This window comes from Peromyscus leucopus, chromosome X (assembly GCF_004664715.2).
Source record: "Peromyscus leucopus breed LL Stock chromosome X, UCI_PerLeu_2.1, whole genome shotgun sequence".
Taxonomy (NCBI): domain Eukaryota; kingdom Metazoa; phylum Chordata; class Mammalia; order Rodentia; family Cricetidae; genus Peromyscus; species Peromyscus leucopus.
This window is the reverse complement of record NC_051083.1, coordinates 130,600,863-130,669,137: the sequence shown is the minus strand read 5'-3', so window position 1 is coordinate 130,669,137 and position 68,275 is coordinate 130,600,863. Positions and strand designations below refer to the sequence as shown.

The 68,275-nt window shown below is 37.4% G+C and overlaps 1 pseudogene; it reads left to right on the top strand.

Annotated features, from left to right (window-relative positions):
* The first annotated feature begins 30,713 nt into the window (after positions 1-30,713).
* LOC119086616 lies at positions 30,714-41,048 on the top strand (annotated as a pseudogene).
* Positions 41,049-68,275: the final 27,227 nt, after the last annotated feature.

The following is a 68,275-nucleotide window of genomic DNA, read 5'->3' as shown; positions in this document are numbered from 1 at the left end:
TTTCTACATTCCTTGGTCCAGTGTTTTCCCTTACCACACCTTCTGTGTACTCCAGAAGGAAGGGGCATTCTGTTGCCATTGTTCCTTTAAGAAACATTGTTTCTCGGAATGACCTGTCTACAGGCCCTTTTCAAATGTCCTTGCTTTCCACATCGAAAATATCTAACACTCCTCAAACCTTTTGAAATTACTTCTCCTACCCAAAGTATCATCATGCTCATCAGCCTCAGCATTAATTGTGTCTCTAATCCAATCTTCCATAGGTGCAGATCTTACCCTTAATGGCCTGATTATTCTTTTGCATGCTGCATTCGCATTCTCAAAGGCCAAAGATTCAATTATTGCCTTACCAGCTTCTGAATCCGAGACCATTCTCTTTACTGCTGAAGCCAGTCTTTCTGTAAAAGACTCTTTTGGGCCTTGCATCACCTTTGTAAATGACTCAGATTTTTTTCCTGGTTCCTCAACTCTTTCCCATGCATTCAAGGCTGCCGTTCGACATAAAATTAGGGTTTGGACATCATATAAACATTGTGTTTGTACTGAAGCATATTGGCCTTCTCCAATAAGCTGATCCTGGCAAACTTGTATTCCTTTATCCCTCCATTGTTTTTCTACGTTTTTAGCCTCATCCTTGAACCACGTTAGAAACTGAAGTCTCTGGCTGGGTTCCAGAACACCTTGTGCAAGATCCTGCCAGTCCTCTGGTACAATCCTATTATATGTTGACCAAGAGTTTAACATTTGCTTTACATATGGGAAGTGCATGCCATAAGATACTATTGCCTCCTTAAACCTTTTTAAATCCAACATTTCAATTGGAGCCCAAATATTTTTTATAGCCATTTGATCAGGCATCTGCTGTACGGTTACAGGATAAATTAAGGGTGACTGTGTGAAAACAGGCTTTCTTTCTGTAACCTTATGATCAAAACTTGAAACAACTTCACTGTTAATTTCTTCTGTCTGAATTTTTACAGGTTTAACAAGTTTTTCTAAAGCTGTTATCCTGGCACTTAAATTGACTATCTTTTTAAATATTAAAATGAGGATTAGCATAGTGATAAATTGCATAATTCCAACATTACTAATCTTCTCATATAGTTGTTCCATTGTCAGACTGCCTAAAATTTCAAACAAAACCTAATATTCTTCCAATGTACACATAAAACCCATTTTTTTAATGTGGAAAAAAATCTCTTTTAAATAGTTTCCTTTAAAATATCTGATACGTTATAACTTACCAAATCTGCACAGAACAGTAGAAATCCGAGGAAATTTCAAAACAGCCACCTAGTGTCCGAGGTGTAAATCCAGACAGAGAGAGAGAGAGAGAGAACACAAGAAAGCGTAGCTGTCTAAAGCTTAAATGCAGCCATGTGTTTCCTCTTGAGCTGAGTCAAGGCTTGGTTCTGGCTTCCTTAATCTCTCGACCACATGCCTTGGCTTTACAGGCAGGGGCCCTGTATTCGGTAGGGCAGACCTGAGTTGTTTGTAGCATCGGCTTTAAGCACGCAGGCTTTAAGCAAGCAGCTCATCGTTGGGCCTGAGGTCAAGCAGACCTAAGCCAGGTGTCTAGGAAACTGACTGCCCGGCCTGCCGTCCTTGTGGCAAAGCGGACCTGCTGCCAAGCCAAGCTGTTTTTCAAGGATTCTTGTCATGTTGGGTGCCAAATGTAGATGTAACCAACCGTCTTATTAAATAAGAAACACAGAACCAATGTAAAAGAGAAAGCTGAGAGGTCAGAGCTCAGAGCTAAAATCTCACCCTTCCTCCTGCATGCTCCTAGCTTCCTGAAAGAGAGCTACTTCCTGTGTGTCTGTCTTTTTATAGTAGTTTTGTTCTGCCTTCTCATTGGTTGTAAACCCAAACACATGACTGCCTAATCACTGTCTGCATGTACAGCCCTCTAGGTCTTAAAGGCATATGTCTCCAATGCTGGCTGTATCCCTGAACACACAGAGATCTATGGGATTAAAGGCATGTGCCACTACCGCCATGCTCTTTCTATGGCTCTAATAGCTCTGAACCCTAGGGATCTTTATTTATTAACATACAATCAAAATCACATTTCAGTACAATTAGAATACCACCATAGAAAGGGCCTAAGGGAATTGCATGTATCTACCTAGAATGGGTAAATAGAATAGATTCTGTGGGTGTACTCAGGACTGATGGGGAGAAGAGCAAGAATGATCAAGTCGGAAGGGGGAGATTAGATGGAGGGAGAGAGTACTATGTGAGACACCTGCAATTGTGGGGCACTTGGGGGGGGCAGTGTGGAAACCTAGACCAGTGGAAACTTCTTGGAGTCACTGAGGTGACCCTAGTGGGGACTCCCAATAATAGAGGATATGGAGAATGAACTGGCCACTTTTGTAGGCAGCAAGTTTCCCAGTTGTGGTACTTGGTTCCATTCTGTTAAGGTGTTGGCTGAGGGGTGCTGTGGAATGTAGTGTATGCTGTAAATATGTGTTGCTCTGATTGGTTGATAAATAAAACACTGATTGGCCAGTAGCCAGGCAGGAAGTGTAGGTGGTACAAGGAGATGAGGAGAATTCTAGGAATAAGAAGGCTGAGTCAGAAGTCACCAGCCAGACACAGAGAAAGCAAGATGTGAAGGCAGAACTGAGAAAAGTTACCAAGCCACGTGGCTAAACATAGATAAGAATTATGGGTTAATTTAATTGTAAAAGCTAATCAATAATAAGCCTGAGCTAATGGCCAAGCAGTTATAATTAATATTAAGCCTCTGTGTGATTATTTTATAAGCTGCCGCAGGAACACAGGTGGCCAGGTAGGACACTGGAAAACTTAAAACTACAGAGGGGTTCCAATAGAAATCCCCAAGCAACCCAGGCTGATGCTAAGAGAAAGGGTTGTTCTCTGTAAACTGACTCAGGGCCCCATTGCTGAAGAAAATGTCCACATAACTCATTGAACATGGAGAAGTCAAACTGGTGCCTATATAGAAGCTTCACCCCTACATTAGTCTCTTTGTTGAGGAAAGGTATTGTGCAGGCTACTGCAAAAGAACAAAACCTTTGTCCTACAATCAATCTTGTCTGAAAAATATGCTAGACCAATGGTGGCACAGAACTTTTGGAAGTGATTGACACATGTCTCATTTCACTGAAAGCCCACTGTTTAAGTCAAGTCAGAATCCACATAATAGCTTTTTTTTCAAGACAAGGTTTCTCTGTGAATGTTTGGAGCCTGTCCTAGAACTCACTCTGTAGACCAGGCTGGCCTTGAACTCAATCAGAGATCTGCCTGCCTCTACCTCTCAAGTGCTGGAATTAAAGGCATGTGCCACCACTGCCTGGCTGATAGCTTTTATACAAAACTTATTGATTAAGGAGTTTCCTTTATTAGCATAACAAATAAATCAGCAGCTTATCCAATGATCTGATGCAGAATACAACAAATACCTGATAGAGTTGTGTTCCCTTTGAGCACAAGACTTTTTCTTCACTCTCTTAGTCACCTTATTTGACTGAAATCAAATATTTTAATGTGTCAGTCTTGTTAAATCTCTTGCCAGTATGTAGGAAATTGAAGCAATAAACCACAACTTGTTTGTAGTGGTGTTAACATTATTAAGTACTCAACTAGCTGACAAGAACCCCATTTTTCCATTAAACTACAATAGCAGGTTCATGCATATTTAGTGCTTTGGCAGTTTTCTTATTTTTCACCCTGATGACTGGTTTGAAAAATTTGACCTCAGATTCACTCCACTCCATTTCACTTTTCAAATAATCAAATTATGACATATTGGCTTAGGAAATTGCTGTTGTCTTTTTATTACTATTTTTGAACACCATTCAACAGCCTGTTCTCTGTAAGGACATACATAGTAATTTTTTCCTCTGTATGCTAGTTAATGGAACTGGACCTTGAAATTGTACTACTGAATTATAAATGATAGTGTTTCATGGCTAGAATCTTTCAAATTGTGTACAATGTCTAATATTATTAAGGGCTGTTGTGAGTCAGTTGTATTTTCTTTGTATTGACTAGTTTATTTCATTCTGTGGTTTGAATGACTGCCCCAGAATTCAGGTTTTGGAAACTTAATCTCTTACAACAGTGTTGAGAAATGGACCTTAATGAGAGGTGTTTAGATCATGAAGATGGAGAAGTCATGAATTCATACTTCTATAAAAAGTGCTCATATAAATGGGTTTGCTCTATTATTTTTGCTCTTCCATCTTCTGCCATGTGTTAGCATGGTAAAGAGAGCCAGAAAAGATGCCTGTTTCTTGATATTGAGCATTCTAACTTCCAGAATTATGAGCTAGTAATTTTTTTTCATTACCAAATCTCAGGGATTCTGTCAGAATAACATGGAACTGCTGTGGATATAGCTCTGTATAAATAAAATGCTGATTGACCAGTATCCAGGCAGGAAGTATAGGCAGGACAAACAGAGAAGAGAATTCTGGGAATAGGAAGGCTGAGTCAGGAGACACTGCCAGTCACTGCCATGAGTACCAACATGTAAGATACTGGTAAGCCACAAGCCTTGTGGCAAGGTATAGATTTATATAAATGGGTTAATTTAAGATGTAAGAACTAAATAGCTAGAAGCCTAAGCCATTAGCCAAACAGTTTAAGTAATATAAATCTCTGTGTGTCTACTTGGTTGGGTCTGAGTGGCTGTGGGACTGGTGAGTAAGAGATTTGTCCTGACCATGGGCCAGGCAGGACCAGGAAAACTATAGCTACATGAAACAGACTAAGAAAATCCACATGTAAAATTGTTCTATCTTGTAAGCTAAAAGACCTTTCTGCCTACTGCTATGCTTGCAGAAAATACTATAGATTTCACATCAGGACATTTCTGCAGTGGATGACTTGGATATGACTGGTATGTTGTACTGTAGCAGGCAAAAACAATTGCCTATAACCTCTGTGTCTAGTCCACTGGATTAGTTAAAAATTTTAGGGCTTGTGTGTTGCATTTTAAAATCCCATTTCATAATCTTTCTGTAAAACTTAGATTCCCTACTAGGCGCCTCATTTCTATTAACAGACCTATTATGATATCCTATTATGTTTTTCAGAACAATCATTGTTTCCTACGTTTTAAAGGCCTGAAAAACTATATAGTAATTTCTTCTACTTTGTAAAAAAATTTTCATTGTAATTCCAGTAATTCTAATAGAGTCTGACCTCATCACTTTGTTCAAAAGCAGCCATGCTGGTTTCCCTGGCTCTTCTGCATCATATTAACAACAGGAAGAATTATCTTCCTAAGGCACAATTTTAATTTAGGCTGGCTGAGAATTGTGTTAGGTTAAGCAGGTAGTGACAAACAATGAACGGTTAGACTCTTGTTGATTTTGTATTATATAGCAGAGAAGCTAAGCACTGTAATTCATCACTCCTCCAAAATTAATGTCCACCCCACTAGCTAGCATAACAAATTATAAGAACTTTTCCTGTAATAGTAGGGCTTCTCATTTTGTAGCCCTAAATGACCTCTTTATTACCTATAAAATCTTACAAAAATTCTGTATTATGGCATTATTCATCTAATATCTAAACATATAAATGCCTCTGGTCCTTAGGCTCCATTCAGAACAGAGAACCAATGATAGAATTTATCATGAGAGTAACTGACATGAATCAGTGTGTAAAACTGCTTGCATCACAAGATGGATGACCTGATCTCAGTCTTCCAAAACCCATCTGTAAGACAAAACTCACTTCTGATTACATTCGTCTGACCGGTACATATGTGCTGTGGTACATTTGCATGCTTACACATAAAAAATACATAATAGAGACCATAGCTACTCCCTGAGACACAGACTCTGCCAGCTCCAAGAAAAAGAGGTAAGTCATAGTTCTCCTAGACAATAACCCCATCCTGTAGGCTTTAGGCCCAGGGGCAAAACCCATTCCCTCATACCTCCATCCACTGCAGCCCCAGTGCAGGCCATCAGGCAAAACTCCTGCAGGCAGGCCTGACTACTCCCCCATTGGACCCTGTAACCTACAACCAGCACTCTACCCCCAAACCCAACTATCACCCTGAGATAACAATTGCTCCCTGAGACACAGACTTTGCCACCTTGGATTGGAACAAGAGGTGAGTCATCTTCCTTCTAACCAGTCACCCCAGCTTCTAGGCCTTAGGCCCAGGGGCACAACCTGTGCTCCATACATATACATGCTGCATCCCCAGTTGTAGGCCAGCAACCAAGAATCCTGAGGGCAGGCCTTCCCACCACCATCCCCCACTGGACCCTTCAATTTAAAAGCCCCACTCTGTCCCCCAAACTTACCCATCCACCCAAGACCCCAGCAGCTTCCTGAGACACAAACACTGCCAGTATTGATTGGACCAAGAGTAGCTTGCTGAGACACAGACACCATTTGCACTGATTAGAGGAAAAGAAGGGTAGACACCAGTGTAAGAATACATTCAACAACATAAAGAGCAATATGTCACCAACAGAACCTAATGGTTTTACTACAGCAAGAACTAAACACCTGAATATCCCAACATAGAAGAAACAGATGAAAATTACTTCAAAAATTATTTTATGAGGATGATAAAGCCCTATAAAGAGGAAATGAAAATTTCCCTTAGAGACATCAAGGAAAAGACAAACAAAATCTGGAAGAAATCAATAAATTCTTTAAAGAAAGCCAATAAAACCAAGAAAAAGCAAAAAAAAAAAAAAAAACAGATAAAGGAAACAGCTCAAGACTTGAAAAGTGAAATGGAAGCGATAAAGAAGACAAAGTCTGAGGGAATTCTAGAAAAGGAAAAGCTGAAAAAATGAACAGGAACTACAGATACAAGCATGACAGACAGAATGCAAGATATGGAAGACAGAATCTTTGGCATTAAAGATAAGCCAGAGGAAATAGAATCATCAGTCAAAGAAAACATTAAAGCCAACAAAGTCATATCACAAAACATCCAGCACATCTGGGACCACATGAAAGACCAAGCCTAAGGATATTAGGGATAAAAGACGGAGAAGAATACCTGCTCAAAAATACAGAGAATATATTCAACAAAATCAGAAAAGAAAACTTTCCCAACCTAGAGAAGGAAATACCTATAAAAATACAAGAAGTTTACTGAACATTAAATAGACAGGATCCCACAAAAAAGCCCCCTCACCACATAATAGTCAAACCACTAAACACAGAATTTATATATAGAGAGAGCTGAAAAGGAAAAAGGCCAAGTAACTAATAAAGGCAGGCCAATCAGAATGACATCTGACATCTCAAAGGAGACACTGAAAGGTAGAAGATCCTGGAGAGATGTTATGCAGACACTAAGAGACCATAGCTGCCAGCACAGACAATTATACAAAGCTGTAGCTAGAGTTTTCCTGCCTTGTCCACAGTCAGGACAAATCTGTTGCCCGCCAGTCCCATAGCCACTCAGACCCAACCAAGTAAACACAGAGACTTATATTGCTTACAAACTATATGGCCGTGGCAGGATTCTTGTTAGCTGTTCTTATAGCTTAATTTAATCGATTTCCATAAATCTATACCTTGCCACGTGTCTCATGGCTTACCATTGTCTTCACATGCTGCTTGTCATGGCGGTGGCTCTGCCTTCCTGTCCCTCAATTCTCCTCTCTGTTAGTCCCACCTAGACTTCCTGCCTGGCCACTGGCCAATCAGTGTTTTATTTATTGACCAATCAGAGCAATTTAACATACAGACCATCCCACAGCACAAAGCAAAATGCTCAATCTCCATAGATGAAGTAAACAAGATATTCCATGATAAAAACTGATTTAAACAATATATTTCCACAAATCCAGCCCTACAGAAAGAACTAGAAGGAAAAACCCAACCTAATGAAGTTAGATTCATCAATGAAAACACAGGCAATATATAATCGCACACCAACAAATCCCAAAGAAGAAAAACACACAGCATTACCACTGAAAAATAGCAGGAATTAACAATCACTGGTAATTAATATCCCTTCATATCAATGGACTCAATTTGCCTGTAAAGACACAAGCTAACAGAATAGATATGAAAACAGGATCCATCATTCTGTTGCATACAAGAAACACACCTCAACTACAAAGACAGACACTACCTCTGAATAAAGTTCTGGGAAGTCTTTCTGATCAAATGGACTTAAGAAGCAAGGTGGTATAGCTATCCCAATATCAAACAAAATATAATTAAAACTAAAATTAATCAAAAGAGATCAAGAAGGACATTACATATTCATCAAAGGAAATATCCAACAAGATGAAGTCTCAATTCTGAAAATTTATGCTCCAAATACAAAGGCAACAATATTTGTAAAAGAAACATTACTAAATGTAGCATGAATCTCGCCAGATCCTCAGCTGGTCCTGTTTCCTCCGACTGGAGGCCTCTGAGTCCTCATCTGTAATGGGTCTCAGCCGAACTGCTGATTAAAAGCCTGAAGCTTAACCAGCCACATGTTTAACCAGTCAAATGCTTCTAATTTCTCATCCTCATGCCTTATATACCTTTCTGCTTTCTACCATCACTCCTTAGGATTAAAGGATGGCTTTCTGGGATTAAAGGTGTGTGTCACCATGCTTGGCTGTTTCCAATGTGGCCTTGAACTCACAGAGATCCAGGGGGATTTGTATCTCTGGAATGCTAGGATTAAAGGTGTAAGTGCCACCATTTTCTAGCCTTTGTATCTAGTGGATGTCTGTTCTCTGACCCCAGATAAATTTATTATGGTACACAATATTTTGGGGAACACAATACCACCACAACTAAAGCTAAAATCACACATCAAACCCCCACACTAATAGTAGGAGACTTCAATTCCCCACTCTCACTAATGAACAGGTCATCCAGACAGAAACTTAACAGAAAAATAAGGGAACTACAAGATGGTATGACTCAAATGGACTTACTAGACATCTACAGAACATTTCACCCATACACGAAAGAATATACCTTCTCAGCAGCCCATGGAACCTTCTCTAAAATTGACAACATACTCAGTCAGAAAGCAAATCTCAACAGATACCAAATAAATTGGAAAAACCTCCTGTAGTTTATTGGACAACTGGGGCCTAAATTTAGAATTCAACAACAACACAAATTGCAGAAAGCCTACAAACTCATAGAAACTAAATAAAGCTCAACTGAATCACCAATGGGTCCAGGAAGAAATAAAGAAATTAAAGACTTTCTAGAATTCAATGGAAATGAATGCACAATGTATCCAAACTTATAGGACACGATGAAATCAGTACTAAGAGGAAAGTTCATAGTGCTAAATGCCTACATAAAGAAGTTGGAGAAGTCTCACACTGGTAAATTAAAAACACACTCAAAAGCTCTAGAACAAAAAGAAGCAAACTCACCCAGGATGAATAGACACCAGGAAATAAATTGAGAGCTGAAATAAATAAAAATCAATAAAATAGAAACAAAAAGAACAGTACAAAGAATCAGTGAAACAAAAAGTTGATTCTTTGAGAAAATAAGCAAGATAGACAAACCCTTATCCAAACTAAACAAAAGGCAGAGAGAGATTATCCAAATTAACAAACTCAGAAATAAAAAAGGGAGACATAACAACTGACAATGAGGAATTGCAGAGAATCATCAGGTCATATGTCAAAAACCTCTACTCCACGAAATTGGAAAATCTAAAAGAAATGGACAATTTTCTGGATAGGTACAATATACCAAAATTAAATCAAGACCAGACAAACAATATAAACAGACCCATAACTCCAATGGAAATAAAAACAGTCATTAAAAGTCTCCCAACCAAAAAGAAGTGCAGGGTCAGATGTTTTCACTGCAGAATTCTACCAGAATTTCAAAGAAGTCTCCACAAATTGATCCACACAATAGAAACAGAAGGAACAGTGCCAAACTCTTTTTATGAGGCTACAGTTACCCTAATACCAAAGTCACACAAAGATGCAATGAAGAAAAAGAATTACAGACCAATCTCCCTCATGAATATTGATGTAAAAGTAGTCAATAAAATACTGGCAAACAGAATCCAAGAACACATCAAAAAAATCACCCAACATGATTAAGTAGGCTTCATCCCAGAGATGCAGGGATGGTTCCATATACAAAAGATGTCAACATAATCCATCATATAAACAACCTGAAAGAAAAAGACCACATGATAATCTCCTTAGATGATGAAAAAGCATTTGACCAAATCTAACACCTCTCCCCCACCATGATAAAGGTCTTGGAGAGATCAGGAATACAAGGAACATACATAAACATAATATTGGCAATTTACAGCAAGCCAACAGCCAACATCAAATTAAATGGGGAGAAACTTGAAGTGATTCCATTAAAATTGTGAAAAAGACAAGGCTGTCTGCTCTTCCCATATCTATTCAATATAGTACTCAAAATTCTAGGTAGAGCAATAAGACAACAAAAATAGATCAACAGGATACATATTGGAAAGGAAGACGTCAAACTTTCACTATTTGCTGATAACATGATGCTATACATAAGTGACCTCAAAAATTCTACCAGGGAACTCTTACTACTGATAATCAACTTCAGTAATGTGACAGGATACAAGATTAGCTAAAAAAAAAAAAAAAAAAAAAAAAAAAAAAAAAAAAAAAAAAAGAGTAGCCCTCCTATATACAAATGATAAATGGGCCAAGAAAGAAATCGTGGAAACATTACCCTTTACAATATCCACAAATAATATAAAATATCTTTGTGTCACTCTAACTGAACAAGAGAAAGACCTGTATGACAAGAACTTTAAGGCTCTGAAGAAATAAATCGAAGAAGATATCAGAAAATGGAAAGATCTCCCATGCTCATGGATAGGTAAAACTAACATAATAAAAATGGCAGTCTTACCAAAAGCAATCTACAGATTCATTGCAATCCCCATCAAAATCCCAACCCAACTCTTCACGGATATTGAAAGAACAGTACTCAGCTTCATATGGAATTACAATAAATGTAGGATAGCTAAAACAATCCTTTACAATAAAGCAACTTCTGGAGGCATCACCATCTATGATTTCAAGCTCTACTATAGAGCTATAGTAATAAAAACAGCTTTATATTGGCATAAAAACCAACATGTGGAACAATGGAATCAAATTGAAGATCCTGACAATAATCCATACATGTATAAACACCATATTTTTGACAAATAAGCCAAAATTATACAATGGTAAAAAGAAAGCATCTTCAACAAATAGTGCTGGCATAACTGGATGTCAATATGTAGAAAACTGCAAACAGATCAATATCCATCACCATACACAAAGTTCAAATCCAAGTGGATCAAAGACCTCAACATAAATTCTGCTCCACTGAACCTGATAGAGGAGAAAGTAGGAAGTAGCCTAGAACACATTAATACAGGAGACCACTTCCTAAATATAACACCAGTAGCACAGCCACTGAGAGCAACAATTAATAAATGGGACCTCATGAATATGAGAAGCTTCCATAAGGCAAAGGACTTAGTAAATAAGACAAAATGACAGCCTACAGAATAGGAAAAGATCTTCACCAACCACACATCTGACAAAGGGCTGATCTCCAAAATATATAAAGAACTCAAAAAACTAGACAGTAAAATACCAAAAAATCCAATTAAAAAGTGGACTACCAATTTAAACAGAAGAATCTCAAATGGCCAAAGACATTTAAGAAACTGCTCAACATCCTTATTCATCAGGGAATTGCAAGTCAAAACAACTCTGTGATATCTTACAACTGTCAGAATGGCAGAGAACAAAAGCACTGATGATAGCTTGTGTTACAGAGGATGTGGAGCAAGGGGAACATTCCCCCACTGTTTTTGGGAGTGGAAACTTGTACAGCCACTTTGGAAATCAGTGTGGTGACTTCGCAGAAAATCAGGAATAAACTTACCTTAAGATACAAAATACTCTAGAGCACATACCCAAAAGATGCTCAGTCATACCACAAGGACATTTGGTCAACCATGTTTATACATTTACACAATGGAGTATTACATACTGGTAAAAAACAATGTCATCATGAAATTTGTAGTCGAATGGATGGAAATAGAAAAAAAAATCATTTTGAGTGAGGTAACCCAGATCCAGAAAGACAAACAAGGTATGTACTCCCTTATAAGTGAATGTTAGATTTAAAGGAAAGGATATCAGACTACAATCCACAACCCAAGAGAAGTTATGTAAAGAGACTTTTTCCTAAAATAAAAAGTTAGAAGATTCAGAGACAAGAGGGATGGGAAAGGGTATAAGGGGGAAAGGAGAAGCAATGGGGTAGGAGAATCAACCAAAAGGAAGTATGCATGAAAATGCCATAGGAAACCTGTAACTTTGTAAAATAATGACATAAATAAAAAATAATGTATATGAACTATCTGACAAATAATCAAAATAACTATTTAAGGAAGCTTAGCAAGAAAATATAGAAAAGCAGTTCACCAAAATAAGAATAAAGAATGATGGATTTTACATATTTTAAAATAATAAAACAACAAATTGAAATTTAGGATACAAAGATATATTGAAAGAAATGAAAATGCAACAGAGAAATCACCAGTAGAAGGGCTCTGGTTAAAGAAATAACCTATTACTTGAAATTAGGCATTGGAAAATGTAGAATAGGAGAAAAAATGAAAGTAAGAAAGTTATCAGGTGTTGTTCAGAAAGTCCTATCTCACAACCATATCTTATAAGGTTTCTTACACCTACATCTTGTAAGGTACTGCCTATTGTAGCATAAATCTTAAAGAGTCTTATTAATAAAATCAAACCTAAGGCCAGTTATTGGGGTGAATGCTGGAAGATCAGAGAAGCAGAACAAGCCACAGCTTCCTCACCACGACAGTTCCTCAGCTGATCCTGTTTCCTCAGACTAGAAGCTTCTGTGTCCTCATCCCAATGGCTCTCAGCTGAACTGCTACTCAAAAGCCTGAAGCTTAACCAGCTAAAAGCTTCTAGTTTCTGGTCCTCACACCTTATATATCTTTCTGCTTACTGCCTCACTCCCTGGGATTAAAGGCTCAATTTCTGGGATTAAAGGTGTGAGTCACCATGCCTAGCTGTTTCCAATGTGGCCTTGAATTTACAGAGATCCAGAGGGATTTCTGCCTCTGGAATGCTAGGATTAAAGGTGTGAGTGCCACCATTTTCTAGCCTCTGTATCTAATGACGGTTCTGTTCTTGTACCCCAGATAAGTTTATTAGGGTGCACAATATTTTGGGAAACACAATACCACCACAGCCTATGTTTTCTTCTAGTAGTTTCAGTGTTTTAGGGTTTACATTGAGGTCTTTGACACATTTAAGATTATCTTTTGTGCAGGATAATAGATACAAGTCTAATTCCATTCTTCTGCATGTGGATATCCACTTTCCTTGCCACTATTTGTTGAAGATGCTGTCTTTTCTCCAGTTTAATTTTCTGCCTCTTTGTCAAATACCAGATAGTCATAGTTAGTTATGTATATTCATGTTTGGGTTTTCTATTTTGTTCCCTTGGTCTATGTGTCTGTTTTATTGCCAGTACTGTATTGTTATTATCATTATGGCTCTGCAGTATATCTTAAGACCTAGAATAGTAATCTATCTAGCATTGTCCTTTTTCCTCAAGAATGATCAGCTATATGTTTTTTTTCTTTGGTTCCAAATGAATTTTTAGATAGTTTTTTCTACCTCTGTGAAAAATAATAGAAATTTTGGTTGGAATTTTGTTAAATTTACAAAGGAATTAAGACCAACAATTGGCAAGTAGGACTTCATAAAACTAAAAACCATCTGTACAGCTGAAGAAACAATCAACTTAGTGACAAGGAAGCCCACAGGGTGGGAGAGAGTCCTTGCCAGCCATAAATCTGGAAAAAAGATCAATATCCAGAATATACAAAGAACTCAAAATATAAATAATCAAAAAGGAAATGATCCATTTAAAAATGGACCTGGGACCCGAACATAGTTCTCAAAAGAAGAAAAAAAAGTGTCTAAGAAATATTCAACATCTGTAGCAATTAGGGAAATACAAATCAAAACAACTGTAAAATTTTAATCTTACAACAGTCAGGATGGCATAGATCAACAAAAACTGACAAGAGATGCTGGAGGAGTGTGAGAAAAAGGGAATTCCTATTCACTGCTGGTGTTTTTGCAAACTGGTGAAGCCACTATGAAAATCAATGTGGAGAATTCCTAAAAACCTAAAAATTAATTTGCCATAACATGGCTATACCACTCCTTGGCATATGCTCAAAGAACTATATGTTCTATTCCACCGATACATCTATGTTCATAGCCACTCTATACTCAATAGTTAGGAAATTGACAAAACCTAAATGCTCTTCAACTGGAAACTGGATAATGAAAATGTATATGGTACATATACTGTAGAATACTATTCAACTGCAAAGGAAAAGCAGAATCACAAAATTTGCCCATAAATAGGTGGAACTAGAAAATATTGTATTGAGATAACCCAGATCCAGAATTACAAACATCACATGTTCTCTCTCATCTGTGGTTCCTAGTTCCAAATCTTCAGATGTGAGTATATAAATTAGTAACTATAGAAACCTGGAAATATTTAAAAAGAATAGTAGGGTAAGCATATCCCTAGATAGATCAAGGAATATTAGGATATAAATGTTATGAAAAGGGAATTGAGAACACAAGGAGGGTGACTTCAATTGGAAGAAGAGAAAAGTCAAAATAGAAAGGGAAGATAGAAGAAATAAATAACACTACGAACATTAAAAATGCCTTAAGGCATTATATATATATATATATATATGTGTGTGTGTGTGTGTGTGTGTGTGTGTGTGTGTGTGTGTGTGTGTGTGTGTGTTTATTTAAATTTTGCTACTTGGGCTGACAGTACTCCTCCAAACAGCAATAGATCATCTAACAAAATCCCAGCGCCAAGCATAAGAAACTTCTTTTCTAGTTGTTGGTCATGGAAGCCCCAAACACTCCCAAAACAATATAGGCTAGTACTGTTACTCTTGTTTGCTTCCCAGAGGGTAAAGGTATGTATGCATTGATGAAGTCATTATATACTTCAGACACTAGGCTCAGAAAATTCTATATGAATCTGACCTGACCTGAAAGCCTCCTCCATAAGAAATAACTGTCATAGTACCAGAAGGTACTATACATACTGCCAAATTAGGGAAGCAATCAATAGCCCTACCTAGGGACAATTATGAACCACAATGATAAGAATGGCAAGATATCCTTAAAACATCAGTTGTGGCACTCATATTGGTAGTAACTAGCAGCTTTCTCATCGGACTTAATGCCATCTCAATGGGAGAGAAATCATTCATATTACTGTAAACCTATTCAAGTACCCTGTTGTGTGAGGTCAAGGATCTTAGAAGAAAACATGCTACTTCAACCTTACTAGACCAGCAAAATTCCTAATTGCTTTGTAAATGCTTCTCCTTATAAGCACAGATATATGTATCTTTCATGCTTTATCAAAGACCCTTCACTTTGCAGCAGGTGAAAAACATCACAGGAAACCACAAATGTTCAAAATACAGAGAATAATCTATCATGGGGTGCTTCATCCCAAAAGATACATTTATAACACAAGTCCTGTACTTAAGGCTCAGGAAACATTGTGGAAAGTGTGAAGAGGTGGATTTTAAGAGCCAGAGAACCTGTGAGTTGGCTGTGCCATTTTGTCTCCTAGAAATGACAGGGAAGCTATAGCCAGTAAAGTACAACAATATGTCTACATAAACAAGATCTTGACAAGAACAACAACAATAAACATGATGATGTGGAAGAGAGAAATCCACCCATAGGCAAAGATCAGGCAACTAGTGAGAGACTTATAAGAGAAGGAGAACTAGTCTTCCCCAGGGATGAGATACCTAATTGGTTATTCAACACCAAGTGTTTAGTCCTGAAATTATACACATATAAGTAACAGTAAAAATTAGTAAGAAAAGAAAGTTTCAATTTTATCAAAGTCTTTTTCTGCATCTAAGGAGATGATCATATAATTCTTTTAATTAAAAATCTTTATGTGGTGGATTACATTTATTGATTTTTGTATGTTGGAACATCCCTGCATATCTGAGATGAAGCCAAGTTGGTCCTGGTAGATGATATTTTTAATATGTTCATGAATTTAGTTTTAAGTATTTCATTAATAATTTATATGGAATCAGAGGACAATCATCAAAGCAATAAAGGCAATATGCAGCAAACCCACAGCCAACATTTTTCTAGATGGAGAAAAACCTCAAAGCATTTCTAACAAAATCAGAAACAAGACAATGAATTCCCTTCTTTCCCTTTCTGTTCAATATAGTACTTGAAGTTCTAGCTAGAGCAATAAGACAAGTAAAGGAGATATAGGAGATACAAATAGGAAAGGAAAAAAGTCAAAGTACCCTTACTTGCCAATGATATAATTTAATACATAAAAGACTCTAAAAACTCTACCAGAAATCTCCTACAGCTGACAAATGCACTCAGCAAAATAGCAGGGTACAAGAAACATACAAACCAATAGCCTTTCTTTGTACAAATGATAAATATACTGAAAAAGAAATCAGGTAGACAATAAATTTCCCAGTAGCCTAATAAAATAAAATATCCTGGAATAACTCTACTAAGAAATTGAAAGCCTGTACAATGAAAACTTTAAGATAATGTAAAAAGAAATTGATATAGAAAAAGAAGATATAGAATATAGAAAGACCACCCATGTTCATAAATTTATATAATTAATACTGCAAGATAGCCATTCTACCAGAAACAATCTATAAAATTAACATGATCCAAATCAAAATTCCAACACATTTCTTCACAGAAATTGAAATAATAACCTTAAATTTTGTATGGAAACAAAAAAGACCCAAGATATCTAAAAAAATTCTAAACAATAAGAACAAAAAGTCCTGGAAGTATCACAATGTTAGATTTCAAGTTATACAATACAGCTATAGTAATGAAAACAGTATGGTAGTGGCATAAAAACAGTAATTAAAAATATAGAATTGTGGACCCACATATAAGCTCACACCCCTATGGTCATCTGATTTTTTATGAAGTGGCCAACAAAACACAATGGAGAAAGGATAATATCTTCAGCAATGGTGCTGATCAAACTACGTAGCTAACTATGAAAGAATAAAACTGGATCCTTATCTCTCACCTTTAACAAAAATCAGTTCCAATGGACCAAGGACCTCAACATATGAACTGATAAAATGTATCTGATAGAGGAGAAAGAAGGGAATACACTCATTAGCACAGGAAAACACTTTCTGAACACAACAGAATAGTGCAAGCATTAAGAACAATTAATAAATGCATCCTCATGAAATTAAAATGATTCTGTAAAGAAAAGGACGCCATTATGTGAACAAAGCAGCATCCTATAAAATGGGAAAAATCATTACCAATTATCCATCTTGCAGAAGGCTAGTAATTCAATGTTTTTGAAAAACTAAACATCAAGAAAAGTGAAAACCCAATGTGTGATATTTTCATTGGTGAATTAAATTATAATTAAGTTATTTTATGTAAAGAAAAATGGGGCATGGGACTATACATATAGTTCACAAAAGAGAAAACTTTAATAGCTGAGAAATATTTAAGAGAAATATTTAAGGATATTCCACATCCTTAGCCACCAAGGAAATTTTAATGAAAAAAACCTACTATGAGATTTCATTTTATCCAAGCCAGAATATCCAAGATCAATGAAACAAATGACATCTTATGTGACAAGATTCTGAGGAAAGGGGAACACTTATTCACTGTGTAGCAATGTAAACTTGAAATGCAACTATGGAAATTAGGGTGCTGAAAATCAATCTACCTCAAAATTCAGCTATACCACTCTAGGCATATACTTGAAAGACACTGCATTCTACTACAGAAGATACTTGTTCATCCATGTTTGTTGCTGCTCTATTTATAATAGCTAGAAATTGGAAACAGCCAATTTTCATCAACAGATGAAATAGATTTTCATCAACAGATGAATGGATAATGAAAACATAGTAAATTTACTCAGGGAAATAGTGTTCAGCTGTCAAGATAAATTTAATGATGAAATTTACAGGTAAATGAATGGAGCTAGAAACATTCATTTTGAGTGAGGTAATCCAAGCTAAAAAAAAGATAAACATTACATGTTTTCTTTCATCTGTGGATATTAGATTTGAATCTTCAGATATTTTTGTTTCATTTGGAATATCCATAGAGGTCAAGAAAGTAGTAAAGGGCCATGGAGGTCTTTCAAGGAAGAGGACAGAACACAGTGACATAAAGACTTAAAGGGGAATAATAGAACAAGAGTGTTAAATTAGAGTGGGGTAGAGCAGAGAATACATGGAGGGGGTAAATAACAAAGATATTTCAAAAAATTCATATAGAAACCTATCAGAGGCAGGAGGATACCAAATTTGAGGCCAGCCTAGGAGGCTTGCTAAGGAGAAGTTTTGACCTGGGACCTGGCAACAAACAGTGGCAGTGGAACTATGGAGGCAGCTGCTGCTGCTCTGAGTTGCCTGTTCCTTCTCATTGTATTAGTGACTGCGGTGATGCGGCTACTTAGGACAAAAAGTTTACTGCTACTTGTTCAGAGAAGAATTGCCAGGATCATTGAGCTACAAGAAAGCATCAGCAAAGGTCTGTTTGGAAAAGTTTGGCAAGACAAATGGTGGGGAGAAATTGCTGTGAAGATTTTCTCTTCTAGGTAAGAACATTCATGGTTCCGAGAGACAGACATTTATCAGATGTGATTGCTCCAAACCACAGAGGAGGCGCCAAAAATAAATAAATAAATAAAATCTGCAGGGAACCATGACCATGCCTAACAGTGACTTTGAAATCTTCAAAAGGAAGACAGGACTCTAGAAAGATGATTCCATATGGACTATGGTAAAGCCATTAAGCTGATTAACACCAAGGAAAGATCAAATTTGGACTACAAACTGGTCAGGACAATTTTGAGATGGCTAGCTGAGATGATCCAGCCTTACAGACTACTTGAACAAGGACATGAATCAAGCCCTAAACTTTCTCATTATGCAGCGACTAGACAAATGATATAGAACTTGACAATTAACTCCAAAATTTTCTTTTCAGAATCCCCTAAAGATGTCTTCACCCCTAGAAAGCAGGAAGTAATTTTAAGAAACAACACCCACTTTCCCAAGAGGTGGGATGGGAGGTTTTTGGTCGTTTAATGTGTTTAGGATATTGTCATTGTTTATGATGGTTGGTTACAAGTTGTTAATTGTAAATGGTCAGGAAAAAAAGCTGAACAGGATTCAGAGTTTTTGTGTAAAAAAGAAAAAAAGAGAATATAGATATGAGGTAGATCATTGAATCTATTCTGAGAGAAAAGATAAAGGAATAATAGGATAAATGGGTAGATTACTGAATCTACACTGAAAAAAAGGGAAGATATAAAAATGACAAAAGGTAGATTACTGAATCTATTATGAAAATAAAAAAATACTTTTAAAAAGGAATTACTTGTTTTACAAAGGATAAGTAATGAAATTCTTTTGGTTTGAGTTTATCAAATGTTACTGGACTGGGCATTGTTAATATATTAATGGAGTTTTTGTCTGAATCTGTCAAATGTTAATGGACTAGACATCGTTAATATAACCTTAACTGTGTATATTGTGTATATATATATATATATATATATATATATGATATAATTTTTCTTGTATTGGTAATGAGCTTTTTTAAATTGTAGACAAAAAGAGGGGAATTGTGGTGATATTGTGTTCCCTGAAATATTGTGCACCCTAATAAATTTATCTGGGGTCAGAGACAGAACAGCCACAATATTAACATAGAGGATAGGCAGTGGTAGCACACACCTTTAATCCTAGCATTCCAGAGGCAGAAATACATGTGTTCAAGGATACAGCCAAGCATGGTGACTCACGCCTTTATTCCCAGGGAGTGGTGGTAGAAAGCAGAAAGGTATATAAGGCATGAGGACCAGAAACTAGAAGCATTTGGCTGGTTAAGCTTTCAGGCTTCTAGCAGCAGTTCAGCTGAGATTCATCCTGGATAAGGATATGAGGACACAGAAGCTTCCAGTCTGAGGAAATAAGACCAGCTGAGAAGTTGGCCAGGTGAGGTTAGCTGTGGTTTGTTCTGTCTCTCTGATCTTCCAGAATTCACCCCAATAACTGGCCTCAGGTTTGATTTTATTAATAATACTCTTTAAGATTCCTGATATACCTATCTACTATTCTAACATACATATCAAGTAGGTAAAATGTAGTTTTCCTGTAATGCTATGGCAACGTTCCCTATTAGACAACATGGGCTAACAAAATCCCAATGCCAAGAATACAGTACCTCTTCCTGTTCAGTGAGGCCCCATAGACTGCCAAACATTACAGGATAATACTGATGCTATTGCTTTCTATCAGTAACTTAATGGAAACTTAATCTTATTACTGAAAACACCACATGGTTGACTCATAGAATATGGTGATATCAAGCTGGTGCTGACATGGGGGTTTTATCCCTACTGCCTAGATTTCATCAGGCTGGAAATAATTGTGCTGGCTTGCTTGAGGAGAAAAATAATCATCAGTCTTACCCAGTTTTAAGCTATGCAAGCTATAATATTGACCTGCCTGGCAAGTCATGCCCATTGGTGCAAGAGCAACACAAACATCATGGGAGTTATTAACCACTTCTTGATTGGATTTACGGCTGGCTCCACAAGATGAAACTCACACTTGGCATCATTTTTAGGAAAATAACTCTTGACTAGATAGCTTAGGCTCCCTGAGGAAAAACATACTACTATTATTCTACTAAATGGAGATATATTAAACTGACTCCTAACATACTATTGTTTCTACCTATAGATTAGTGCATCTCACAACTCTCATTAGCAAAGCTTCTCTTTACAGAAGATGGTGATTAATGCAAAGACTTTCAAGTGGCCAAAGTGCAGAGAATAAGAAGATATTGTGATCATGTATAACAAATGGGGTATCTGTAACAAACTCCTTCCTCCTATTACTCAGAGTCCGTGGTATAAGAGGGATGCAAAGACTGTAAGATCAGACATGGTGGGTGGATACAAGGAAATCATTTTTTCAGGACATAGCAAAGCAGACCAAATCCCAGGATGGAGAGAGAAGCTGGGCATGAAGTTATGCATCTGGTCAAGGAGATATTGATATTTGATAGCTGCTGAAAGAAAGAGAGAGACAGAGACAGAGACAGATTTTTTTTCTAAGAGTATAGCTACAGTTGATCATTTTCCAGTGGAAGGCCATATCCAACTATATATGTGGAGCACAAATTGGACTTAATGAATGAAAACAAAAATGGACACACAGGTGGGTGATTGGGGAAGAGGTAGAAGAGCTTGAAGAGTTTGGAGAGAAGGTGAACATCATCAAAACACAGTCTATGAAAAAACTTTAAAATAAAGAGACATATGGTATTTGGGGGGCAGCCTCAAGGCAGCAAATTTAGAAACTCTAGCAATAATAAAAAGATGTATAGTAATATAAGAGATAAAAAAGCTTATTGAACAGCAAAACATGGTGGAACACACTTTCAATCTTTGTTATATGGAGGGAGAGGCAGGAGAATCATATATTTGAGGCTATCCTGGGCTATAAAGCAAAAGCTAGTTTCATAAAACAAAAAAGAGCTTATTAAAATAAATGATAGCAGGAACTTTTCCAGATTTATAAAAAGACAAATATTCAGGTACATTGCAGTCATGTCTCTGGTTATGTTAAATTCAAATAAAGTGACTACAAAATATATTATAATCAAATTGTCAAATTAAAAACAAATAAGCTAGGAATAGTGGCACATACCTGCAATCTTAGCAACCAAAGTATGCCAGATCAGGGGTTGCCATGGCCACAAAATGAATTTTAAATCTGTCTGACCTAAAACTTAATGAGGTCCAGTCACAAAATAAAAGTAAAAAGAAAAGCTGGGGATATAGGCCAGTGGTGGATTACAGAGCACTATGAATTCAATTCCTGGTATTACAAAATATATACCTATATCAATGACAATGAAAGAACACTAAGATTAACAAACAAAGAGGAAGCAAATAATATAGAGATCTTCTAGCATAGCTAGAAGCGTAGTTCTTAGCAGAAACAATATAGATCAGAAGACAGTAGACTAACATAACTCATACATGGATACAACAGTCCACCAGGCAGAACTCATGCAGGCAAGCCTGACTACCATATGCCCCAGTTGAACATGTAATAAACAAAGCCCACTGCACTGCCCAAACCCACCCATCCCCAAGACTGCAACTGCTCACTGAAACACAGAATCTGCCAGCTCCAATTGGACCAAGAGTGCCAATTGGACAAAGAGTGGCTCCCTGAAACACACATACAATTTGTACCAATTGGAGAAAAAGATGGGCATGCTAGTGCAAGAATATATTCAATAACATAAAGAGCAACATGGCAGCACCATAACCTAGTGGTTCTAAATCAGCGAGATCCGCACATCCCAATATAGAAGAAACAGAAGAACATTACGTTAAAATGACTTTAAAAAGATGATAAAGGTCTTTAAAGAGGAAATGAAAAATTCCCTTAAAGAAATCAAGGAAAAAGAAAAACAAAACTGAAAAAAAAACAATAAATCATTTAAAGAAAACCAAGGGGGGAAAAACAGGTGAAAGAAAAGGTTCAAGACTCAAACACTGAAATAGAGGCAAAAAATAAGACAAAACCTGAGGAAATCGTGGAAATAGAAAATCTGAGTAAATGAACAGGAAATACAGATGCAAGCATAACCAACAGAATGCAAGAGATGGAAGGCAAAATCTCTGGTATTGATGATAAAAGAGAAGAAATAGATTCATTAGTTAAAAAAAAAAAATTAAAGCCAACAAATCATAACACAAAATTTCCAGAAAATCTGGGACAACATGAAAAGACAAAACCAAAGAAGGGCAAAAACATATGTAAAAGAAACATTCCTAAAGTTTAAATTGCACATCAAACCCCACACACTAATAGTGGGAGACTTCAACTCCCCACTTTCACCAATGGACAGGTCTGCCAGACAGAAATTTAACAGAGAAAAGATGAAAGTAACAGATGTTATGGCTCAAATGGACTTAATAGACATCTACAGAACATTCCACACTAACACAAAAGAATATACCTTCTTCTCAGCACCTCATGAAACCTTCTCTAAAACTGACCGCATACTTAGTCACAAAGCAAATCTCAACAGATACAAAAAAAAAAAAAAATCAAATAATCTCCTGTATTTTATCGAACCACCAGGGCCTAAACCTAGAATTCAACATTATTACAAAATTACAAAAAGCCTACACACTCCTGGAAACTGATTAATGTTCAATTGAATCACCAATGGGTAAGGAAGAAATAAGAAAGAAATTAAAGACTTGCTAGAATTCAATGAAAATGAATGTACAACACATCAAAACTTACGGAAACTATGAAAGCAGTGCTAAAAGGAAAGTTCATAGCTCTGAATGCCTACATAAAGAAATTGGAGAAATCTCACACTAACGACTTAACAGCATACCTGAAAGATCTAGAACAAAAAGAAGCAAACAAACCTATGAGGAGTAGATGCCAGGAAATAATCAAATTAAGGGCTGAAACCAATAAAATAGAAAATAAGAGAACAGTACAAAGAATCAATGAAATAAAGAGTTGGTTCTTTGAGAAAATAAACAAGATAGACAAACCCTTTTCCAAACTAACTAAAAGGCAGAGAGAGATAATCCAAATTAAAAAAATCAGGAATAAAAAAGGGAGACATAACTGACAGTGAGGAAATCCAGAGAATCATCAGGTCATATGTCAAAAACCCGTATTCCACAAAATTGGAAAATCTAAAAGAAATGGACAATTTTCTGGATAGGTGCCATATACCAAAATTAAATCAAGACCAGATAAACAATATAAACAGACCCATAACTCCTATGAAAAGAGAAACAGTCATTAAAAGTCCCCCAACCAAAAAAAAGTGCAGGGCCAGATGGATTCACTGCAGAATTCTACCAGAATTTCAAAGAATAGCTAATACCAAGACTTCTCAAATTGATAAACACAATAGCAACAGAAGGAACAATGCCAAACTTTCTTATTTTATGCATTTTATACACCAACCACAGATCCCTCTCTCATCCATCCAACAGCAACCCCCCCCCATCTTCACCTCAACCCTTATACCCTCCTCCAACATGGTAGTTATTTCCATGAGGCTACAGTTACCCAGAACCCAAGCCACACAAAGATGCAACAAAGAAAGAGAATTACAGACCAATCTCCCTTATGAACATTGATGCAAAAATCCTCATTTAAAAATGGCAAACAGTCCTGAGCTGCAATGCAACCAGAATCTCCACCCCACATGGTCCAGAGTCTCTAACAATTTGGATCATGATGGATGGATCTTTCACTTCTTCTCTTCTGGTCTATTGTGGGCTCTCCCTGAATCCCCATGTAGGGCTTCTACCATACTAGGTAGTTGCCTTGAAACCCACTTGGGCTTCTATTGTTCTATGCAGTCAGTAGACATGGTGAGTCAATTAAGATTTGTTAAATAGAAAAATTAGTTAAAAGAGAATTTTTTCCCACATTAAAAAATGAAAAACATTTTTACAATGGAGGGTGTTTGGTCTCTCTTTGATAACATGTTAGATGGCCTAAAATGGAACAATTACATGCGAGGATAATTAATGTAGATGGGATTTACATTATGCCAATTTTAAATATGTGTTCGATTATTTTTTGTTTTATCATTTAAAAAGTTGGTTAATATGAGTGCCAAGAAAAAAAGCTTTAGAAAAACTTGTTAAAACAAATAATAGAGATATTCAGACCCAGACAGAAGAATTTAAAGGTGAACCAATCTCAGCATTGCATTATTATGATTATTGCCTAAAGCTTCCAAAGAGCTAACATTAATCTATCCAGTAACCTTACAAGAACTGCCAAATGCTCAAGGATGTGTAAGAGCTGACTGGACTCCTGTGCAAATGTTAGATCTGAGAAGATTCAAAGAAGCTATATTGTCATATGGCATGAATTCCCCAATTGTGAAGCAGATGTTAAAGTCATGGTCAACTTGTAATAGAATTATTTCTCAAGACTGGAGAGATTTGGTCACAGCTGTCCTAGAAGCTGGCCAACAAATATAATGAAGGACCTGGTGGAAAGTTGAAGCTAAGACCATTGAACAACTGAGTAGAGCTAGAGGCTTTAAAATCTCCCAAGATCAACTTCCTGGAGATGGAGAATATACTAATGTAGAAGGCAATTTCTATATGAAAACAACACTCTAGCTTTATGCATTATGTCAGCCTTGAATGTTTAGGACAGAATTGAAGAAGTAGGAAAGAAAATTGAGTCATTTACAAAAGTTACACAGGGCCCAAAAGAAACCTTCACTGATTTCTTACAAAGGCTGTCTTCATCAGTAAATAGAATGATACCAAATTCAGAAGCTAGACAGATAATAATTGAATCTCTGGCTTTTGAAAATGCTAATGCACAATGCAAATGGATAATTAGGCCATTAAAGGCAAGATCAGCACCCTTGGAGGAATGGATCTGAGATACACTTAAAACTGAATCTGATAATGATGATGATACTTGGAAAGGAGAGGGGAATTCCAGAGTTTTAAAGAAAAATAGTAATGTCAGGTTTTTCAATTGTGGCAAACAAGGTTAGCTAAAAAGGGAATGCAAACAAGGCATTCCTAGAAACAATGTCCTTTCAAGGGATAATCCCAACAGAACTCCCCTCCCTAATGGAATATTCAGAAAGTATAGTAGAAAAGGCAAACATGGGACTAATGAAAGTAGATCAGCAAGGGAGAGACAAGGTAATCCTTTGCCTTTTCTGTCAGGAAACTCCTTGGGGGGCTTCTTTCAGGCCACCATGATAAATTTGGTTTAGTTCGTTCCCACTATCCCTTTCTCAGAGAAATTTAAAAACCTAATGCCTATTGAGAAAAACCATACTGCTCAGGGCGATAGAACAGCTATGGAAGAGAGAACAAAAAAAAAATGGGAAAAACCATAAAGCATTTTTTTTTGCAATCTTCTATAAATGAACAAAGACCAAAGTTAAAAATGTAAATAAATGACATTCTCACTGAAGGTCTTGTAGACACAGATGTGGAAGTAACAATAATTGCACCAGAATGTTGGCATCCAAACTGGCCTTTTCAGGAGGTAAATGTGCAGCTTTTGGGGATTGGAACATTGTCTCAAGCAAAATAGAGTGTGAAATGGGTTGACTGTATAGGTCCATACGGACAGAGATGAAAATTAATGCCATATGTGGCCAATATAGCTATGAATCTATAAGGACATGATTTATTAAAAAATGGAATACCCAGATTAACATTCTCCCAATGTCAGAAAAAAACCATTAACTAACATATGCTTCTGAGAAAAAAAGTAGAAGGTATAAAGTATTATAAAGAACAGTCACCAACTATCCAGGTTATACAAGAACAAGGCAAAACAGCTGGTGATCTTTCAAAAACACCAACTGCTCTACCTTCAAAATGGTTAACAGAAAAGCCTGTTTGGATTCAGCAATGGCCTTCAACCAAAGAGAAACTGCATGCCTTAGAACAGTTGATACAAGAGCAGTTAAATGCTTAGCATATTAAAGAATCAACCAGCTCTTGGAAGTCTCCTGTATTTGTTATTAAAAAGAAATCTAGTAAGTAGAGAATGGTAACAGATCTAAGAATAATCTACAAGGTAATTCAGCCAATGGGCTCTCCACTATCTGGAATTCCTTTTCTACAGAATTCCTCTGTTACCTAAAGGATGGCCTCTTATAGTTATCGATTTAAAAGACTGTTTCTTCTCAATACCCTTGCAAAAAAGACAGAGAAAAATTTGCCTTCACAGTGCCAACCTATTATTCCCTTCTAGTCAAGAGATATCAATGGAAGGTTCTCCCACAGGGAATGTAAAATAGCCTAACCCTGTGCCAATATTTTGAATGACAGCCATTGGAATTAATATGTAAACAATTTTCTAAACCTATAATTTATCATTACATGAACAACATTTTACTAGCTGATTCAAATGTGGATATTTTAGAAAGAATGTTTGAAAAAGTAAAGAAACTTTTGCCTTTTTGGGGATTTCAAATTGCTCCCGAAAAGATACAAAGAGGAGATTCTATTAACTATTCAAGAAATAAAATAGGTATACAAAAAATTAGACCCCAAATGGTGCAAATTAGGAGAGACTGATTATGGACTCTTAATGACTTTCAAAGATTATTCAGAGACATTTCCAATCTATAAACTGTTGTTGGTGTAAAAAAAATGATGAACTGAGTAATTTGTTCAAAACATTAAAGGATGACAAGGACTTAGTCAAAAAGAATTATCAGCTGAAGCTGAGAAAGAATTGGATTTGGTGGAAAAGAAAATATAGGATATAGATGTAGATCTTGTGGATCCACAGCTTGATTGCATTTTGGTTATTATAAACTCTAAATATTTTACTACAGAAATTTTAATGTAGAGGGAAGATATAATGGAATGGACAGTTCTACAAAATAAACAGAGTAAAATATTAAAAACTTTTTTCAAAAAGATCGCTGAGTTTATTTTAAAAGGAAAATTGAGACTTCATCAATTAGCAGAAATAGACCCAGCAGAAATTGTAGTACCTTTTACTAAGGATAAAATAAACAAATTATGGTCAGAAAGTAAGCCTTGGCAAAGAGCTTACAGTAATTTTTTGGAGAGATTATCAACAAATATCCCCAAAGAGATAGAATTCACCTTACAAAGAGAGCTAACTGGATCCTGCTTTACATTGTATGAGAAACACCAAATCTGGAGCCCATACATTTTGTACATATGCAAACAAACAAGGAAAGGCAGGTTACAAATTAGAAAATTTAAGTAAAATATTCCAAAATCCTTATAAATCTGTCCCAAAATTGGAATTATATGCCATTCTGATGATATTAATTGATTTTTGGAACCTGCCAACATAGTTACCAACTCTTAGTATGCCAAAAGAGTTGTCTTACATACTGAAACTGCTAGAATTATCCCTGATGAGTGACAATTAACTTTGGAATTTATTCAGTTACAAGAAATAATCAGGAATAGGAATCATTCCTTATATATAACTTACATCCAATCCCATACAGGTCTGCCAGGCCCTCTAGCAAAAATATGTGATGAGATCTATCAACTATTGATAGTAAATGTGCTTGAGGCCTCAGAATTTCATAAAGAACATCATGTCAATAGTAAATGTTTAAAAAAGGATTTTTCCATGACCTGGCAACAAGCCAAAGAAAATGTAAAGAAATGTCCTACTTGTTCTTTTTACAATCAGACTCTACTACCAGCAGGATGTAACCCAAAGGGTACTTGGAGGAATAAAATTTGGCAGATGAATGTGTTCCACTTTGCATAATTTGGAAAATTGAAATATGTACACCAGACCATTGATACCTGTTCAAAATTTTAATGTGCAATTACTCTGAGTTCTGAAAAGGCTGATTCTATAATCATGCAGTTATGGTCATCATGGTTATACCTGTACAAATTAAAAATGGCAATGCTCCAGCATTTGTCTCTGGTAAAATTAAACAGTTTTTGCTTATTACAATATAAAGCATATTACAAGTATACCACACAATCCTACAGGCCAAGCAGTTATAGAATGATCAAACAGACAGTCCCTAGGAACCCCCGCCCAACTCTGTCCCACTTGCCAGCCAGCAGACAAAACTCCTCCTGGAAAGCCCCCCTTCATGAATCTCCCAAGTGGACCCTGCAATCTGCATGCCCTGCCCCTATACCCATCCACCTGAGACCCCAGCAACTTCCTGAGGCACAGAAACCAAACAGCCAGCTCTCATTAGACCAAGAGGTGAGTGACTCTGCTAATACCCAGAGAGTCCTGCCACTAAGACCCATCCCTGGGACATAACCAGTTCCCAGGAACCTCCACCCAGCTCTGTCCCAGTTGCTAGACAGCAGGCAAAACTCTGGCTGGAAGTACCCCTCCAAAAAATCCTCCACCAGACCCTGCAATCTACACACCCTGGCCCTATACCCATCCACCTGAGACCCCAGAAACTTCCTGAGGCACGGAAAACAAACTGCCAGCTTTCATTAGAGCAAGAGAGGAGAAGATGGGCAGACATCCAGGCAAAAATACTACAACATAAAGAGCAATATGGCATCACCAAAACCTAGCCCTCATCCAACAGCAAGACCTGAACATCACAATGTAGAAGAAGCAAAAGAAAGCAACCTTAAGAATAGTATCATGGAGATGCTAAAGGACTTTCAAGAAAAATGAAATGAAAAATAAAATTGAGGAAATGGCAAACAAAAAAATTGGAAGAAATCAATAAATAGAGGAAAAGACAAATAAAAATTGTAAGAAATCAATAAATGCCTTAAATAAAGCCAAGAAAACCATGAAAAAGCAATTAAACTGGTGAGGGAAACAGTTCAAGACCAGAAAAGGGAAATAGAAACAAGGAAGACACAAACAGAGGGAATGCTGGAAATAGAAAACTTGAGTAAACAAACAGGAAACACAGATACAAACATAACCAACAGAATACAAGAGATGTAAGAGAGAATCTCTGGTGTAGAGGATACAATAGAGGAAATAGATTCATCATTCAAAAAATATATAAAATCCAAAAAAGTCATAACACAAAATGTCCAGGAAATCTGGGACACCATGAACAGACCAAACCTAAGAATAATAGAGATAGAAGAAGGTGAAGAATACCAACTCAAAGGCACAGAAAATATATTCAACAAGATGATAGAAGAACACTTTCCCAACTTAAAGAAGGAAATACCTATGAAGACATAAGAAGTCTATAGAACACCAAACAGACTAGACCCCCTCATAAGTCCCCTTTCCACATAATAATTAAACAACTAAACATACAGAATAAAGAAAGAAAATTAAGAGCAGCAAAGGAAAAAGGTCAAGAGACTTATAAAGGCAAATCCACCAGGATAACATCTGACTTCTCAATGAATACTTTGAAAGCCAGAAGGACATGGACAGATGTAATGTACATACAAGGAGACCATGGATGCCAGCCTAGATTAATATACCAAGCAAAACTTTCAATCATCATAGATGGAGTGAACAAGACATTCCAAGACAAAACCAAATTTAAACAATACCTATCCACAAACCCAACCCTACAGAAAGCACTGGAAAGAAAATTCCAACCTAAAGAAGTCAGATACACCCATTAAAACGCAGACAATAAATAATCCCACAGCAGTAAATCCCAAAGAAGAAAAATATACACACACTATCACCAAAGGCTAACTGGAACTAACAATCACTGGTCATTAATATTCCTTAGTATCAATGGAGTTAGTTGACCTATAAAAAGACACAGGTTAACAGAATGGATATGAAAGCAGGACCCATCTCCCTGCTGCATACAAGAAACACACCCCAGTTTCAAAGATAGATACTACCTCAGAATAACATGCTGGGAAAAGTCTTTCCAATCAAATGGTCTTAAGAAGCAAACTAGTGCTTTTGTGTCACCCCACGCAGCCGAGGCTTGGTGTTCAAGTCAGACATGCTCCATGCCCACCATTATCTGTGCTACCACTTGTCTTTCCCATCAAGATGCCTGAGGAAGTACACCATGGAGAGGAAGTGGTAGAGACCTTTGCCTTTCAGGCAGAAATTGCTTAGCTCATGTCCCTCATCATCAATACTTTCTATTCCAACAAGGAAATTTTCCTTTGCGAGTTGATCTCTAATGCTTCTGATTCCTTGGACAAAATTCACTGTGAGATGTAGCAGGAATCTTAATAAGTTCTTATTAATAAAATCAAACCTGAGTCCAGTTATTGGGATGAATGTTGGAAGATAAGAGAGACAGAACAAGCCACAGCTAACCTCACCTGGCCAACTTCTCAGCTAATCTTATTTCCTCAGACTGGAAGCCTTTGTGTCCTCATATCCAGATGGCTCTCAGCTTAATTGTGCTGCGCAAAACCTAAAAGCTTAACCAGCTAAATGTTTAACCAGCTAAATGCTTAACCAGCCAAATGCTTCTACTTCCTGGTCTTCACGCCTTATATACTGTTCTGCTATCTGCCATCACTCCCTGGAATTAAAGGCTCACTTCTTGGGATTAAAGGTGTGAGTCACCATACTTGGCTGTATCCTTGAACAAATGGATTTCTTCCTCTGGAATGCTAGGATTAAAGGCGTGTGCTACCACTGCCTAACTTGTATGTTTAATATTGTGGCTGTTCTGTCTCTGACACCAGATAAGTTTATTAGGGTGCACAATATTTTGGGGAACACAATACCACCACAATGAGAGACTGACTGACCCATCCAAGTTGGACAGTGGTAAAGAGCTGAAAATTGACATCATCACCAGCTCTCAAGAGTGAACACTGCCTTTGGTAGACACAGGCATTGGCATGACCAAGGCTGATATCATAAATAATTTGGAAACCATTGCTAAGCCTGGCACAAAGGCATTAATGGAAGTGCTCCAGGCTGGTGCAGACATCTCCATGATTGGGCAGTTTGGTGTTGGATTCTATATTGCCTATCCAGTGGCAGAGAAGTTGGTTGTGATCACAAAGCAAAATGATTATGAGCAGTTTGCCTGGGAGTCCTCTGCTGGTGGATTCTTCACAGTTAGTGCAGACCACAGTGAGCCCATTGGCTGGGGTACCAAAGTGATTCTTCATCTCAAAGAAGACAAGCAAAATACTTAGAGGAGAAGAGGGTCAAGGAAGTGGTGAAGAAACACTCACAGTTCACAAGCTATCCCATTACCCTCTACTTGGAGAAGGAATGAGAGGAGATCAGTGATGATGAGGCAGAGGAAGAGAAGGGTGAGAAAAAGGAGGAAGATAAGGATGACGAGGAGAAGCCTAAGACTGAGATGTGCAGAGTACTTGAAGTTCTAGCCAGAGCAATAAGATAACATAAGAAGATTAAGGGGATACAAATTGGAAAGGAAGAATTCAAGCTTTCCCTATTTGCAGATGACATGATAGTATACTTGAGCGACGCCAAAGATTCAACCAAGGAATTGATACAACTCATAAACACCTTCAGCAACATAATAGAATAAAAGATCAACTCAAAAAAAATCAGTAGCCCTCCTATATACAATTGACAAATGGGCTGAGAAGAAAATCAGAGATACATCACCATTTACAATACCCACAAATGATACAAAATACCTTGGGGTAATACTAACCAAGCAAGTGAAGTACCTATATGACAAGAACTTTAAGTCCCTGAATAAAGAAATTGAAGAAGATGTCAGAAAATGGAAAGATCTCCCATGCTCATGGATAGGTAGAATTAACATAGTAAAAATGTCAATCTTACCAAAAGCAATCTACAGATTCAATGCAATCCCCATCAGTGTCCCAACACAGTTCTTCACAGACCTGGAAAGAATAATACTCAACTTCATATGGAAAAACAAAAAACCCAGGATAACCAAAAGAATCATGTACAATAAAACAGCCTCTGGAGGCACCACAATCCCTGACTTCAAACACTACTATAGAGCTACAGTAATAAAAACAGCTTTGTACTGGCATAAAAACAGACATGTGGACCAATGGAATCAAATTGAAGACCCTGAAATTAATCCTCAAACCTATGAACATATAATTTTTGACAAAGGATCCAAAACTGTACAATGGAAAAAAGAAAGCATCTTCAACAAATGGTTCTGGCAAAACTGGATATCAACATGTAGAAGGCGGGAAATAGATCCATACCTGTCACCGTGCACAAAACTTAGGTCCAAGTGGATCAAAGACCTCAACATAAATCCAGCTACTCTGAACCTGCTAGAAGAGAAAGTAGGAAGTAGTCTCAAATGCATTGGCATAGGAGATCACTTCCTAAATATAACACCAGTAGCACAGACACTGAGAGAAACAATCAATCAATGGGACCTCTTGAAACTGAGAAGCTTTTGTAGAGCAAAGGATACGGTCAACAAGGCAAAGTGACAGCCTACAAAATGGGAAAAGATCTTTACCAACCCCACATCTGACAAAGGACTGATATCCAGAATATATAAAGAACTCAAGATATTAGATATCAAAATGCCCAACAGTCCAATTAAGAAATGGGCTATAGAACAAAAGAGAAAATTCTCAACAGAGGAAACTCAAATGGCTGAAAGACATTTAAGGAATTGCTCAACATCCCTAATCATCAGGGGAATGCAAATCAAAACAACTCTGAGATACCACCTTACACCTGTCAGAATGGTTAAGATCAAAAACACTGAAGACACCTTATGCTGGATAGGATGTGGAGCTAGGTGAACTCTCCTCCACTGCTGGTGGGAATGTAAGCTTGTACAACCACTTTGGAAATCAGTATGGTGCTGTCTCAGAAAATTGGGAATCAATCTCCCTCAAGACCCAGCTATACCACTCATGGGCATATACCCAAGAAATGCTCAATCATACCACAAGAGCACTTGCTCATTTATGTTCATATCAGCATTGTTTGTAATAGCCAGAACCTGGAAACAACCTAGATGCCACTCAACTGAAAAATGAATAGATAAAATGTGGTACATATATACAATGGAATACTACTCAGCAGAGAAAAACAATGACATCATGAGGTTTGCAAGTAAATGGGTGGATCTAGAAAAAATCATCCTAAGTGAGGTAACCCAGACTCAGAAATACAAACATGGTATGTACTCACTCATAGGAAGATACTAGATGTAAAACAAAGATGACTAGACTGCTACTCACAACTTCAGGGAGGCTTCCTAGAAAACATGATCCCAAGAAAGACACAGAGATCACCCAATGACAGAGAAATGGATGAGATCTACATGAACAACATGCATATAAGTGGGGGTAATGAAGGGCAAGGGTCGAGGGAAAGTGAGCTTAGGGGAGTGGAAGATCCCAGCTTGATCAAGAACAGGGAGGGAGAACAAGGAATAGAAGACTATGATAAATGAAGACCACATGAGAATTGGATGAAGCAAAGTGCTAGAGAGGTCCACAGAAATCCACAAAGATACCCCCACAATAGACTACTGGCAGTGGTCAAGAGAAAGCCTGAACTGACCTACTCTGGTGATAGGATGGCCAATCACTCTAATTGTTGTCCTAGAAACCCCATCCAATGACTGAGGGAACAGGATGCAGAGATCCACGGCCAGACTCCAGGTAGAGCTTCTGGAGTCCAGTTCGTGAGAAAGAGGAGGGTTTGTATGAGCAAGAATTATTAAGACCAAGGTTGGATAAAGCACAGAGACAAATAGCCAAATGAATGGAAACACATGAACTATGAACCAATTGCTGAGGAGCCCCCAACTGGATCAGGCTACCTGGATAAGTGAGACAGTTGATTAGCTTCATCTATTTGGAAGGCATCCAGGCAGTGGGACCAGGTCCTGTATTCAGTGTATGAGTTGGCTGTTTGAAACCTGGGGCTTATACAGGGATACTTTGCTCAGCCTGGAAGGAGGGGACTGGACCTGCCTGGACTAAATCTACCAGGTTGAACTCAATCCTCATGGGAGTCTTTGGCATGGAGGAGATGGGAATGGGGGGTGGGCTGGGGGAAAGCTGGGGGGTGGGAGGGGGAAAACAAGGGAATCCGTGACTAATATGTAAAATTATATTAAATTATAAAATAAAAAAAGGAAAAAAAGTTGGAGAAATCTCACACTAGGGATGTAACAGCACAACTGAAAGCTCTAGAACAAGAAGAAGCAAAGTTACCCAGGATGAATAGATGCTAGAAAATAATCAAATTCAGAGCTGAAATCAATAAAATAGAAATAAAGAGGACAATACAAAGAATCAATGAAACAAGGAATTGGTTCTTTGAGAAAATCAACAAGATAGACAAACCTTATCCAGACTAACCAAAAGGCAGAGAGAGAGCATCCAAATTAGCAAAATCATAAATAAAAAGGGATATATAACAACTGATAATGAAGAAATCCAGAGATAATCAGGTAATACTTCAAAAAAAATCTACTCCACAAAATTGGAAAATCTAAAAGAAAGAGACAATTTTCTGGATATGTACCACATACCTAAGTTAAATCAAGACCTGATAAACTATATAAATAGACCAATAACCCCTAAGGAATAGAAATAGTCACTAAAAGTCTCCCAACCAAAAAGAGCCCAGGTTTCAACACAGAATTCTACCAGATCTTCAAAGAAGAGTTAATACCAATACTCTTTAAATTATTACACACAATAGAAACAGAAGGAACTTACCAAACTCCTTCTATGAGGCTACAGTTACCCTGATTCCTAAACCAAACAAGGATACAACAAAGAAAGAGAACTACAGACCAATCTCCCTCATGAACATCGATGCAAAAATACTCAATAAAATACTGGCAAACAGACTCCAAGAACACATCAAAACAATCATCCACCATGATCAAGTAGGCTTCATCCCAGGGATGCAAGTGTGGTTCAACATACGAAAGTCTGTCAATGTAATATACCATTAAAATAAATTGAAAGAAAAAAAAAACATGATCATTTCATTAGATGCTGAAAAGGCCTTTGACAAAATCCACTACCCCTTCATGATAAAAGTCTTGGAGAGATCAGGAATACAGCGAACATACCTAAACAAGTAAAGGCAATTTATAGCAAGCCAAGTGACAACATCAAAGTAAATGGAGAGAAACTCAAAGGGATTCCACTAAAATCAGGAACAAGACAAGGCTGTCAGCTCTCCCCATATCTATTCAATATATTACTTGAAGTTCTAGCTAGAGCAATAAGATATCATAAGGAGATCAAGGGGATATTAATTTGAAAGGAAGAAATCAAACTTTCACTATATACAAATGACATGATAGTATATATAAGTGACCCAAAAAATTCAACCAAGGAACTCTTACCACTGATAAACACCTTCAGTTACATAGCAGGATACTAATTGGAAAGGAAGAAGTCAAGCTTTCCCTATTTGCAGATGACATGATAGTATACTTGAGTGACCCCAAAGATTCCACCAAGGAACTGATAAAGCTTATAAACACCTTCAGCAACATAGTAGGATACAAGATCAACTCAAAAAAAAATCAGTAGCCCTCCTATATACAATGTAATCAGAGATACATCACATTTTACAATAGCCACAAATGACATAAAATACCTTGGGGTAACACTAACCAAGCAAGTGAAGGACCTATATGACAAGAACTTTAAATCCCTGAAAAAAAATAAAGAAGATGTTAGAAAATTAAAAGATCTCCCATACTCATGGATAGGCAGGACCAACATAGTAATAATGGCAATTTTACCAAAAGCATCTACAGATTCAATGCAATCCTCATCAAAATCCCAACACAATTCCTCACAGACCTGGAAAGAACAGTACTCTACTTCATATGGAAAAACAAAAAACCCAGGATAGCCAAAAGAATCCTGTACAATAAAACAACCTCAGGAGGCATCATGATCCCTGACCTCAAGCTCTAATATAGAGCTATAGTAATAAAAAAACAGCTTGGTACCACACAAAAACTGACACATGGACCAATGGAATGGAATTGAAAACCCTGACATTAATCCATACATGTATGAACATATGATATTTTACAAAGAAGCCAAAACTGTACAATGGAGAAGAAAAAGCATCTTTAACAAATTGTGTTGGCATAACTGGGAGTCAACATGTAGAAGATTGCAAATAGATCCATATCTGCCACCATGCACAAAACTTAAGTTCACGTGGATTAAAGACCTCAACATAAGTCCAGTTACTCTGAACCTAATAGAAGAGAAAGTAGGAAGTAGTATTGAATGCATTGGCACCGGAGACTACTTCCTAAATATAACACCAGTAGCACAGACATTGAGAACACCAGTTGATAAATGGGACCTCTTGAAACTAAGGATCTTTTGTAGAGCAAAGGACATGGTCAATAAGACAAAGTAGCGGCCTGCAGAATGTGAAAAGACCTTTACCAACCACACATCTGACAGAGGGCTGATCTCCATAATTTATAAAGAACTTAAGAAACTAGACATCAAAATACCTAATGGTCCAATTAAAAACTGGGCTATAGAGCTAAACAGAGAATCTCAATAGAAGAAGCTTAAATGGCTGAAAGACATTTAAGGAATTGCTCAATATCCTTAGTCATCAGGAAATGAAAATCAAAATGACTCTGAGATACCACCTTATACCTGTCAGAATAGCTAAGAACAAAAACACTGAAGACAGCTTATGTTGAGAGGATGTGGACCAAGGGGAATAACGCTACACTGTTAGTGGGAATGCAAACTTGTATAGCCACTTTGCAAATCAGTATGGTGCTGTCTCAGAAAATTGGGAATCAATCTCCCTCAAGACCCAGCTATACCACTCTTGGGCATATACCCAAGGCATGCTCAATCCTACCACAAGGACACATACTCAACTATGTTTATAGCAGTATTATTTGTAATGGCCAGAATCTGGAAACAACCTAGATGCCCTTCAACTGAAGAATGGATAATGAAAATGTGGTACACATGCACAATGGAGTACTACTCAGCAGAGAAAAATAAGGACATCATGAGGCTTGCAGGCAAATGCATGGAACTAGAAAATATCAACCTGAGTGAGGTAATGCAGATTCACAAAGACAAAAATGGTATGTACTCATTCATAAGTGGATACTAGATGTAAAGCAAAGGATAACTAGACTGCAACTCACAGTTCCAAGGAGGCTAGCTAGTAAAGAGGATGCTAGGAAAGACACAGGAATCACACAAAGGTGGAGAAATGGATGGGATCTACAAGAGCAAACTGGGAGTAAGGAGGGTGTAATGGAGGGCAAGCATCAGGGGAAAGAGAGCTTAGGGGAGTAGTAGGTCCTAGCTGGATTATGAACAGAGTGGGAGAACAAGAAAAGAGATACCATGATACATGAAGACACCATGGGAATAGGGAGAAGTAGAGTGCTAGGGAGATCCCCAGGAATCCACAAAGATGACTCCACCATAGACTACTGGCAATGGTCGGGAGGGTGCCTGAGCTGACCTACTCTGATGATTAGATGGCCAAACACCCTAACTGTCATGATAGAACTCTCATCCAGTAACTGATGGAAGCAGTTGCACAGATCCATGACCAAGCCCCAACCGGAGCTCCAGGACTTCATTTGAGGAGAGAGAGGAGGGATTATATGAGCCAGAGATATCGAGACCATGATTGGAAAAAGCACAGGGACATCTAACCAAACTAGTGGAAACACATGAACTGTGAACCAATAGCTGAGGAGCCCCCATGGTACTGGATAGGCCCTCTGGATAAGTGAGACAGTTGTTTGGCTTGAACTGTTTAGGGGGCCCCCAGGCAGTGAGACCAGGGCCTGTCCTTACTGTATGAGCTGGTTTTTTGGAACCTAGGGCCTATGCTGAGAAACTTTGCTCAGCCTTGTTGCAGGGAGGAGGGGTTGGACCTGCCTCATCTGAATTTTCCAGGCTCTGCTGACTCCCCACAGGAGACCTTGCCTTGAAGGACATGTGAATGGGGGGTGGGCTGGGGGGCAAGGTTTGAGGGTGGGACAGGGTGAATCCATGGTTGATATGTAAAACAAATGGAAAATTTCTTAATAAAAATAAATTTATTAATTAAAATAAAGAATGATCAAATTGAATGCTAAAGGATATGCTAAATAAACAGAAAGGGGTAACAAAACCCCCCAGGAATAGATTATATAATGCTCTACAACTTTGAATTTTCTCAATGCTAATGAGAATGGAACAACAACTACAGAGAGACATTGGACAATAGAAAAACTACAGAATTAAATCAGCCTGTACACTTTAAAGATGTGCTGACCTTGGAATATAAACCAGGTTATGTATTACATTGGGGACTGTGGGATGAGTCAGCCCTAACAGGCTTGAAAGCCAGCTAGCCCAAACCTGTAATAGGATACTTTCTGGGAGCCAACCTGTGTGGTATTGTGTTCCCCCAAATATTGTGCATGCTAATAAACTTAACTGGGTTCAGAGATAGAGCAGCCACAATATTAAACATAAAGGATAGGCAGTGGTAGCACATGCCTTCAATCTTAGCATTCCAGAGGCAGAAATCCATGTGTTCAAGAATACAGACAGGCATGGTAACTCATCACATCTTTAATCCCAGAAAGCAATCTCTTAATCCCAGGGAGTGGTGGTGGAAAGCAGAAAGGTATATAAGGCGTAAGGACCAGAAACTAGCAGCATTTGACTGGTTAAGCTTTCAGGCTTTGGAGCAACCCAGTTCAACTGAGATTCATTCTGGATGAGGACTCAGAGGCTTCCAGTCTGAGGAAAAAGTACCAGCTGAGGAATTGGCAAGGTGAGATAGCTGTGGCTTGTTCTGTCTCTCTGATCTACCAGCATTGACCCCAATAACTGGCCTCAGGTTTGATTTTATTAATAAACTAATAAGATTCCTGCTACAAACCTGTGGCTGCCTAAAGGCCTTAGCAACAGCAGCTGAGATATGATCTGGAGATGATCTGGACCAAGGAGAGGCAGCCATGTCATACCAGGAGATACATATTCATCAGACCTTCACGTGGAGCAGGATGGAGGGTATATAAGGCATGCTTCTTCCTGAATAAACTGAGCTTGTTGTTTCAATATCCTCCCAGAGTCTGTCATTGACTCTGCACCTACTTGCCCCATACCCCAAAAGGAACAAAAACACAGGACCCTGCCACATCTGATACCTGAATAGGGATCTCTTTGTCTCCACTTCCTCACACATAGCCCTGGTTGTATGCCCCCTTGAATTGTGTATTTCAGTGAGTAGGCCCCTCTACATTGAGTGATTTTGGTCCCTTTGGCAGGTAAATGCTGGGATCCTCACTTTCTTCTTGTTGTTTATCTTGTTTGTAAATCTGTCTGTATGGTAGGGTGGCACATAATTTTGGTAAGGCTCGCCTGCCAGTTCCTTATAAGGAATTGACACTCAGGAAATGGAGCCATGAGTTTTGTGTGTGTGTGTGTGTGTGTGTGTGTGTGTGTGTGTGTGTGCACATGTATGCATGCAAATGGGTTGTGATGTCTGGAGAGAAGACTCAGCAGTTAAGAGTACTTGCTGCTCCTTTAGAGAACATGTGGGAACCTGATATTTGGATAAGAGTTCTGATCCTGGCCAGAAAAGGAGAAGTGGCCTTGGCAGTAACCCTCCAATTGTTTTTTATGCCCATTTTGTTAGCTATAACACCTGGCCTAAAGTTCTCCTCTACTGAGGAGGTCATTAAGGCCCACAATAAGCACTGTCTGGAACATTGTAACACCAATTTACCTATCACCTTTATTTCATCTGACTGATATTTCCTCTGGCTCTGCTGACAAGGATATGGATGAGAATAGGCATTAAGTAAAGGAAAAGAATGGAAAGAGAGAAGAAATGATTGCAGCATCACCCAGGCCTACACCAGCAGCCCCTCTCTCTACTCCCCCCATGCCTCAAGTGGCTACACCCCATTGCAGTTTCCATGGAGTGATTTGACTGGATATCTGCTTGCCACCAAGACAGCTGCTCTGCATGCCTCCCAGCGTATTCCACCTGTGGTGCCTCACATGCCCACCATGGCATTTCCAGTTAATGTGGGCTTCAATGTGACCAATCATCCATGGAGTCTTTGGTACATAAACCTGCTAATGATTCAGGTTCTGACTTGCCTTGTTTTCATAAAGTCCTATATCAATGGGAAATCCATTTACAGACTTATTATGACTGGCACCATTTGATAAGGGCTGTGTTGGCACCTGCAGTCTTTTTTAACTAACATACTGCCTATGGTGACCAGGCCAAGGCCCAGGCTCATTTTAATATACAGTGCATCACTATTTCTCTTGAGATGCTCACGGTCACAGGACCATATGTTAACCCTGTCACAGAAGCCCAAATTGATCAACACACTTATTTACCTGCCTTGGGAGACACCATTGCCCTTGGTGCATTGGAGCGATCCCATCACCCTTTAATGGAAAACCCCTGCTCCCCTATTAACTGACAGGTGAGGGTATGCGTGCATTTTACCCCAGAATACCACCCTGCCAATATAGATACTTTCCAGAGATGTGTGTCTGGCAATAGACCAAGAGATGTTGGCCAAAGAAGAAGCTTCAGAGGGGTAATGTATTATTTGCCCCACTAGTGCAGCATTAGTAAAGGTCATGTCATTACTGGCATTCAACCCTAGATATCAAGCAATTTGCCTTATCCCTTACAAGGTTGCTAATGCTTCATCAGAAAGACTTTGATTGGCACAATAAATATGGCTAGGGTCCCACCATGTCCTTGAGACTGAATTTTTGACTAGTCCTTCTCCTGTTCAAATGTCTTTTACAAAAGGTTCACCAACAAATGGTGGTGGCAAAGTTTAAACTTCTGTCATATGGAGTACTAACTAATTCTAGAAAAAGAGGCTCATCTAGCTGCCTGTACATGTTTTCATGTTTGAGGCTCTATCAGTTTTCTACAGGGAATCATGACCAGCAATAACAGCAAATTTGAAGTCTTCAAAAATATGATGGGTCCCAAAATGACACTTTCATCAGGACGATGATAATACCACTAAGCTGACAAATACCACCCAAAGATTGGCTTTGGATAACAAACTGCTCGGAACAATTTCAAGATGGCTAGCTGAGATGATTCAGCCTCACAGACTACTCGAGCAAGGACTTGAGACAAGCCCGGCATTTTCCTATTATGCAGAGACTGGACAACAAATGATACAGCTACCTCTCCCAGGACTTGACAACTAACACAAAAAATTTCTTTTCAGCATCTCCTAAAGATGCCTCAGCTCCCAGACAGCAGGAAGTAGTTTTATGAACATGACACCCCACATTCCCAAAAGGTGGGATGGGTGATTTTGGTCTGTCAATGGGTGCAAAATTTGTCATTGTTTAGGGTTACAAGTTGTTATTGTTAACAATCAGGAAAAAGACTAAACAAAGGATGCTAGATTTAGGGTTCTTGTTTGAAAAAACAAAGACAAAGAATAGAAAATGAGGATATCAATTATTTGAATACTCTTAAAAAATCTAGAAATGATAGCATAAAAGGGTAGATTATTGAATCTACTCTGAAAAGGAAAGGAGGAGGATATAGATGTAAGATAAAAATGTAGATTATTGAATCTACTTTTAAAAAGCCACTACTAGTTTTAAATATTTTACATTGGATTGGATTTTTGTATATTGTATAAAATTATGTATATTGATACAAATTTGAGATTGATTTTGTTAGAAAATACTGTACATCTATTTCGAATCTTGTTCAAGGTATTGTACCTGTACAGCTCATTTAACAATGTAATGAAATTTTCTAGTCCTTGAAAATTTTTATTACCAACTAATTAGGATATAAGAAATGCAAGTTCATAGTCATCACAATCAAACTTGCAGTCATATTAGGTGTATTTTCAAGGTTAAACAGAAATATGTTTCAGAAAAAAAATATCATATTTAAACACTTCAGAGGTCTATAGAATATGGTACTTAAGATGTCTTAATAACATAGGGTTTTTTTTTTTCTTTTTTATGACAGTGAGACATGTCTGCTCCTGGCAGCATCAATCTTTTTCAGAGAAGATGATAGGCATTGAAGAAACTCCTTATGGAGTTTACTATCTTTGTGGCAATTTAGCCACTGGGCAAGAAAGTGCCCTTACATCGACTGCTGACAGTTCACTGTCCAAAATGGACAAGCATGACACAAATGAAAGGATTGCTATACCTTGCCAAGACAAAGTAGGACAGTGCTTCAGAAAATCCTACCTCACAGAAAAGTCTTTCAGATATGCTTAGCCCGTATGCCAAAGATGGATGCCCCAACATTGCAGAGGAACCTTGGGTGACTGTCCAGGCAGCCAGCTGTTTCTGTCATTTCGCACATTGTTTTTGGAAGTTGTTTATTTGCACTCTTGGTTAATTAGGTAATATTATTTCCTTCTCTGGTCTCTGAAGGAGTTGAATATGCGATAGTTACAGTTTTTCTTGTCAACAAATTTAGAAAGGAAACACACTGAATGAAAAGGTATAAGGTATATATGATTGAAAGACATCAAAAGATAGTTTTGGCTGGTAATACAATTTAGAATAGAAAGTAAATTAGGTACATTTTGGACTCACAAAAATAGAATAAATAATGGAGTATTTTCTCTGAATTTGTCAAATGTAAATGGACTGAACATTGTTAATGTAATTCTTGACTGTATACATTATATACATTTATCACACTTACTGTATATAGTTTTTCTTATATTAGTCATAATTTTCTTTTATTATTTTAGACAAAAGAGGAGAAATGTAGTGATATATTGTGTGCCCTAATAAACTTGCATGAGGATCAGAGGACAAAGCCAGCCACTAGTTTAGACATAGAGGTCAGCCACTGGTGGCACACACCCTTAATCCTCTCACTCAGGATGCAGAGATCTGTCTGAGTCTCTGTGAGTTCAAGACCACAATGCAAACAGAGCTAGGCAGTAGTAGCACACACCTTTAATCCCAGTACTGGGAATCACATGCACCCTTCATTCCAGGAAGTGATGCCTGGACAGAGAAAGGTATATAAGGTTTGAGGAAATAGGAATTCACTCTTTTAGGCTGAGGATTTCCTAGAGATAATAACTAGTGGCTGGATGCTCTGCTTCTCTGATCTTTCAGCTTTCACCCTGGTATCTGGCTCTGGGCTTTCTATTGCAAGACCATCTAATATTTGAACAATACAATCCTTTACAATAAAGCCACTTATTCAGCCATCACCAACCCTAGGTTCAAACTCTACTATAGAGATATAGTAATAAAAACAGCTTGGTATTGGCATAAAAATTGACAAATGGACCAATGGAATCAAATTGAGGATCCTGACATCAATCCATACACCTATGAACATCTGATTTTGTCAAAGAAGCCAAAATGGAAAAATAGAAAGCATCTTCAACAAATAGTGCTGGCATAACTGGATGTCAACATGTAGAAGATTGCAAATATATCATCAGCATGCACAAAACTCAAATGGATCAAAGATTTCAACATAAATCTTGCTACACTGAACCTGACAGAGGAGAAAATAGTAAGTAGCCTAGAACACACTGGCATAGGAGACTACTTACTAAATATAACACCAGTAGCACACTGTGAGCAACGATTAATAAATGAGACCTGAAACGGAGATATAGATGGAAGTTTCTCAGTCCTGCCCAGCCCCATGGTCTGAACAAATCTATCCCACCCACAGTCCTGCAGCCACGTACTAAATAATTACACAGAGGCTTATATAATTACAAACTGCATGGCCTATGGATTCCGATTCTGGCTAGCTAACTCTTTCATCTTAAATTAACCCATTAATCTATATGTTGCCCTGTGGTCATGTCTTTAATGGTCTGCTGGAATTTTGTTGCTCCTTTGGCAGTGGCTGGCATCTTTCCTGACTCTGCCCTTCTGTCTGTATCTTTGCTTGGATTTCCTGTCTGGAGGCAAGCTTTCTCGCCTTAGGCCAAAACAGCTTTATTTATTATCCAGTGGGAGCCACACATATTCACAGCAAGGAGAAAGACATCCCACAGTACTGGGAAGCTTCTATAAGGCAAAGGACACAGTAAATAAGACAAAATGATGCCTACAGAATGGGAAAATAGCTTCACCAAACCCCCATCTGAAAGAGGGCTGATCTCCAAAATATATAAAGAACTCAAGAAGCTAGACAGCAAAATACCAAACAATGCAATTAAACAATGGGCTACAGATTCAAACAGAGAATTCTCAAGAGAAGAATCCCAAATGACCAAAAGATATTTAAGGAATTGCTTAACATCCTTAGTCATCAGGGAAATGCAAATCAAAATGACTCTGAGATAAGATCTTACACCTGTCAGAAGGGCTAAGATCAAAAACACTGATGACAGCTTATGATGGAAAGGATGTGGAGCAAGAGGAATACTCCTCCACTGGTGGTGGGAGTGCAAACTTGTACAGCTACTCTGGATATCAGTATTGCAACTTCTCAGAAAATTGGGAATCAATCTACATCAATACCCAGCTATACTACTCTTGGGAATATGCCGAAAGAATCCTCAATCATACAAAAAAGACACTTCCTCAACTATGTTCATAGCAGCATTATTTGTAATAGCCAGAACCTGGAAGCCACTTAGATGCCCCTCACCCAAAGAATGGATAAAGAAAACGTGGTACATATACACAATGGAGTATCACTCAGATGTTAAAAAAATGACATCATGAAATATGCAGGCAAATAGATGGAACTAAAAAATATCATCCTGAGTGAGGTAACCCAGACTCAGAAAGACAAATATGGTATGTACTCACTCATAAGTGGATACTAGATATAAAGCAGAGGATAATCAGACTACAACCCACAGCTCCAGAGAAGCTAGAAAACAAGTAGGACCCTAAGAGGGATGTACAGATCACCTTGGGAAGGGGAAAGAGAGGAAATCTCTGTGAGTAAACTGGGGATGGGAGGAGAAATAGAGAGTAGGGGTTGGGGGATGAGAACATAAGGGAACAGGATGGTTGAACTGTAACAGGGATGGAGTGCAAGAGCAATGAAAGAATTGTCTTGATAGAAGGAGATATTATGGGGTAAGGGAGAAACCTAGTGCTAGGGAAATTCCAAGGAATCCACAAGAATGACCCCAGATTAGACTACTAGCAATAGTGATGAGGGTGCCTGACCTGGCTTACCCTGGTAATCAGATTGGTGAATACCATAACTGTCATTATAGAGCCTTCATGCAGTAACTGATAGAAACAGATGCAGAGATCTACAGACAGGCACCAGACAGTGCTCCAGAAGTCCAGTTGAAGAGAGAGAAGAGGGATTGTATAAGCAAGGTGCATCAAGATCATAATGAGGAAATCTACAGAGACAACTGAATCAAGCTCATAGGAACTCACAAACTTTAGGCCTACAGCTGTGGAACCTGCATCTGACTGGACTAGACCCTCTGCATATGGGAGACAGTTGTGTAGTTGTTTCTATTTGAGGGGTCCCTGGCAGTAGCATCAGGATCTATCCCTGGTGCATGAGATGGCTTTCTGGAACCCATTACCTATGGTCAGACACCTTGCTAACCCATGAGGCAGTGGGGCATGGCTGGGTACTGCCTCAATGGAATGCACCAGGCTTTGCTGTCCCACCATGGGAGAACTTGCCCTTTTGGAGTTGGGGATGAGGGGTGTGTCATGGTGGTGGGGTTAAGTGAGATTTGGGGGAGCCAGAGTATGGAGGAGGGAAGAGGGGGATCTGTGGTTGGCATGTAAAATGAATAAAAACAACTGAAAAAAGAAACTGTCACAAACAAAAATGGACCTATCAAAGCTGTAATTCAGAAATAAAAGAGATATAAGACTTTCTCAGACAAACAAAACTTGAAAGAGTTCATTGCCATGAGATTTGTCATTAAAATGCTAAAGCAATGCTAATGATTTATAGAAAACAATTTGCAAACATTATAATACTATGGCAGTGTATAAATCATGTATGTTATTAGCTTGAAGGCTAAAATATTAAAATACCCAGACACAAATATTACATCTATATCACACACACTCTAAGGCTCAGAAAACTTTATGGAAGAAGGGGCAGAAAGAATGTTGAGGTATCCATGTTGTATGACACTAATTTCCACGTGTGACATGGCTTTTATACTCTTGAATTCATGACAGCTGTGATTACCTGCAGAAGAGCTATATAAGATTGGACTTGTCAACACTTTGTCATGGAAGTGAGAGGGGCTCATGATGCCCTCACTCCTTGCTGAGAATTTAAATAAAGAACAGTTGATTGGAGGAGAAAAATATTTTCTACAACGGTGCAGCCTTTGTAAGTCACACATACTCCTCTAATCAAATTTCCATGTATTCCTGTAGACAACTTTGTTTAAATCCATTGGGTAATACACACATACATACACACACACACTCATTGAGAAGAAGAAAGGAATCAATAACACAGAGCCTAATGAAAGAGAACAGGCAACCCAGAAATAAATCCACACACATCTAGTCAACTGCTTTTAGACAAGGGTGTCAAGAATAAATAGGAAAGTTATTACCTCTTCAATTAATTATGTTAAGTATAGAAAAATGAAAGTAGTGACCTATGTCATACAACATACAAAATCAAATCAAAGACATAACTGTAAAAGTGACAACTATAAAACTACCAGTAAAAAACATAGAATGAAAGCTTCATAACATCGGTCTAGGCAATGTTTCCATGTATAATTCTACAAAATAGGCAATAAAGAAAAATTAAAGAAACAAACAAAATGTAGTAAAAAATAGGCAAGACAGGAATCTAGACAACTTCTGCTTAGCAAACAAAGCAATGCACCAAAGAAGACATCCTACAAAATAGAGAAAACATTTTCAGATTACAAATCCAATAAAGGATTAGTAGACATAAATTATAAAAAAATTCAATACAACAAAAAGAAAAGTCTATTTAAAATTGTCAAACAGGCACAGAAAATTATTTTCCTTTATATATGAAAGCTAGGAGAATGAAAACCTACATGAATGGACAAAGAGTAGTACTATGGGGGAAGAACATGGGGAAAAAGAATAAATGGTACACAAGAGGAGGCTAAGGGAGGCAAATACAGAGATGAACAAGGTAAAAGCATAAGAGTAAGAACCAAAATGCTTCAATAAAATCCAGCTTTTTTTTTCACAATTAATGTGTGTTGATTTAAATAGGAAAAATGTAAAAAGTTCCTGAATAGACAGGTATCAAAAGAAGCTAGGCAAATGTTACTTGAAGTGAAAATGTACTCAATATTGCTAAAAATCAGTAAAATTCAAGTTAAAGCCACAGCAAGATACTGTCTCACAGCGGATGAAATAGCTACTACCAAAAGCATAAGAGGAAAAAAAGCCATTGCTGGTGATTGGTGGGAAGGCATGTCATTGCAGTCATTTTAGAAAAAAATATGGCAGTTCTTTCAAATAGAACTACCACATTATCCACAAATCCTTTTTCTAACTCTATAAAGGAAATTAAATCAATATGTCAAAGGTACATCTAAACTCCCATGTGCATTGTACCATTTTTCATAATAGTCAAATATGGAAACAACATAAGAAGCTATAAGTGGATGAATAAAGAAAATATGATATACATACACAATTGAATAATATACAGACATAAAAAGAAACAAACTATCATTTGTGGCAGCAGAAAAGACCCATAGGATATTTTGCTAATTGAAATAAGCCAAACACAGAAACAAACAAAAATGGCATGTGGTCTAATTTATATTTGAAGCCTAAGAGATGATATCATATAAAGAGAGAATGAAATGGTGCTACCAATGGTTTGTGAAGTTAATAAGAGAGGATAGATTTTGCTCAAAGAATGCAAAATTTCAACAAGACATAAGTAACCAGTTCAAGAAATCCACCATACAATTTGGAAACTATAATAATATACTGTATTCTTCAAAAATGCTATGAAATGAGTGAAGTGTTGTCACTATAAAAATGATACATAGATGAGGTAAGTATATGTTACTTAGTAAGATTTAGTCATTAGATCATTACTTCAAATCATTGGTTTACATAGTAAATAGAATTTTATGTGTTCACTCTTAAAAGTTAAACAGTTTATATTTTTCTTTAAAATACACTATTCATAAAAGCATTTAATATTTATATTCACTTTTATACCAGCATATATTCATATTCACATCTCAAAAGACTTAATCATCAAGTAATTGCTGCTTCATATAATAGCTCTTTTCAGAAGAACTTGGAAGCTACTTTCAAAAGAAAAGAATATGAAAAAACCACAAGCTTTGTAAAATCCCAATTGGAGCTCCAAGATTGGAGCCAGGTTCTATTACTAGACACTATATATCATTCAAATACTGTTTAAGTAGGAAATCATAACCCATAGGGATAAAGTGGAAGAATTTGCAATTCATCACCTGCATTTTGAAGTCTACAACTGTAGTCTGTCCAACTCCATTAAATGTTCCCTCTATCATAAGCACACAGGCATCCCTGCTTGTCAGAAACATATATAACATCTGATTTTTAAATAGATAGCTGGATTAAATATCTCCTGATTATGGCATACTTAATAAGTATATTAAATATATACTTATAAGAACTATTCCAGCATTTCTGAGTTAAAAAGATAAAGATTTTTCTTCCTCATCCTAGGAGTTTGGACATGATATTAAGGTTTTTATAAAAATGAATAAAACAGGAACCATGTGCATAACTATTCTTTCGTTCCTAGGCAGTAGAACTAAGTTGCATCAAATTTTTCCCCTGAAGTAAAATCATCACAACCTACATTATATCATTTTTATTTTTTTAATATAATATCTGACCTTATATTGTCTGAGTTTTTGATGAGCCTGTATGACTTCTGTGAGCAGAATTACAAAATTATTTTCAATGGTTGCACATCTCTGTGCATATGGACAGTAGTAATTGGACAGGAAGTGAATAAAAACAAAAATAATAATTAGAGAACATGGAGGTAGGAAAAAGATGGAGTAGGGAGACAGGAGCGCAAGCTCAGGAGAGGTAGTAGTGGATGGATATGATCAACATATTGTATAAATATATGAAGCACTGAAAGAATAAAAAATATTATTAAAATATAAAAAAGATTCCTGATGGTAGTGGCACATGCCTTTAATCCCAGCACTCAGGAGGCAGAGGTAGGTGGATCTCTGTGATTTCAAGGCCAGCCTGGTCTACAGAGAAAGTTCCTGGACATCTAAGACTACAAAGCAACCCCGTATCAAAACCCTCCCCACCCCCAAAAAACTATAAGTTTTTACTAGTGACGTCAAAAACAAATTAATTAGCCTTGAGGTGGTGGCATACCACATTTAATCCTGGAACTTGGGAGGCAGAGGCAGGTAGATGTCTGTGAGTTTGAGGTGATGCCAGCCTGGTCTATAGAGTGAGTTCCAGATTGGCCAGGACAGTTACACAGAGAAATCCTGTCTCAAAAAACATAAGCAGATAGATGACAGATGACAGATTAGATAGACAGATGATAGGTGATAGATTGATAGATAGATAGATAGATAGATAGATAGATAGATAGATAGATATAGATAGATAGATAGATAGATAGATTAAACAAAAATCAAAACATATTTTAATGTTTTATTGTATTGTTAACAAAACTGGCCAGGTAGCAGTGGCACATGCCTTTAATCCCAGCACAGATCTCTATGAGTTCAAGCCCAGTTTGGTCTATAGACCATTTTGGTCTACAGAACAAGATCCAGCCCAGGCACCAAAACTATACAGAGAAACCCTGTCTAGAAAAATCAAGGGAGAAAAACTGATAAAAACTAAATTCACAAATAAACAGCATAAATGTCTGCAGTCTCTCCTGCCTATGAGATGTGCTGAGGTAAGGGTAGAGCAAAGATTGTGGGAATGTCTAACCAATGATTGGTCCAGCTTGAGACCCATGCCAGGAGATGAACCCACCCCTGACACTGTGTGGAGCACAAGGATCCAGAGGCTTGATGGCACAGAGACCTAAGATAGAACCAAATATGATTGGACAAAAAGAAAACTGTCAGCATAATGATGCATAATGATATTCTGCTGTACTCGTAGATTGTTGACTATCTCAATTGTCATCAGAGAGCTTTCATCCAGCAACTCATGGAAACAGATGCAGAGACCCATAGCCAAACATTAAGCAGATCTTGGGGAATCCTGCAGAAGAGAGGGATGAAGGATTAAAGGTGCCAAAGGGGACAAGGACATCACAAGAAAACCCACAGAATCAAATAACCTGGGCTCATAGGAGCTCACAGAAACTGAACCAAAAGCCAAGGAGCCTCCATGGGACTGGCCAGGCCTTCTACATATATGTGACAGTTGTGAGGCTTGGTCTTCTTGTGAGACTTCTAAAAGGGGGAGCAAGGGATATCCCTGACTTTTGCTGGCTTTTGGAACTATATTCTTCATACTGGGTTGCCTTGCCCAGCCTTAATACAAGGGGAGGTGGTTAATTAGTCATATTGAAACTTGATATTCCATGTTCTGTTGATATCTATGGAAGGCCTGCCCCTTTCTGAACAGAAATGGAGGAGGAAAAGGATTTGGGGGGAGGAGAGCTGGGTATGAGGGAATGGGAGGAGAGGAGGATGGGGAAACTGTGGTCAAGGTGTAAAATAAATAAATGGATTTAATTAATAAAAAAACAAATGAATGAATAGATCAAACAAAAATCAAATTGTAATGTAATATTTTATTGTACTGTTAAAACTGATAAAAGGTGCTAAATTCACAAACATATAGCATAAAGAGTCAAGAAAGGGATACAACGCACATGGACAAAATAAATGAACTTTAGCTTTACAATTTCTTTATCCAAAGGCAAGAATGAATGTATAACCTACAAGAAAGGAAACTGATCAAAAAATATATCCTGATGTGACATAGAAGCTGCACTCATTAATTTTCAACAAAATGGCAACCTAAAGAAGACCTGAACAACAACATCAGTTGGCATGCCAATGTAGATGGGGAAAATCTCATGAGGCCCTATTACTAGATGAAGAGCTATATGCAATTAATAACTACGGAGAGAGGGAGAATTAGTTTTCCTTGGTTATTTAATACCAAGTGGTCACACCAGAATAAGAAACATATAAGCAACACTAAATGGACTCAGCAGGTTCTATTTATATATTTATTCATTTCTATATATATATATATATGAATTTGAGGAGTAAGGTGGCTGGTTAACATAGGGTTTCAAAAGAGGAGTGGGAAGAAAGAAATGATATAATCATATTTTAATTAAATAAAAAAGTAACCTAAAAAGTACTTGCTATACTTCTCAAACAAAATAATAGCCATTTTGGAAGGCAAGTCATACAGTCTACCTACCAACAACAGGTATTACTGAGGAAGTAAATACAACAAATGGATTAGAAACAATGATAAAAATTAAGAGTAGAAGAAATGTTTATAAAAAATGTTAGAAATTGTATACTATACAAACTACCTATGTTCCTTGTTACTAATAAAGGCATCAAAATCACTATAAATCCAGATATGACCTGTTAAGTTACTGCTTAAGAGATTCATATTGAGCCTGTGAGAAGGCTTGATAGGTAAAGATTCCTGCTGTCAAACCTAATGACCTAAGTTCAATTCAGGGTCCCTCTGGCCAAAGGAAGAAGTACCTCCCTCAAGTTGTCTTCTGACCTTCACGTGTGTATCAAGGTTTGTGTGATTATCCCCACAAGGACATATATACACCCTAAAATGAAACAAAAAAAAAATTTAGATGTATTACTATACATATTCAAGAAGGAAACAAAAACTCAAATGAAGTAATCTATAACTTGTTCTTTTCAAATACAATTACTACTATGATTTGTCCCTACTAAAATTTTGTTGCGGCTTGGTCCCCAATGTAACAATATTTAAGATAGTGGGGTATTTGTGCTCATTCCGGATCAATCCTCATGAATGGATTAATGTTTTTCTTGTGGGAATATGCTTATTATATCAGGCAGGAATTTGATCATTTTTCCACTCTTCTGCACATAGCCACTTTTCTTTCAACATATCCATGATGCACAGAGCAGCATGAGAATCAGAGAAGAGGCCAAGAAAATAATGGCAACATGATCTTGCACTTCCACAGTAGTTAGTCAAAACAAACCAATTAAAGGGATTTAGCAAGAAAAATCAAGAACTAAATAAATGGTTTTCTTATAAGGATAACAATAATATAAAGAGAATACTGTCAGAATGAAAATTCTAGATAGTCAGAGGCCAGGTTGGGATTTCCCCTCTGGCTCTATGACCTAACATAGTGACTGGCAAGAAACAAGTACTTCGTAAACAGTTATGCAAAGAATAAATAAAATAAACAGCACAAAAGTAGTTTGACCAATTGTGTTAACATTGGTTTGATATATTTTTACAGAAGATATTAGTTTGAACGCTGATGGTTATTATTTAGAAAGAAAAAATTTATGGTTTGTTAAATTTGAAATCATACACATATAGGCAACACTAAACTTACTCAGCAGAACACACACACAGACACACAGACACACACAAACACACACACACACACACACACACACACACACACTCCCCATATCCCTCTTGATTTAAAAGAGATGAAGGGGCTATGGAAGGGTTTGGAGAAAAGAAAGTGAAGGAAAAAATACATATTTGTATTTTAATTTAAAAAATAAATGAAAGGGAAAACAAAACAACATTTTCATTAAATAGTAACATTTTGAAGTGGATTATTTTAAAACCAATGCACCATATATCATGTATTAGACATGGCAGGAAATAATAGCCAAATTTGCTCTAATTAATTTACTGAGTTTATGAATATAGTCTTAGTCCAAATGCCAATCATTATTTAGTTAGGTCTTCCTTCTTTATGAAATGCCAACCTAAACCCAAGAAAATTAGGATGCACTTGCCTTTATTATGCCTGACTTGTTATTATCAGATTTACCTACAAAAGACATGGCTGCTGTTGACTCAGAGTCTATTCTCAGCACAGACTGTTTGATCTTCCTTTACTCCATCTTTGGCAAGGATGCAAGTTGTTCTGAAGCTTTTCAAATATTCAAATATACATGTAAATTCATTAACATGTATAATAAATTAAACATTGAGTTTTATTCTATTATAATTCCCTTTGTTCTATGGTTTACTGAGTAACCCCATATGTTCAAGAAGTAAGACACCAGCCCTGCCAAGAAATACACATTATTTTTTTGCTATTACACAAATGGAACAGCCATGCTGGGTCAGACAAATCATCTATCTAGTCGGGTAGTTGGGGTTATCCAATAATTTCCTAAAATACATGGATGATGTTTCACTAAAAATTGGTAACAATTTTATTTTTTGAAAATTTCAAACAAATGGACATTGTACTTCAGCTGTGGTTTGCATCAAAAATGTGCTTTCAAAAATTTTAGACAGAACTGAGATTCACATAAATATGCATATATATTCATATATGTATAAACTATGAAGGCCTGCCATTGCAATAATGAGAAGATGGGGGATTGTATTTGCTGCTAGGCAACTTAAATACCCTAAGAATTAAGAACACCAGTACATCTTTTACAGAATAGTTATTTGTCTTGCAGGGAGATTCCACATACACATATAGTACTAAATTTGTACAACTCCTACTTTTCTGTCTTCTCTTAGCCATGCTCAGTGAAGATAGCAGTGCAGACTGTAAAACTTTCAATATAGCTCTTTTCTCACATTGCTAATTATGTTTGGATAATGTGATGTAGCTTTCTCCTGCTAGTGTTTAGTGTCTTATGCTTCGTATCCACACATAGAATATGTGATAGGCATAGTGTGAATTTAGAAGGGAAATATGACATAGTCCCTTTCTTGGAAGAATTAAGGATCTAGATACAAAGTTACAAGAAAATCTAGAGATTAATCTTGATCTTAAAGCACAAATGTGTTTGGTCTGTTTTAGCTTCTGCCTCTGAGTATAAAAACTGAAGACAGAATGGAAAGGAGATGAGGGATAGAGGAGTTTGGAGTACTGGGAATACATACTGTGATCAAATATTTCCCAAGGCTCATTAGCAAATAAAAAAAATCAAATGTGGAATATATATAAGACTGTAAACGAAATCAAGTGAGAAGGAGAAATGCAAGTAGACATGTACAGCATATAGTTGTAGAAGAGGAATTGCTACTGCCATTAAATAGTTAAAGAAACTCTAAGAAAATTAATTAAGTGAAAACTAAATTAGTTAATAAAGTAAGCACCACAAAATTAATGAAGCAAGGACTAGAAGAGTGCATCTTCAGAAAGTAACTCTATCCACACAAAATTGAAGCTTAGCTTTCACATATTTTGAGAACCTGGCTACCCAAGACAAAAATGAATAATATGTTGTCAATGACATTTACTTTCTAACAATATTAGTAAGGACATATCAACAGATTGTTGAAACTAAGTCATGGCTCTAGTTTCATCCTGATAGAAAGGTTAGTATAAAATTGAATTGGAATAACCATCATAGTAATAAAAGGAGAGTGGGTGAGAAAAAATATCCATTTAGACAATGATCATTGTGTTTTCAAGGACCTGCTTGAAATCATCCACTCCATCTGAAAACCTTTAAATACAGGTGTCTTTTTCCATTTTTAAGGTTATGAAGAGAAACTGAAAATGACACTTGAGTAGTAGAACAGCTACATATTAAGTAACCCTTTGAATTGTGTTCCCATTTCCCACATCTTGGCTCTTGACAGGTATTCCTTCTTCCTGTGCTTTCCTTCACCTCCCTTTGAAGGTTCTTTGATCTTTTCTATCAAGTATTGTTGCCATTCATCGAGTGCTTTGTCCTATGGTGCTTATGGTGCTTTAAACCACCTTACATATGGGAATGTCATTTGGACTTCCCGTTTTTACCACCCAGAGATCTTACAAATTTCATTTTAATCATAATCTTTCTATCTCAAAACTGACAGAAATTTAAAGAAGTTACTGAAGAATACCTCTGTGCTTCCACCCTCATGCCAGGTTTCCCCAATACATTGTTAATTAAATGTTCAAGAATCCCACATTCAGTAGTCATGGATCCTGAGGCTTTTTTCCTTTGGCTCTGGAAATTTCTCCAGTTTTTTTTAATAGCCTTAATAGATCTGAAGTCTTTTTTAGGATAAAAATCAGTTTTGATTTGTCTTATATTTTTTCATGAGTAGATTTAGGTTACGGGTTTTGGGACAAATATCACAGGCTAGAACATGGATAATTACTGCTCATAAAGAACTTAATCACTTGGCTGATATAACATGTTTCAGGTTTCACCACTGGAAATCCATACTATTATTTCTCCTTTGCAATCTAGACTCTTTAGAAAGAGGTCACAATTTCTGGTCCAGTGTGAAGAATTGGCATGTTATACTCCACCTCCTTGACAGCATAACTTCTAGAGACCTATCATTCATGAAATTTGTCCTTTTTCCCAATTTATTATTCAATAATTTACTTATATTAACATAAATTTCTGAGCATTTAATTTGCCCTCTGTTTCCTGTATATACTTTTCAAATTGTCCTAACTTTAGGCATTTCAGATTATTTTATTTGTTTTCTGTGCTCCTTTGAATATATTCATTATTATATTTTAAGAATACTAGATTACTTTCTGGCACTAAATGATGTTCCAAGGTTATTATGTGAATCTCCTACCTAAGTCCTAGTACCAACCATTTATCCAAGGAGTCCACAAATATGGTCATGGAAACTGTTTTTGAACACTAGAAAAGTTCATTGCTTCTGTGGAAACATTGCTTCTGGACCCTCTTAGCCAACAGAGCAAAGAGGCTTATGTGTACTAACAGTGCATATATACACATACAGCTGATCAGAGCCAGTGATGACTTTGGAAATGTGATTGGTTCTTCCATTGTTAGAAAGCAAATAAAAAGCTAGAGAAAATCCCAGTTCTCCACCATCAAGACCACCAGTTTTCCCCCAGCTCACTCACTCACTTAGTTCTCATCCTTGACTTCATATTTACTTCTGCCAGCTTCTTTCTCCCTTGTCTCCACCACTGCATCTCAATTTTTTCTTTTTTATGGCCTGTTTACTCCCTTCTTTAATATACTGACTTCCTCCATGACTTCACTTGCCCTATATGTTTTGAAAAAGATATATCTTCCCACTAACTTCACCCAAAAGAGACCCACACAGCTACAGTAAGGCTGGGAGCTTCATTTCTGCCAGAGCACATACACAATATAAAAGAGCACTCCTCTTTTATACCAATAATGTATTTAGATTAAGAATATACCAGGAGATTGGAGCTAGAAGGCAGTGTTAATGATTTTTAAGGTAAATAAATCAGAAGAGCTTGTTTTGGTAAAAATTTTTCCTTTTGTCTTCCTAAACCTCTGAATCTTTATACATACATGTAGCTGGAGTTTTCTCCAGTCCTGCCTGGTCCATAGTCAGGGCAAATCTCTCTCACTTGTCAGTCCCACAGCCACTTTGACCCAACTGAGTAAAAACATAGAGACTTATATTGTTTAAACTGTTTGGCCTAATGGATCAGGCTTCTAGCTATCCAGTTCTTACATCTTAAATTAATCCATTTCTATAAATCTATACCTTGCCACATGGCTCATGGCTTACCAGCATCTTCACATGTTGCTTGTCATGGCAGCTGCTGGCAGTGACTCCCTCCACCTTCCTGTTCTCTCAATTCCCCTCTCAGTTAGTCCCGCCTATACTTCCTGCCTGGCCACTGGCCAATCAGTGTTTTACTTATTGACCAATCAGAGCATTTGACATACAGACCATCCCATAGCACATACCTATCAGTTTCCAAGTCTGCATATTTCTTTAATGAGAGACATTTATTTCTCTAGTGAAGACAGGCAGGAGGGTAACTATGGTAATCCATGAAATTAGCAGTGAAAAGGCATAGAATAGCTTCAAACCTGTTGACTAGAGAACTAAATCTAAACCCATTTTGAAAATAAATAATACCATTTGTCAGTCTCTTCAGACCAACATTGGTATTTGTAAGTAGTTAAGGTCCTGAGAGTCTTAATTGCATTGACAATGCCATTTGCAAAGTGACAAAAGATGAAAAGTAAAAAGGAACAAAATATAGCTATAAGAAATTTGAATCTGTAAGCTCAAAGTTCAAACTTCCTGAGCTTTGATGAAAATGTTTTCATTTCACTGAAAATGAACCTGTTCCTATAGTTGATATCATACCTACCAACTGTTGCAGGAATCTTCAAAGTTCTTATTAATAAAATCAAACCTGAGGTCAGTTATTGGGGTCCATGCTGGTAGATCAGAGAGACAGAACAAGCCACAGCTATCTCACCTTGCCAGTTCCTCAGCTGGTCCTGTTTCCTCAGACTGGAAGCTTCTATGTCCTCATCCCAATGGCTCTCAGCTGAACTGCTGCTCGAAAGCCTGAAGCTTAACCAGCCAAATGCTTAACCAGCCAAATGCTTCTAGTTTCTGGTCCTCACACCTTATATATATTTTTGCTTTCTACCACCACTCCCTGGGATTAAAGGCTGGCTTTCTGGGATTAAAGGCATGTCACCATGCTTGGCTATTTCCAATGTGGCCTTGAACTCACAGAGATCCAGAGGGATTTCTATCTCTGGAATGCTAGGATTAAAGGTGTGAGTGACACCATTTTCTAGCCTTTGTATCTAGTGGCTGTCTGTTCTCTGACCCCAGATAAATTTATTAGAGTACACAATATTTTGGGGAACACAATACCACCACAAAAAGGCAAAAGAAAACACAATTCATGATAAACATAACTTCAAACAAATGGGATAAATATACTTATATGAATATAAACAGTCAAGACAACAACATAGCAGTAAATACTTGAATGGCAGATATCAGGATATCTAGAATTTTCTTATGGCATATGATCAGTTGGGTTTAGAAAACATGAAACTCGTTGCCCTTTGTATAAACTATACAGTCATAAAACAACCTAGATTTTCTGTTATGAAGGCAGCTTTTTCAAACTGTCCCTCAGGAAATCCACAACTTGAGAAAAGCCTTGCGAAGTGCCAAAGCCTCTTGGTGATGGCAGTGGCAACCAGAACATTGTTGCCACCCTACTGGTGTTAAGCCTGCCTGTTAGGTGGCTCAATCTGCCCCACATTTCCTTTTGGGAAAAAAGGAGCAATCACTTCAAGTATCATCCACAGGTGAGATACTCATTTAGCTAAAAAGGCTGGAGCAAGATTAGTTATTTAAGAGGCTCATGACAGACAACTCAACAACCAATTGGAAGTAACTAGTTTGAAAATTTTGGGGAAAATAGTCAGGAATTTACAACTTTGAGACAAACATGCTGTGATTTTCAATATTTACTCACAACGACAACATTCTCTCTTAATCCTGATCTCTGAGAGCCACTAACAGAGAAAATCAACTTCTCACTTCATCTACTCAGAAAGAACAAAATACTCTGTTGACACAGCTCATGTTAAAAGTTGTGGTTTATGGGCCTTGGATATACCTAAATCAGGTCCTATAATAAAGGGACAGGAATCATTGTGAGTGGGTGAACAAACTATTCCCTAATGCAAATTCTAATTCTTCCACCCAATAACTCAGGCTTTATAGTAGAGAGACAGCATCATAAAAAGAGAGACATAACAACAGACGATGAGAAAATCCAGAGAATCATCAGGTCATACTGCGAAAACTTATACTCTTCAAAATTTGAAAATCTGAAAGAAATGGCTGATTTTCTGGATAGGTAATACATACCAAAGTTAAATCAAGACCAGATAAACTATTTAAATAGACAAATAATCTCTAAGGAAATAGAAATGGTCAGTAAAGTCTCTCAACCTAAAAAAGACCAAGCCAGATTGTTTCAGAGCAGAAGTCTACCAGATTTTCAAAGAAGAGCTAATACCAATACTCTTCAAATTGTTCCACACAATAGAAACAGAAGGAACATTACCAAACTCTTTTTATGATGCCACAGTTATCTTGATACCCAAACCACACAAACATGCAACAAAGAAAGAGAATTACAAACCAATCTCCCTCATGAATATTGATGCAAAAATACTCAATAAAATACTAGCTAATCAAATCCAGGGACACATCAAAAAAATTATCTACCATGACCAAATTGACTTCATCCCAGGGATGCAAGGATGGTTCAATGTATGAAAATCTGTCCATATAGTACGTCATATAAACAAACTGAAAGAGAAAAAAACCACATGATCATCTCATTAGATGCTGAAAAAGCCTTTGAGAAAATCCAACACCCCTTCACAATAAAGGTTCTAGAGAGATCAGGAATACAAGGAACATACCTAAATATAATAAAGGCAATTTTCAGCAAGCCAACAGCCAACATAAAATTAAATGGAGAGAAACTCAAAGTGATTCCACTAAAATCAGGAACAAGACAAGGCTGTCCACTCTCCCCATACATATTCAACACAGTACTTGAAGTTCTAGCTAGAGCAATAAAAAAAAAAACAAAAGGAAATCAAGAGGATACAAATTGAAAAGGAAGAAGTCACTCTTTCACTATTTCTATATCATATGACAGTATACATAAGCGACCCCAAAAATTCTACCAGGACACATCTACAGCTGATAAACTCCTTCAGTAAGGTGGCAGGATACAAGATTAACTCAAAAAGTCAGTAGCCCATCTATATACAAATGATAAATGGGCTGAGAAAGAAATTAGAGAAACACCACCCTTTAAAATAGCCATAAATAATATAAAATACCTTGGGGAAACCCTAAATAAGCAAGTGAAAGACCTGTGTGATAAGAACTTTAAGTCTCTGAAGAAAGAAATCCAAAAAGATATCAGAAAATGGAAAGATCCCTCATGCTCATGGATAGGTAGAATTAACATAGTAAAAATGGCAATCTTACAAAAGCAATCTACAGATTCAATGCAATCCCCATCAAAATACCAACACAATTCTTCACAGACCTGGAAAGAATAATACTTAACTTTAAATGGAAAAACAAAAAACCTAGGATAGCTAAAAGAATCCTGTACAATAAAGCAAGCTCTGGAAGTATCATGATCCCTGACCTCAAGCTCTAATATAGAGATATAGTAATAAAAACAGCTTGGTACCACACAAAAAGTGACACATGGACCAATGGAATTGAATTGAAAACCCTGGCATTAATCCATACATGTACGAACATGATTTTTTACAAAGAAGCCAAAACTGTACCATAAAATAAAGAAAGCACCTTCAACAAATGGTGCTAGCACAACTGGATGTCAATATGCAGAATATAGCAAATAGATACATATCTGTCACCATGCACAAAACTCAAGTCCAAGTGGATCAAATATCTCAACATAAATCCAGTTACACTGAACTTGATAGAAGAGAACATAGGAAGTAGTCTTCAATGCATTGGCACAAGAGACCACTTGCTAGATATAACACCAGTAGCATAGACACTGAGAGCAACAATTAATAAATGGGACCTCCTGAAACTGAGAAGCGTTTGTAGAGCAAAGGACATGGTCAATAAGACAAAACTACAGAATGTGAAAATAGCTTCACCAACCCCACAACTGACCAAGGGCTGATTTCCAAAATATATAAATAACTCAAAAAGCTAGACTTCAAAATCCTGAACAATCCAATTAAAAATGGGCTACAGAGCATAACAGAGAATTCTCAACAGAAGAATCTCAGATGGCTGAAAGATATTTAAGTAATTGCTCAATATCCTTAGTCATCAGGGAAATGCAAATCAAAATAATTCTGAGATACCATCTTACACCTGTCAGAATGGCTAAGATCAAAAACACTGAAGACAGCTTATGTTGGAGAGGATGTGGAGCAAGGGGAACACTCCTCCACTGTTGGTGGGAATGCAAACTTGTACAACTACTCTGGACATCAGTATGGAGGTTTCTCAGAAAATTGAAAATAACTTCTTTAATACCCAGCTATACCACTCTTGGGTATATACCCAAGGAATGCTCAATCTTACCACAAGGACACATGCTCAATATGTCCATATCAGCATTATTCATAATAGCAAGAACCTCAAAACAACCTAGATGCCCCTCAACTAAAGAATGAATAAAGGAAATGTGGCACATAATACACAATGGAGTACTACTCAGCAGTAAAAAACAATGATATCATGCAGGCAAATAGAAAGAACTAGAATTTATTATCCTGAGTGAAGTAACCCAGTCTCAAAAGGACAAACATAGTATGTACTCACTCATAAGTGGATACTAGATGTGACAGAAAAGATGGCCAGACTGCAATGCACAGCTCCAGAGAGGCTAGCTAACAGGGAAAGACGCTAGGAGGGACACATGAATTGCCCAACTATGGAGAAGCAGATGAGATCTACATGAGTGGAGTGGGAGTGGGGGTTTGGTGGAGTGCTTGGATTGGGGGATGAGAACATAGGGAAATGGGAGGGTTGAGGTGGAACAGGGACAGAGTGGGAGGGCAGGAAGGGAGATACCATGATAAATGAGGACATCATGGGAATAAGAAGAGGCATAGTGCTGGGGAGCCTCTCAGGAATCCATAAGGATGACCCAACTTTGGAGTGCTGGCTGGGTCTAGAGGATGCCTGGACTGGTGACCAGTCTAGTGAATGCCATAACCATCATCATAGAGCCTTTGTCCAGTGACTGAGGGAGGCAGATGCAGAGATTCATGGCCAGGCACCAGGCTGAGCTCTGGGAGTCTAATCGATATGAATGAAGAGGGATTCTGCAGTTGGGGGCCATGCAGAGATGACCAGACACACTGGTGGAAGCCCATGAACTGTAGACTAGTGGTTGTGTAGCCCCCATGGCACTGAACTAGGCCCTCTGGATACAGAAGACAGTTGTTTGGCTCAAACTGTTTGGGAGGCACCCAGACACGGGGATCGGGATTCATCCTTTGTGTATGGACAGGGTTTTGAGAGCCCGGTGCCGGTGGTGTGAGGTCTTGTGCAGACTTAGTGCAGTGAGGGAGGGGCTTGGATCTGCCTATGCTCAGTGTGCCAGGTTTTGCTGACTCCCCATGGGAAACCTTGATTTGGGGGATGTGGGGATGTGGGGTGGCTTGGAAGGGAGGGCTGGGGTGGGAGGAGGGAGGAGATGGGATCTGTGGGTGGTATGTAGAATGAGTAGAAAACTTCTTAATAAAGAAAAATGAAAAAAAAGAAAAGAAAGAAAAAAGGCAAATAGACTCTGGCCCACATGGGGTAAAGAACTGGCCTCATGCAACTCTGTTCTGAGCCGGGCCCTCAAGGCCACAAGTAGCTTTTTAGTGAATTCTTGCCACAAACATTGAGCCACCAGATATAAAATGAATTAATAATGGTATTATCAACAGTAACCCAGAACCAGATATTGGGGTTAAAACTGAGAGATCAGAGGAATAGGACAAGCCATACCCAACCCCAGCACACTGATACCTCAGTCTTCAAAGAGTTCTACTTCCTGTATACCCATGCCTATATGCCTTTCTGTCCCTGCATTCTCACTTCCTCTCTCCACTGAGCTACATTCCTTCTTCTTGCTAAGCTCTATCAATTCCTATCTATCTGTACAGATCTCCAGATCTTTATGGTTAACTAGTGTTAGAATTCAAGGCATGTGTCACCACACCTGGCTCTTTTCCCAGTGTGATCTTGAACTCACAGAGATCTGAATGGATCTCTACTTTCCAAGTGCTAGGATTAAAGGCATGTGCTAACATTGCCTGACATCTATATTTAATATAGTGGCTGAAATTTTCCTCTAATCTTCAGATAAGCTTTATTAGGGTTCACAATACATTGAGGGACACAATATATCACCACAAGTGGGAGATAAGAATTGGTATAAGGAGATGAGGATGAAAGAGCAATAAAGAGATGACCTTATACTGACCATTGCCTTGTTAGAAAAGGGGAAAAATAAATAAGGTTTGGCTCAGCTTTAAGGTAGAACACATGAGATCTGCTACTAGATTCCCTGTGAGCAGAGATGAAAAGAGAAGAATCAATGGTTTGAGGAGCAATTGATTAGACAGTGGTGCCAATTTTATCAAATAGGAAGCAGTGAAAGAAGAATATTAGAAATGTATTAGGAGTATATAATAATACTGGAATAAAGTGTTATAAAGAAAGACTACATCCTGGTATAACTGAAAAGTATAATTATTTCATAGATGTGAGAACTATGACCAAAGGCCATGCAGCCAGCATACCCACGCTGTCCTGGCTAGCTTCCCGGTCTATGGAATGTCCAGAGTCAGGGAACAATTATCTCTGCCAAGATTATCTTCTGCCTCAAAACGTCTACTAAGTAGAGAGCTTCACCGACTACCACCTGTTGCCAAGCTTCTTTCTTGTCTTCTCATTGTTCAACTACTTCTTATCCATGGAGCAACATACACTGGTACAAGACCCGACTTTGTGGGGGAGAGAGTACTAAAGATTACTCCATTGCCTACTACAATATAAGAAAAGGTAACTCTGATGAAGTATTTTCAAATCTCAGGGTGAGTTTGAGTGGTTTGTTTTTATCTCTAGAAGAGAACTATGCCCATACATAGAACATGAAGTCTAGAGTGGTGCTGGCTCATTTTATATCTTGTTTGATTATCATGGGGGTGATAAATACTGTTTAAATGCATTTAGTGGCCTTAGAATGATCATAAAGACTCTTGCATGTTTGAAAAAGTAATTTTGAAAAGTATTATTTTAAGGCTATTTAAATACCGTTTTTTATGTTTGTTGTGTCACAGTTTAACTGAAGCATTGACAACTGAAGTGACAATCTTCTCTCTCCCCCAAACTCATAGTCTATCTAACAAAAACTCTACTGCCATATATAGGAAAGTTCTGTTCAATTTGTTGTTTAGAGGAATTTAAGAGACTTCCAAAACAATATTGCTGTTGCCCTTTTTTGCCTAAGAAAAATGAAGATAAGACCATGTTGTTGAAAATACCAAATATTTCAGACTCAAGATTTGGATGAATTGATCTGGATCTGACCTGGAAGCCTGCTCACTGATGTCTTGCTCTCATAGTTTTGGAAAGAGCCATTCAAGCTACAATATGGGAAAACAATTAAATTGTCCTATCCAGCTATAACACAAAGAACCACAAAAATGACCAGTATAGCAAGATATTCTGAAAAGTATAATAGTGGCATTTGTATCCTGGAGGTAACCAGCAGTCACCCAATTGAATTTTAAGTCATTTTCAATAAGAAGAAATTTATGTCTGGTACTGTAAATTTAGTTAACTACCCGTGATTGGTGAGGACACTTAACCCACAGGATAACTTACTACAACTAGTTTTCTAAACCAGTATAAGTTCTAACTGCATACTAAATGCTTACCCTTGTATCCACAGATAAATGTAGCTTTTGTGCCTCATCAAAGAAAAATCTTTTTTTTAACATTAGATTTATATAACTAAAAAGCTACAATCATGTCCAGTGGTAGTGGTGCATGCCTTTAATCCCAGCACCTGGGAGGCACTGACAGGTGGATCTCTTAGTTTGAGGTCAGCTTGGTCTACAGAGCTAGTTCCAGGACAGCCAGGGCTATACAGAGAGACCATATCTAAAAAAATGCCACTACTAACAAAACTGTAGAAATCAACTGACAATAGGATATCTAACTTAATATGTCTACAACACAACCACTAGACTTACTGCTCAAGGAACATATCAGGAGAGGAGGATAGAATGACTTTGAGAGTCAAATGACCAAGATATCTGTTAGAAGACAGTTTATTCCAAAGTAATATAGAGATACAGAGGACATGAAGTGCAATGGTTGGATTTGGGAGGACTTCTAGTGAATATGGATAAGATACATTGTATGAAATTCTAATAATTAATATAAATGTTACATCAAAAGACTAGTACACATAGGTTGACTAATATAAAAAGTAACATAAAATGAAAATTCCTTATAAAAATAAAAAAAGAAAATATCATGGACCAGTCTTGAACATACTGTCATAGAGAGATTTTCACTTGAATGGGAATTTTATTCTGGAAATTGATTGGAATTGTAAAGCTTGCACCTTGCATTAAGACTTTAATCTGACTTTAAGGTAAGACAGTATTGTCTCTTGGTTACCTTTGAAGCAAAGGACCAGGAAGTTAATATTAAGTTGTCCTTGGAAATGAACAGAGAGCCCCCAAAGCCAGTTTAGCATATACGGAAGTTACGGTGTTTTATGCTTGGCTTTTCTCTACTCAGAAAAGCCTCTCTGCACCAGCTTGTGCTTTAAAGGCCTCTCTAGAGGGCAGCCTCAAGAAGGTCAGGTCAAGAGGTTACAATATGAGGTGGTGAGAAGTCCTGGGGTCAGTTTTGGAGAAAAAAAAAACACACACAGAGAGAGGAAATTTTTGTTGCCCACTATAGAGAGAACTGACATTTACAAGCAGACACTATAGAGAGACTGACATTTATCTATTCCCAGAGAGTTCAGTGGAAAATGGGGTTCAAAGATCATTTGTTATCTGTAAGTTCTGACGGTCACAGAAAAAAAAAAAAAAACTCTGAACACACAGCATTCCATTCTGGTGCCATGATTCCAAGCTTTGTCTCTGGACCCAATCTTTTCTAGTATCAAGTGTATTTGATGCTGTTCTTTTCCTCTTCAAGCTTAAGTTTCTTCTCCTCTTGTGCTCCTCCGCACACAGCTTTACAGTTTCTTTCCACATTAATGATTATCCATTTCTGCCTCAAACATACTAGCAAAGCCTGTATCATTACAGTAGAACTCTTGTAATCCCATAACTGCACTCATTTTGTCACTTTACAAGGTAGTTCCCAGAGTAACCTGAAAACAATATATAAGCTAAAGCCTAATCATATACAACATGAAAAGTCCCACTCATCCAGTTTTAAAGGGAGTATCAAGGACCTGAACATTCCCATGTCCTTTCCCACTGTCAAACCTACAATGTTCCCACAAGCAATGGAACAATTATTCAGCTACTTTTTCAAGGGGCAGTATTCATGACCACCTAGTGCCTTTCAGCACTGTGCAGATGCTCATCACCCACAACATACTTTACTAAATAAATTTATTTCCAGTTCTTATTAGACTCAACCTCTGAAACACCCACTTGAAACTTTCAAAATTGTATCTTTAGGATGCTGTCAAGGAATACCTGTTCCCATTGGCTGCTTCCAAAGGTCCAACCTACTCAAAAATATTAAATGCTGCTTGTTCCTCTCATTCAATATTAACTCAAATTTTATGCATAAATCTCTTCAGAAAGTCTTAAGTAGAACCATTGGGAATTGGTGTCAGCTTCAGTCTTCTATGACAAATAAGAAGCTGCCTTCCCTAGGAATCTCAAAGATAGAGTGTTGACTTTAGTGGTTTGGGTGGTTGTATAGGTGTCTGTTATGTCAAGTTGAAGTTGAAGTTTGCTGAAACATAACTTCCCTGATACATTGTGAAGTTTCTGAACACTTAAAATATTTATTCATTATTTATTTATTTATTTATTTATTTATTTATTTATTTATTTATCTATTATCTATCTATCTATTTATTTATTTATTTATTTATTTATTTATTTATTTATTTATTGTGTACATGTGTATGAGTGTATATATCCACTGAGGCCAGAAAAGGATGGTTGTACACAGATAAATCTTGAAGCTGTGTGTCTAGGTCATTTCTGCTGATATGAATCGTGTACTCAACCAGAATAACAGGCTGGTGGGCATACAAAAACCATGAACAATATATGTGTGCTAAGTTTTTAATAAGATATATACAGATTCTTTTCTATAACACAGAGACCAAATGTATCACACACAAACACAAAAAAAAACCCCACAGGCATGCCAGCCTGTATAATTTTCATCACGTGGTCAATGAACTATTCAAATAACTGTAGAAACTTGTGAAAGTGCTAGCATAAGAAGATAGTATCAACACGATAAACAGCTTTATGCAATTTACATTCAAATTGTCCCTTCCATCTGGGTCTTTCTTTTCTTTACCAGAACCTCCATCCAACAGCATTTGTTAGCTCTGCAGCACTGAATCGACTTCTTAGCCAGCTTACTACTGCTAGCCTTATTGCTTATACCTGGTTATTGTGGTATTTGAAAAGACACAAGTTTTAATATGTTATGCTTCTCCTCAAAAATCTCAAGTGATTTCTCACTTCCCAACAATTTTTTGCAAGTTACTATGAAATTTAAGCGCTTCACACTTAGGCTTCAACTTCTCTTTCATCTTCATCTTCACCATTACTTTTCAAAGGTCTATGCATGTATCAACCAGATACATCCCCACTAATTTCCCTAGTATGACTGTACACAAAATTCTAAATCGTCTTATTAAATAAGAAACACAGAGACAAATAGAGAGTTAAAAGCCCAAAGAGAAGAGCCAAGACTATCTTCAGCTTAACACTCACTGCCTTCCTCCCCCTGAGAGAGAGCTTCTACCTGTGGACTTGTCTTTGTATTGCATTCCTGTTCTGCCTTCTCATTTGCTCTAAGTCCAGCCACATCACTTCCTTATCACTGCCTGTCTATACATAACTCCTGGTCTCTATGATTTGTACTGAGATTAAACACTCCGGTCACGATGGTTGGCTGTGTCCTTGACCACATAGAGATTCTGCCTGCCATGTGATCAGACTATGGGCATGTGCTACAACTGCCAGACTTC